The following is a 70,871-nucleotide window of genomic DNA, read 5'->3' on the forward strand; positions in this document are numbered from 1 at the left end:
TCCCGGCGTTCCCGGCGCATCTCAAGAGGAGGCGCTCTCCACAGGAAAGGCGAGAGGAACTCCAGGGTCGTGCCACCATTCCAAGAGTCCCCCAGATGTGTCAGTCCATTCCAGAGGAACCTGTTTTCCCTGCACTGCCTTGACGTTCCAGCCGAGGATCCACTCCCACCACGTGTGCACGTGGGACAGCCCTGTGGGAAAGCCTCCTGGGAAAGCCTCGTGGGAAAGACTCGAGGGAAAACCATAGATCCTTTGATCCATTCGGCGGACTGCGTGACACTGCTGCTACTGCTCTGGAGGAAAGCGCAAGTGCATGCCCGCATTCGAGACGAGGACTGACGCCCCTGGGGAGACTCCAGAAGTACCCCAAGATCCATGTCAGCACTGGAGAGGACTCCTCATGTTCCGGCCCCGACTCCACACAAGGTCTTAGGCCCCGGCATCGACGGGAGAGGAATCCCGAGAGGCCCCCGAGGAACTCGCATGCGGACTGGCCTTTCCTGAGGCCACCAGAGCGGGTCCCTGAGGTCCCCGTCGTAAGTCGAGAGCACCTGCCGCAACTCGAGAAAATCCAGGAGGTTTTGCCCTCCAGGCGAGATGAGGCCCATTTCCGCTGAGGCTTCTCGAGGCCAATCACATCTAACCACTGGAACTCCCAAAGGGTCCTTCACACCCTTGCTGCAACTCAAGAAGTTCCCCGACATACCCGTCTGCACTCGAGAGGAAGCACGTGGTTTCCCGCACACATCCAGGGGAGCCCGGTTTCCGCCTCCTAGCTCGAGATGAGGGATCCTTTCCCTGTTTCGTAGGGAAAGAATTCCCGGCGTTCCCGTCGCATCTCAAGAGGAGGCGCTCTCCACAGGACAGGCGAGAGGAACTCCAGGGTCATGCCACCATTCCAAGAGTCCCCCAGATGTGTCAGTCCATTCCAGAGGAACCTGTTTTCCCTGCACTGCCTTGACGTTCAAGCCGAGGATCGACTCCCACCACGTGTGCACGTGGGACAGCCCTGTGCGAAAGCCTCGTGGGAAAGCCTCGTGGGAAAGAGTCCAGGGAAAACCATAGATCCTTTGATCCACGCGGCGGACTGCGTGACACTGCTGCTACCGCTCTGGAGGAAAGCGCAAGTGCATGCCCGCATTCGAGACGAGGACTGACTCCCCTGGGGGGACTCCAGAAGTACCCCAAGATCCATGTCAGCACTGGAGAGGAATCCTCAGGTTCCGGCCCCGACTCCACACAAGGTCTTAGGCCCCGGCATCGACGGGAGAGGAATCCCGAGAGGCCCCCGAGGAACTCGCATGGGGACTGGCCTTTCCTGAGGCCACCAGAGCGGGTCCCTGAGGTCCCCGTCGTAAGTCGAGAGCACCTGCCGCAACTCGGGAAAATCCAGGAGGTTTTGCCCTCCAGGCGAGATGAGGCCCATTTCCGCTGAGGCTTCTCGAGGCCAATCACATCTAACCACTGGAACTTCCAAAGGGTCCTTCACACCGTTGCTGCAACTCAAGAAGTTCCCCGACATTTCCGTCTCCACTCGAGAGGAAGCACGTGGGGTCCCGCACACATCCAGGGGAGCCCCGTTTCCGCCTCCTAGCTCGAGATGAGGGATCCTTTCCCTGTTTCGTAGGGAAAGAATTCCCGGCGTTCCCGTCGCATCTCAAGAGGAGGCGCTCTCCACAGGAAAGGCGAGAGGAACTCCACGGTCGTGACACCATTCCCAGAGTTCCCCAGATGTGTCAGTCCATTCCAGAGGAACCTGTTTTCCCTGCACTGCCTTGACGTTCAAGCCGAGGATCGACTCCCACCACGTGTGCACGTGGGACAGCCCTGTGGGAAAGCCTCGTGGGAAAGCCTCGTGGGAAAGACTCGAGGGAAAACCATAGATCCTTTGATCCACGCGGCGGACTACGTGACACTGCTGCTACCGCTCTGGAGGAAAGCGCAAGTGCATGCCCGCATTCGAGACGAGGACTGACTCCCCTGGGGAGACTCCAGAAGTACCCCAAGATCCATGTCAGCACTGGAGAGGAATCCTCAGGTTCCGGCCCCGACTCGACACAAGGTCTTAGGCCCCGGCATCGACGGGAGAGGAATCCCGAGAGGCCCCCGAGGAACTCGCATGGGGACTGGCCTTTCCTGAGGCCACCAGAGCGGGTCCCTGAGGTCCCCGTCGTAAGTCGAGAGCACCTGCCGCAACTCGGGAAAATCCAGGAGGTTTTGCCCTCCAGGCGAGATGAGGCCCATTTCCGCTGAGGCTTCTCGAGGCCAATCACATCTAACCACTGGAACTTCCAAAGGGTCCTTCACACCCTTGCTGCAACTCAAGAAGTTCCCCGACATACCCGTCTCCACTCGAGAGGAAGCACGTGGGGTCCCGCACACATCCAGGGGAGCCCGGTTTCCGCCTTCTAGCTCGAGATGAGGGATCCTTTCCCTGTTTCGTAGGGAAAGAATTCCCGGCGTTCCCGTCGCATCTCAAGAGGAGGCGCTCTCCACAGGACAGGCGAGAGGAACTCCAGGGTCATGCCACCATTCCAAGAGTTCCCCAGATGTGTCAGTCCATTCCAGAGGAACCTGTTTTCCCTGCACTGCCTTGACGTTCAAGCCGAGGATCGACTCCCACCACGTGTGCACGTGGGACAGCCCTGTGCGAAAGCCTCGTGGGAAAACCTCGTGGGAAAGACTCGAGGGAAAACCATAGATCCTTTGATCCACGCGGCGGACTGCGTGACACTGCTGCTACCGCTCTGGAGGAAAGCGCAAGTGCATGCACGCATTCGAGACGAGGACTGACTCCCCTGGGGAGACTCCAGAAGTACCCCAAGATCCATGTCAGCACTGGAGAGGAATCCTCAGGTTCCGGCCCCGACTCCACACAAGGTCTTAGGCCCCGGCATCGACGGGAGAGGAATCCCAAGAGGCCACCGAGGAACTCGCATGGGGACTGGCCTTTCCTGAGGCCACCAGAGCGGTTCCCTGAGGTCCCCGTAGTAAGTCGAGAGCACCTGCCGCAACTCGAGAAAATCCAGGAGGTTTTGCCCTCCAGGCGAGATGAGGCCCATTTCCGCTGAGGCTTCTCGAGGCCAATCACATCTAACCACTGGAACTTCCAAAGGGTCCTTCACACCCTTGCTGCAACTCAAGAAGTTCCCCGACATACCCGTCTCCACTCGAGAGGAAGCACGTGGGGTCCCGCACACATCCAGGGGAGCTCCGTTTCCGCCTCCTAGCTCGAGATGAGGGATCCTTTCCCTGTTTCGTAGGGAAAGAATTCTCGGCGTTCCCGTCGCATCTCAACAGGAGGCGCTCTCCACAGGAAAGGCAAGAGGAACTCCAGGGTCGTGACACCATTCCAAGAGTCCCCCAGATGTGTCAGTCCATTCCAGAGGAACCTGTTTTCCCTGCACTGCCTTGACGTTCAAGCCGAGGATCGACTCCCACCACGTGTGAACGTGGGACAGCCCTGTGGGAAAGCCTCGTGGGAAAGCCTCGTGGGAAAGACTCGAGGGAAAACCATAGATCCTTTGATCCACGCGGCGGACTGCGTGACACTGCTGCTACCGCTCTGGAGGAAAGCGCAAGTGCATGCCCGCATTCGAGACGAGGACTGACTCCCCTGGGGAGACTCCAGAAGTACCCCAAGATCCATGTCAGCACTGGAGAGGAATCCTCAGGTTCCGGCCCCGACTCCACACAAGGTCTTAGGCCCCGGCATCGACGGGAGAGGAATCCCGAGAGGCACCCGAGGAACTCGCATGGGGACTGGCCTTTCCTGAGGCCACCAGAGCGGGTCCCTGAGGTCCCCATCGTAAGTCGAGAGCACCTGCTGCAACTCGAGAAAATCCAGGAGGTTTTGCCCTCCAGGCGAGATGAGGCACATTTCCGCTGAGGCTTCTCGAGGCCAATCACATCTAACCACTGGAACTTCCAAAGGGTCCTTCACACCATTGCTGCAACTCAAGAAGTTCCCCGACATACCCGTCTCCACTCGAGAGGAAGCACGTGGGGTCCCGCACACATCCAGGGGAGCCCCGTTTACGCCTCCTAGCTCGAGATGAGGGATCCTTTCCCTGTTTCGTAGGGAAAGAATTCCCGGCGTTCCCGTCGCATCTCAAGAGGAGGGGTTCTCTACAGGTAAGGCGAGAGGAACTCCAGGGTCGAGACACCATTCCAAGAGTCCCCCAGATGTGTCAGTCCATTCCAGAGGAAACTGTTTTCCCTGCACTGCCTTGACGTTCAAGCCGAGGATCGACTCCCACCACGTGTGCACGTCGGACAGCCCTGTGGGAAAGCCCTGTGGGAAAGCCTCGTGGGAAAGACTCGAGGGAAAACCATAGATCCTTTGATCCACGCAGTGGACTGCGTGACACTGCTGCTACCGCTCTGGAAGAAAGCACAAGTGCATGCCCGCATTCGAGACGAGGACTGACTCCCCTGGGGAGACTCCAGAAGTACCCCAAGATCCATGTCAGCACTGGAGAGGAATCCTCAGGTTCCGGCCCCGACTCCACACAAGGTCTTAGGCCCCGGCATCGACGGGAGAGGAATCCCGAGAGGCACCCGAGGAACTCGCATGGGGACTGGCCTTTCCTGAGGCCACCAGAACGGGTCCCTGAGGTCTCCGTCGTAAGTCGAGAGCACCTGCCGCAACTCGAGAAAATCCAGGAGGTTTTGCCCTCCAGGCGAGATGAGGCCCATTTCCGCTGAGGCTTCTCGAGGCCAATCACATCTAACCACTGGAACTTCCAAAGGGTCCTTCACACCCTTGCTGCAACTCAAGAAGTTACCCGACATACCCGTCTCCACTCGAGAGGAAGCACGTGGTGTCCCGCACACATCCAGGGGAGCCCCGTTTCCGCCTCCTAGCTCGAGATGAGGGATCCTTTCCCTGTTTCGTAGGGAAAGAATTCCCGGCGTTCCCGTCGCATCTCAAGAGGAGGCGCTCTCCACAGGAAAGGCGAGAGGAACTCCAGGGTCGTTTCACCATTCCAAGAGTCCCCCAGATGTGTCAGCCCATTCCAGAGGAACCTGTTTTCCCTGCACTGCCTTGACGTTCAAGCCGAGGATCGACTCCCACCACGTGTGCACGTGGGACAGCCCTGTGGGAAAGCCTCGTGGGAAAGCCTCGTGGGAAAGACTCGAGGGAAAACCATAGATCCTTTGATCCACGCGGCGGACTGCGTGACACTGCTGCTACCGCTCTGGAGGAAAGCGCAATGCATGCCCGCATTCGAGACGAGGACTGACTCCCCTGGGGAGACTCCAGAAGTACCCCAAGATCCATGTCAGCACTGGAGAGGAATCCTCATGTTCCGGCCCCGACTCCACACAAGGGCTTAGGCCCCGGCATCGACGGGAGAGGAATCCCGAGAGGCCACCGAGGAACTCGCATGGGGACTGGCCTTTCCTGAGGCCACCAGAGCGGGTCCCTGAGGTCCCCGTCGTAAGTCGAGAGCACCTGCCGCAACTCGAGAAAATCCTGGAGGTTTTGCCCTCCAGGCGAGATGAGGCCCATTTCCGCTGAGGCTTCTCGAGGCGAATCACGTCTAACCACTGGAACTTCCAAAGGGTCCTTCACACCCTTGCTGCAACTCAAGAAGTTCCCCGACATACCCGTCTCCACTCGAGAGGAAGCACGTGGGGTCCAGCACACATCCAGTGGAGCCTCGTTTCCGCCTCCTAGCTCGAGATGAGGGATCCTTTCCCTGTTTCGTAGGGAAAGAATTCCCGGCATTCCCGTCGCATCTCAAGAGGAGGCGCTCTCCACAGGAAAGGCGAGAGGAACTCCAGGGTCGTGCCACCATTCCAAGAGTCCCCCAGATGTGTCAGTCCATTCCAGAGGAACCTGTTTTCCCTGCACTGCCTTGACGTTCAAGCCGAGGATCGACTCCCACCACGTGTGCACGTGGGACAGCCCTGTGGGAAAGCCTCGTGGGAAAGAGTCGAGGGAAAACCATAGATCCTTTGATCCACGCGACGGACTGCGTGACACTGCTGCTACCGCTCTGGAGGAAAGCGCAAGTGCATGCCCGCATTCGAGACGAGGACTGACTCCCCTGGGGAGACTCCAGAAGTACCCCAATATCCATGTCAGTACTGGAGAGGAATCCTCAGGTTCCGGCCCCGACTCCACACAAGGTCTTAGGCCCCGGCATCGACGGGAGAGGAATCCCGAGAGGCCCCCGAGGAACTCGCATGGGGACTGGCCTTTCCTGAGGCCACCAGAGCTGGTCCCTGAGGTCCCCGTCGTAAGTCGAGAGCACCTGCCGCAACTCGAGAAAATCCAGGAGGTTTTGCCCTCCAGGCGAGATGAGGCCCATTTCCGCTGAGGCTTCTCGAGGCTAATCACGTCTAACCACTGGAACTTCCAAAGGGTCCTTCACACCCTTGCTGCAACTCAAGAAGTTCCCCGACATACCCGTCTCCACTCGAGAGGAAGCACGTGGGGTCCCGCACACATCCAGGGGAGCCCCGTTTCCGCCTCCTAGCTCGAGATGAGGGATCCTTTCCCTGTTTCGTAGGGAAAGAATTCCCGGCGTTCCCGGCGCATCTCAAGAGGAGGCGCTCTCCACAGGAAAGGCGAGAGGAACTCCAGGGTCGTGCCACCATTCCAAGAGTCCCCCAGATGTGTCAGTCCATTCCAGAGGAACCTGTTTTCCCTGCACTGCCTTGACGTTCCAGCCGAGGATCCACTCCCACCACGTGTGCACGTGGGACAGCCCTGTGGGAAAGCCTCCTGGGAAAGCCTCGTGGGAAAGACTCGAGGGAAAACCATAGATCCTTTGATCCATTCGGCGGACTGCGTGACACTGCTGCTACTGCTCTGGAGGAAAGCGCAAGTGCATGCCCGCATTCGAGACGAGGACTGACGCCCCTGGGGAGACTCCAGAAGTACCCCAAGATCCATGTCAGCACTGGAGAGGAATCCTCATGTTCCGGCCCCGACTCCACACAAGGTCTTAGGCCCCGGCATCGACGGGAGAGGAATCCCGAGAGGCCCCCGAGGAACTCGCATGCGGACTGGCCTTTCCTGAGGCCAACAGAGCGGGTCCCTGAGGTCCCCGTCGTAAGTCGAGAGCACCTGCCGCAACTCGAGAAAATCCAGGAGGTTTTGCCCTCCAGGCGAGATGAGGCCCATTTCCGCTGAGGCTTCTCGAGGCCAATCACATCTAACCACTGGAACTCCCAAAGGGTCCTTCACACCCTTGCTGCAACTCAAGAAGTTCCCCGACATACCCGTCTGCACTCGAGAGGAAGCACGTGGTTTCCCGCACACATCCAGGGGAGCCCGGTTTCCGCCTCCTAGCTCGAGATGAGGGATCCTTTCCCTGTTTCGTAGGGAAAGAATTCCCGGCGTTCCCGTCGCATCTCAAGAGGAGGCGCTCTCCACAGGACAGGCGAGAGGAACTCCAGGGTCATGCCACCATTCCAAGAGTCCCCCAGATGTGTCAGTCCATTCCAGAGGAACCTGTTTTCCCTGCACTGCCTTGACGTTCAAGCCGAGGATCGACTCCCACCACGTGTGCACGTGGGACAGCCCTGTGCGAAAGCCTCGTGGGAAAGCCTCGTGGGAAAGAGTCCAGGGAAAACCATAGATCCTTTGATCCACGCGGCGGACTGCGTGACACTGCTGCTACCGCTCTGGAGGAAAGCGCAAGTGCATGCCCGCATTCGAGACGAGGACTGACTCCCCTGGGGAGACTCCAGAAGTACCCCAAGATCCATGTCAGCACTGGAGAGGAATCCTCAGGTTCCGGCCCCGACTCCACACAAGGTCTTAGGCCCCGGCATCGACGGGAGAGGAATCCCGAGAGGCCCCCGAGGAACTCGCATGGGGACTGGCCTTTCCTGAGGCCACCAGAGCGGGTCCCTGAGGTCCCCGTCGTAAGTCGAGAGCACCTGCCGCAACTCGGGAAAATCCAGGAGGTTTTGCCCTCCAGGCGAGATGAGGCCCATTTCCGCTGAGGCTTCTCGAGGCCAATCACATCTAACCACTGGAACTTCCAAAGGGTCCTTCACACCGTTGCTGCAACTCAAGAAGTTCCCCGACATTTCCGTCTCCACTCGAGAGGAAGCACGTGGGGTCCCGCACACATCCAGGGGAGCCCCGTTTCCGCCTCCTAGCTCGAGATGAGGGATCCTTTCCCTGTTTCGTAGGGAAAGAATTCCCGGCGTTCCCGTCGCATCTCAAGAGGAGGCGCTCTCCACAGGAAAGGCGAGAGGAACTCCACGGTCGTGACACCATTCCCAGAGTTCCCCAGATGTGTCAGTCCATTCCAGAGGAACCTGTTTTCCCTGCACTGCCTTGACGTTCAAGCCGAGGATCGACTCCCACCACGTGTGCACGTGGGACAGCCCTGTGGGAAAGCCTCGTGGGAAAGCCTCGTGGGAAAGACTCGAGGGAAAACCATAGATCCTTTGATCCACGCGGCGGACTACGTGACACTGCTGCTACCGCTCTGGAGGAAAGCGCAAGTGCATGCCCGCATTCGAGACGAGGACTGACTCCCCTGGGGAGACTCCAGAAGTACCCCAAGATCCATGTCAGCACTGGAGAGGAATCCTCAGGTTCCGGCCCCGACTCGACACAAGGTCTTAGGCCCCGGCATCGACGGGAGAGGAATCCCGAGAGGCCCCCGAGGAACTCGCATGGGGACTGGCCTTTCCTGAGGCCACCAGAGCGGGTCCCTGAGGTCCCCGTCGTAAGTCGAGAGCACCTGCCGCAACTCGGGAAAATCCAGGAGGTTTTGCCCTCCAGGCGAGATGAGGCCCATTTCCGCTGAGGCTTCTCGAGGCCAATCACATCTAACCACTGGAACTTCCAAAGGGTCCTTCACACCCTTGCTGCAACTCAAGAAGTTCCCCGACATACCCGTCTCCACTCGAGAGGAAGCACGTGGGGTCCCGCACACATCCAGGGGAGCCCGGTTTCCGCCTTCTAGCTCGAGATGAGGGATCCTTTCCCTGTTTCGTAGGGAAAGAATTCCCGGCGTTCCCGTCGCATCTCAAGAGGAGGCGCTCTCCACAGGACAGGCGAGAGGAACTCCAGGGTCATGCCACCATTCCAAGAGTTCCCCAGATGTGTCAGTCCATTCCAGAGGAACCTGTTTTCCCTGCACTGCCTTGACGTTCAAGCCGAGGATCGACTCCCACCACGTGTGCACGTGGGACAGCCCTGTGCGAAAGCCTCGTGGGAAAACCTCGTGGGAAAGACTCGAGGGAAAACCATAGATCCTTTGATCCACGCGGCGGACTGCGTGACACTGCTGCTACCGCTCTGGAGGAAAGCGCAAGTGCATGCACGCATTCGAGACGAGGACTGACTCCCCTGGGGAGACTCCAGAAGTACCCCAAGATCCATGTCAGCACTGGAGAGGAATCCTCAGGTTCCGGCCCCGACTCCACACAAGGTCTTAGGCCCCGGCATCGACGGGAGAGGAATCCCAAGAGGCCCCCGAGGAACTCGCATGGGGACTGGCCTTTCCTGAGGCCACCAGAGCGGTTCCCTGAGGTCCCCGTAGTAAGTCGAGAGCACCTGCCGCAACTCGAGAAAATCCAGGAGGTTTTGCCCTCCAGGCGAGATGAGGCCCATTTCCGCTGAGGCTTCTCGAGGCCAATCACATCTAACCACTGGAACTTCCAAAGGGTCCTTCACACCCTTGCTGCAACTCAAGAAGTTCCCCGACATACCCGTCTCCACTCGAGAGGAAGCACGTGGGGTCCCGCACACATCCAGGGGAGCTCCGTTTCCGCCTCCTAGCTCGAGATGAGGGATCCTTTCCCTGTTTCGTAGGGAAAGAATTCCCGGCGTTCCCGTCGCATCTCAAGAGGAGGCGCTCTCCACAGGAAAGGCGAGAGGAACTCCAGGGTCGTGCCACCATTCCAAGAGTCCCCCAGATGTGTCAGTCCATTCCAGAGGAACCTGTTTTCCCTGCACTGCCTTGACGTTCAAGCCGAGGATCGACTCCCACCACGTGTGCACGTGGGACAGCCCTGTGGGAAAGCCTCGTGGGAAAGCCTCGTGGGAAAGACTCGAGGGAAAACCATAGATCCTTTGATCCACGCGGCGGACTGCGTGACACTGCTGCTACCGCTCTGGAGGAAAGCGCAAGTGCATGCCCGCATTCGAGACGAGGACTGACTCCCCTGGGGAGACTCCAGAAGTACCCCAAGATCCATGTCAGCACTGGAGAGGAATCCTCAGGTTCCGGCCCCGAATCCACACAAGGTCTTAGGCCCCGGCATCGACGGGAGAGGAATCCCGAGAGGCCCCAGAGGAACTCGCATGGGGAATGGCCTTTCCTGAGGCCACCAGAGCGGGTCCCTGAGGTCCCCGTCGTAAGTCGAGAGCACCTGCCGCAACTCGAGAAAATCCAGGAGGTTTTGCCCTCCAGGCGAGATGAGGCACATTTCCGCTGAGGCTTCTCGAGGCCAATCACATCTAACCACTGGAACTTCCAAAGGGTCCTTCACACCCTTGCTGCAACTCAAGAAGTTCCCCGACATACCCGTCTGCACTCGAGAGGAAGCACGTGGTGTCCCGCACACATCCAGGGGTGCCCCGTTTACGCCTCCTAGCTCGAGATGAGGGATCCTTTCCCTGTTTCGAAGGGAAAGAATTCCCGGCGTTCCCGTCGCATCTCAAGAGGAGGCGCTCTCCACAGGAAAGGCGAGAGGAACTCCAGGGTCGTGCCACCATTCCAAGAGTCCCCCAGATGTGTCAGTCCATTCCAGAGGAACCTGTTTTCCCTGCACTGCCTTGACGTTCAAGCCGAGGATCGACTCCCACCACGTGTGCACGTGGGACAGCCCTGTGGGAAAGCCTCGTGGGAAAGCCTCGTGGGAAAGACTCGAGGGAAAACCATAGATCCTTTGATCCACGCGGCGGACTGCGTGACACTGCTGCTACCGCTCTGGAGGAAAGCGCAAGTGCATGCCCGCATTCGAGACGAGGACTGACTCCCCTGGGGAGACTCCAGAAGTACCCCAAGATCCATGTCAGCACTGGAGAGGAATCCTCAGGTTCCGGCCCCGACTCCACACAAGGTCTTAGGCCCCGGCATCGACGGGAGAGGAATCCCGAGAGGCCCCCGAGGAACTCGCATGGGGACTGGCCTTTCCTGAGGCCACCAGAGCGGTTCCCTGAGGTCCCCGTCGTAAGTCGAGAGCACCTGCCGCAACTCGAGAAAATCCAGGAGGTTTTGCCCTCCAGGCGAGATGAGGCCCATTTCCGCTGAGGCTTCTCGAGGCCAATCACATCTAACCACTGGAACTTCCAAAGGGTCCTTCACACCGTTGCTGCAACTCAAGAAGTTCCCCGACATACCCGTCTCCACTCGAGAGGAAGCACGTGAGGTCCCGCACACATCCAGGGGAGCTCCGTTTCCGGCTCCTAGCTCGAGATGAGGGATCCTTTCCCTGTTTCGTAGGGAAAGAATTCCCGGCGTTCCCGTCGCATCTCAAGAGGAGGCGCTCTCCACAGGAAAGGCGAGAGGAACTTCAGGGTCGTGCCACCATTCCAAGAGACCCCAGATGTGTCAGTCCATTCCAGAGGAACCTGTTTTCCCTGCACTGCCTTGACGTTCAAGCCGAGGATCGACTCCCACCACGTGTGCACGTGGGACAGCCCTGTGGGAAAGCCTCGTGGGAAAGACTCGAGGGAAAACCATAGATCATTTGACCCACGCGGCGGAATGCGTGACACTGCTGCTACCGCTCTGGAGGAAAGCGCAAGTGCATGCCCGCATTCGAGACGAGGACTGACTCCCCTGGGGAGACTCCAGAAGTACCCCAAGATCCATGTCAGCACTGGAGAGGAATCCTCAGGTTCCGGCCCCGACTCCACACAAGGTCTTAGGCCCCGGCATCGACGGGAGAGGAATCCCGAGAGGCCCCCGAGGAACTCGCATGGGGACTGGCCTTTCCTGAGGCCACCAGAGCGGTTCCCTGAGGTCCCCGTCGTAAGTCGAGAGCACCTGCTGCAACTCGAGAAAATCCAGGAGGTTTTGCCCTCCAGGCGAGATGAGGCCCATTTCCGCTGAGGCTTCTCGAGGCTAATCTCGTCTAACCACTGGAACTTCCAAAGGGTCCTTCACACCGTTGCTGCAACTCAAGAAGTTCCCCGACATACCCGTCTCCACTCGAGAGGAAGCACGTGGGTCCCGCACACATCCAGGGGAGCCCCGTTTCCGCCTCCTAGCTCGAGATGAGGGATCCTTTCCCTGTTTCGTAGGGAAAGAATTCCAGGCGTTCCCGTCGCATCTCAAGAGGAGGCGCTCTCCACAGGAAAGGCGAGAGGAACTCCAGGGTCGTGCCACCATTCCAAGAGTCCCCCAGATGTGTCAGTCCATTCCAGAGGAACCTGTTTTCCCTGCACTGCCTTGACGTTCAAGCCGAGGATCGACTCCCACCACGTGTGCACGTGGGACAGCCCTGTGGGAAAGCCTCGTGGGAAAGCCTCGTGGGAAAGACTCGAGGGAAAAACATAGATCCGTTGATCCACGCGGCGGACTGCGTGACACTGCTGCTACCGCTCTGGAGGAAAGCGCAAGTGCATGCCCGCATTCGAGACGAGGACTGACTCCCCTGGGGAGACTCCAGAAGTACCCCAAGATCCATGTCAGCACTGGAGAGGAATCCTCAGGTTCCGGCCCCGACTCCACACAAGGTCTTAGGCCCCGGCATCGACCAGAGAGGAATCCCGAGACGCCCCCGAGGAACTCGCATGGGGACTGGCCTTTCCTGAGGCCACCAGAGCGGGTCCCTGAGGTCCCCGTCGTAAGTCGAGAGCACCTGCCGCAACTCGAGAAAATCCAGGAGGTTTTGCCCTCCAGGCGAGATGAGGCCAATTTCCGCTGAGGCTTCTCGAGGCCAATCACATCTAACCACTGGAACTTCCAAAGGGTCCTTCACACCCTTGCTGCAACTCAAGAAGTTCCCCGAGATACCCGTCTGCACTCGAGAGGAAGCACGTGGTGTCCCGCACACATCCAGGGGAGCCCCGTTTCCGCCTCCTAGCTCGAGATGAGGGATCCTTTCCCTGTTTCGAAGGGAAAGAATTCCCGGCATTCCCGTCGCATCTCAAAAGGAGGCGCTCTCCACAGGAAAGGCGAGAGGAACTCCAGGGTCGTGACACCATTCCAAGAGTCCCCCAGATGTGTCAGTCCATTCCAGAGGAACCTGTTTTCCCTGCACTGCCTTGACGTTCAAGCCGAGGATCGACTCCCACCACGTGTGCACGTGGGACAGCCCTGTGGGAAAGCTTCGTGGGAAAGCCTCGTGGGAAAGACTCGAGGGAAAACCATAGATCCTTTGATCCACGCGGCGGACTGCATGACACTGCTGCTACCGCTCTGGAGGAAAGCGCAAGTGCATGCCCGCATTCGAGACGAGGACTGACTCCCCTGGGGAGACTCCAGAATTACCCCAAGATCCATGTCAGCACTGGAGAGGAATCCTCAGGTTCCGGCCCCGACTCCACACAAGGTCTTAGGCCCCGGCATCGACGGGAGAGGAATCCCGAGAGGCCCCCGAGGAACTCGCATGGGGACTGGCCTTTCCTGAGGCCACCAGAGCGGGTACCTGAGGTCCCCGTCGTAAGTCGAGAGCACCTGCCGCAACTCGAGAAAATCCAGGAGGTTTTGCCCTCCAGGCGAGATGAGGCCCATTTCCGCTGAGGCTTCTCGAGGCCAATCACATCTAACCACTGGAACTTCCAAAGGGTCCTTCACACCATTGCTGCAACTCAAGAAGTTCCCCGACATACCCGTCTCCACTCGAGAGGAAGCACGTGGGGTCCCGCACACATCCAGGGGAGCCCCGTTTCCGCCTCCTAGCTCGAGATGAGGGATCCTTTCCCTGTTTCGTAGGGAAAGAATTCCCGGCGTTCCCGTCGCATCTCAAGAGGAGGCGCTCTCCACAGGAAAGGCGAGAGGAACTCCAGGGTCGTGACACCATTCCAAGAGTCCCCCAGATGTGTCAGTATATTCCAGAGGAACCTGTTTTCCCTGCACTGCCGTGACGTTCAAGCCGAGGATCGACTCCCACCACGTGTGCACGTGGGACAGCCCTGTGGGAAAGCCTCGTGGGAAAGCCTCGTGGGAAAGACTCGAGGGAAAACCATAGATCCTTTGATCCACGCGGCGGACTGCGTGACAATGCTGCTACCGCTCTGGAGGAAAGCACAAGTGCATGCCCGCATTCGAGACGAGGACTGACTCCCCTGGGGAGACACCAGAAGTACCCCAAGATCCATGTCAGCACTGGAGAGGAATCCTCAGGTTCCGGCCCCGACTCCACACAAGGTCTTAGGCCCCGGCATCGACGGGAGAGGAATCCCGAGAGGCCCCCGAGGAACTCGCATGGGGACTGGCCTTTCCTGAGGCCACCAGAGCGGGTCCCTGAGGTCCCCGTCGTAAGTCGAGAGCACCTGCCGCAACTCGAGAAAATCCAGGAGGTTTTGCCCTCCAGGCGCGATGAGGCCCATTTCCGCTGAGGCTTCTCGAGGCCAATCACATCTAACCACTGGAACTTCCAAAGGGTCCTTCACACCCTTGCTGCAATTCAAGAGGTTCCCCGACATACCCGTCTCCACTCGAGAGGAAGCACGTGGTGTCCCGCACACATCCAGGGGAGCCCCGTTTCCGTCTCCTAGCTGAAGATGAGGGATCCTTTCCCTGTTTCGTAGGCTAAGAATTCCCGGCGTTCCCGTCGCATCTCAAGAGGAGGCGCTCTCCACAAGAAAGGCGAGAGGAACTCCAGGGTCGTGCCACCATTCCAAGAGTCCCCCAGATGTGTCAGTCCATTCCAGAGGAACCTGTTTTCCCTGCACTGCCTTGACGTTCAAGCCGAGGATCGACTCCCACCACGTGTGCACGTGGGACAGCCCTGTGGGAAAGCCTCGTGGGAAAGCCTCGTGGGAAAGACTCGAGGGAAAACCATAGATCCTTTGATCCACGCGGCGGACTACGTGACACTGCTGCTACCGCTCTGGAGGAAAGCGCAAGTGCATGCCCGCATTCGAGACGAGGACTGACTCCCCTGGGGAGACTCCAGAAGTACCCCAAGATCCATGTCAGCACTGGAGAGGAATCCTCAGGTTCCGGCCCCGACTCGACACAAGGTCTTAGGCCCCGGCATCGACGGGAGAGGAATCCCGAGAGGCCCCCGAGGAACTCGCATGGGGACTGGCCTTTCCTGAGGCCACCAGAGCGGGTCCCTGAGGTCCCCGTCGTAAGTCGAGAGCACCTGCCGCAACTCGGGAAAATCCAGGAGGTTTTGCCCTCCAGGCGAGATGAGGCCCATTTCCGCTGAGGCTTCTCGAGGCCAATCACATCTAACCACTGGAACTTCCAAAGGGTCCTTCACACCCTTGCTGCAACTCAAGAAGTTCCCCGACATACCCGTCTCCACTCGAGAGGAAGCACGTGGGGTCCCGCACACATCCAGGGGAGCCCGGTTTCCGCCTTCTAGCTCGAGATGAGGGATCCTTTCCCTGTTTCGTAGGGAAAGAATTCCCGGCGTTCCCGTCGCATCTCAAGAGGAGGCGCTCTCCACAGGACAGGCGAGAGGAACTCCAGGGTCATGCCACCATTCCAAGAGTTCCCCAGATGTGTCAGTCCATTCCAGAGGAACCTGTTTTCCCTGCACTGCCTTGACGTTCAAGCCGAGGATCGACTCCCACCACGTGTGCACGTGGGACAGCCCTGTGCGAAAGCCTCGTGGGAAAACCTCGTGGGAAAGACTCGAGGGAAAACCATAGATCCTTTGATCCACGCGGCGGACTGCGTGACACTGCTGCTACCGCTCTGGAGGAAAGCGCAAGTGCATGCACGCATTCGAGACGAGGACTGACTCCCCTGGGGAGACTCCAGAAGTACCCCAAGATCCATGTCAGCACTGGAGAGGAATCCTCAGGTTCCGGCCCCGACTCCACACAAGGTCTTAGGCCCCGGCATCGACGGGAGAGGAATCCCAAGAGGCCCCCGAGGAACTCGCATGGGGACTGGCCTTTCCTGAGGCCACCAGAGCGGTTCCCTGAGGTCCCCGTAGTAAGTCGAGAGCACCTGCCGCAACTCGAGAAAATCCAGGAGGTTTTGCCCTCCAGGCGAGATGAGGCCCATTTCCGCTGAGGCTTCTCGAGGCCAATCACATCTAACCACTGGAACTTCCAAAGGGTCCTTCACACCCTTGCTGCAACTCAAGAAGTTCCCCGACATACCCGTCTGCACTCGAGAGGAAGCACGTGGTGTCCCGCACACATCCAGGGGTGCCCCGTTTACGCCTCCTAGCTCGAGATGAGGGATCCTTTCCCTGTTTCGAAGGGAAAGAATTCCCGGCGTTCCCGTCGCATCTCAAGAGGAGGCGCTCTCCACAGGAAAGGCGAGAGGAACTCCAGGGTCGTGCCACCATTCCAAGAGTCCCCCAGATGTGTCAGTCCATTCCAGAGGAACCTGTTTTCCCTGCACTGCCTTGACGTTCAAGCCGAGGATCGACTCCCACCACGTGTGCACGTGGGACAGCCCTGTGGGAAAGCCTCGTGGGAAAGCCTCGTGGGAAAGACTCGAGGGAAAACCATAGATCCTTTGATCCACGCGGCGGACTGCGTGACACTGCTGCTACCGCTCTGGAGGAAAGCGCAAGTGCATGCCCGCATTCGAGACGAGGACTGACTCCCCTGGGGAGACTCCAGAAGTACCCCAAGATCCATGTCAGCACTGGAGAGGAATCCTCAGGTTCCGGCCCCGACTCCACACAAGGTCTTAGGCCCCGGCATCGACGGGAGAGGAATCCCGAGAGGCCCCCGAGGAACTCGCATGGGGACTGGCCTTTCCTGAGGCCACCAGAGCGGTTCCCTGAGGTCCCCGTCGTAAGTCGAGAGCACCTGCCGCAACTCGAGAAAATCCAGGAGGTTTTGCCCTCCAGGCGAGATGAGGCCCATTTCCGCTGAGGCTTCTCGAGGCCAATCACATCTAACCACTGGAACTTCCAAAGGGTCCTTCACACCGTTGCTGCAACTCAAGAAGTTCCCCGACATACCCGTCTCCACTCGAGAGGAAGCACGTGAGGTCCCGCACACATCCAGGGGAGCTCCGTTTCCGGCTCCTAGCTCGAGATGAGGGATCCTTTCCCTGTTTCGTAGGGAAAGAATTCCCGGCGTTCCCGTCGCATCTCAAGAGGAGGCGCTCTCCACAGGAAAGGCGAGAGGAACTCCAGGGTCGTGCCACCATTCCAAGAGACCCCAGATGTGTCAGTCCATTCCAGAGGAACCTGTTTTCCCTGCACTGCCTTGACGTTCAAGCCGCGGATCGACTCCCACCACGTGTGCACGTGGGACAGCCCTGTGGGAAAGCCTCGTGGGAAAGACTCGAGGGAAAACCATAGATCATTTGACCCACGCGGCGGAATGCGTGACACTGCTGCTACCGCTCTGGAGGAAAGCGCAAGTGCATGCCCGCATTCGAGACGAGGACTGACTCCCCTGGGGAGACTCCAGAAGTACCCCAAGATCCATGTCAGCACTGGAGAGGAATCCTCAGGTTCCGGCCCCGACTCCACACAAGGTCTTAGGCCCCGGCATCGACGGGAGAGGAATCCCGAGAGGCCCCCGAGGAACTCGCATGGGGACTGGCCTTTCCTGAGGCCACCAGAGCGGTTCCCTGAGGTCCCCGTCGTAAGTCGAGAGCACCTGCTGCAACTCGAGAAAATCCAGGAGGTTTTGCCCTCCAGGCGAGATGAGGCCCATTTCCGCTGAGGCTTCTCGAGGCTAATCTCGTCTAACCACTGGAACTTCCAAAGGGTCCTTCACACCGTTGCTGCAACTCAAGAAGTTCCCCGACATACCCGTCTCCACTCGAGAGGAAGCACGTGGGTCCCGCACACATCCAGGGGAGCCCCGTTTCCGCCTCCTAGCTCGAGATGAGGGATCCTTTCCCTGTTTCGTAGGGAAAGAATTCCCGGCGTTCCCGTCGCATCTCAAGAGGAGGCGCTCTCCACAGGAAAGGCGAGAGGAACTCCAGGGTCGTGCCACCATTCCAAGAGTCCCCCAGATGTGTCAGTCCATTCCAGAGGAACCTGTTTTCCCTGCACTGCCTTGACGTTCAAGCCGAGGATCGACTCCCACCACGTGTGCACGTGGGACAGCCCTGTGGGAAAGCCTCGTGGGAAAGCCTCGTGGGAAAGACTCGAGGGAAAAACATAGATCCGTTGATCCACGCGGCGGACTGCGTGACACTGCTGCTACCGCTCTGGAGGAAAGCGCAAGTGCATGCCCGCATTCGAGACGAGGACTGACTCCCCTGGGGAGACTCCAGAAGTACCCCAAGATCCATGTCAGCACTGGAGAGGAATCCTCAGGTTCCGGCCCCGACTCCACACAAGGTCTTAGGCCCCGGCATCGACCAGAGAGGAATCCCGAGACGCCCCAGAGGAACTCGCATGGGGACTGGCCTTTCCTGAGGCCACCAGAGCGGGTCCCTGAGGTCCCCGTCGTAAGTCGAGAGCACCTGCCGCAACTCGAGAAAATCCAGGAGGTTTTGCCCTCCAGGCGAGATGAGGCCAATTTCCGCTGAGGCTTCTCGAGGCCAATCACATCTAACCACTGGAACTTCCAAAGGGTCCTTCACACCCTTGCTGCAACTCAAGAAGTTCCCCGAGATACCCGTCTGCACTCGAGAGGAAGCACGTGGTGTCCCGCACACATCCAGGGGAGCCCCGTTTCCGCCTCCTAGCTCGAGATGAGGGATCCTTTCCCTGTTTCGAAGGGAAAGAATTCCCGGCATTCCCGTCGCATCTCAAGAGGAGGCGCTCTCCACAGGAAAGGCGAGAGGAACTCCAGGGTCGTGACACCATTCCAAGAGTCCCCCAGATGTGTCAGTCCATTCCAGAGGAACCTGTTTTCCCTGCACTGCCTTGACGTTCAAGCCGAGGATCGACTCCCACCACGTGTGCACGTGGGACAGCCCTGTGGGAAAGCTTCGTGGGAAAGCCTCGTGGGAAAGACTCGAGGGAAAACCATAGATCCTTTGATCCACGCGGCGGACTGCATGACACTGCTGCTACCGCTCTGGAGGAAAGCGCAAGTGCATGCCCGCATTCGAGACGAGGACTGACTCCCCTGGGGAGACTCCAGAATTACCCCAAGATCCATGTCAGCACTGGAGAGGAATCCTCAGGTTCCGGCCCCGACTCCACACAAGGTCTTAGGCCCCGGCATCGACGGGAGAGGAATCCCGAGAGGCCCCCGAGGAACTCGCATGGGGACTGGCCTTTCCTGAGGCCACCAGAGCGGGTACCTGAGGTCCCCGTCGTAAGTCGAGAGCACCTGCCGCAACTCGAGAAAATCCAGGAGGTTTTGCCCTCCAGGCGAGATGAGGCCCATTTCCGCTGAGGCTTCTCGAGGCCAATCACATCTAACCACTGGAACTTCCAAAGGGTCCTTCACACCATTGCTGCAACTCAAGAAGTTCCCCGACATACCCGTCTCCACTCGAGAGGAAGCACGTGGGGTCCCGCACACATCCAGGGGAGCCCCGTTTCCGCCTCCTAGCTCGAGATGAGGGATCCTTTCCCTGTTTCGTAGGGAAAGAATTCCCGGCGTTCCCGTCGCATCTCAAGAGGAGGCGCTCTCCACAGGAAAGGCGAGAGGAACTCCAGGGTCGTGACACCATTCCAAGAGTCCCCCAGATGTGTCAGTATATTCCAGAGGAACCTGTTTTCCCTGCACTGTCGTGACGTTCAAGCCGAGGATCGACTCCCACCACGTGTGCACGTGGGACAGCCCTGTGGGAAAGCCTCGTGGGAAAGCCTCGTGGGAAAGACTCGAGGGAAAACCATAGATCCTTTGATCCACGCGGCGGACTGCGTGACAATGCTGCTACCGCTCTGGAGGAAAGCACAAGTGCATGCCCGCATTCGAGACGAGGACTGACTCCCCTGGGGAGACACCAGAAGTACCCCAAGATCCATGTCAGCACTGGAGAGGAATCCTCAGGTTCCGGCCCCGACTCCACACAAGGTCTTAGGCCCCGGCATCGACGGGAGAGGAATCCCGAGAGGCCCCCGAGGAACTCGCATGGGGACTGGCCTTTCCTGAGGCCACCAGAGCGGGTCCCTGAGGTCCCCGTCGTAAGTCGAGAGCACCTGCCGCAACTCGAGAAAATCCAGGAGGTTTTGCCCTCCAGGCGCGATGAGGCCCATTTCCGCTGAGGCTTCTCGAGGCCAATCACATCTAACCACTGGAACTTCCAAAGGGTCCTTCACACCCTTGCTGCAATTCAAGAGGTTCCCCGACATACCCGTCTCCACTCGAGAGGAAGCACGTGGTGTCCCGCACACATCCAGGGGAGCCCCGTTTCCGTCTCCTAGCTGAAGATGAGGGATCCTTTCCCTGTTTCGTAGGCTAAGAATTCCCGGCGTTCCCGTCGCATCTCAAGAGGAGGCGCTCTCCACAAGAAAGGCGAGAGGAACTCCAGGGTCGTGCCACCATTCCAAGAGTCCCCCAGATGTGTCAGTCCATTCCAGAGGAACCTGTTTTCCCTGCACTGCCTTGACGTTCAAGCCGAGGATCGACTCCCACCACGTGTGCACGTGGGACAGCCCTGTGGGAAAGCCTCGTGGGAAAGCCTCGTGGGAAAGACTCGAGGGAAAACCATAGATCCTTTGATCCACGCGGCGGACTGCGTGACAATGCTGCTACCGCTCTGGAGGAAAGCACAAGTGCATGCCCGCATTCGAGACGAGGACTGACTCCCCTGGGGAGACTCCAGAAGTACCCCAAGATCCATGTCAGCACTGGAGAGGAATCCTCATGTTCCGGCCCCGACTCCACACAAGGTCTTAGGCCCCGGCATCGACGGGAGAGGAATCCCGAGAGGCCCCCGAGGAACTCGCATGGGGACTGGCCTTTCCTGAGGCCACCAGAGCGGGTCCCTGAGGTCCCCGTCGTAAGTCGAGAGCACCTGCCGCAACTCGAGCAAATCCAGGAGGTTTTGCCCTCCAGGTGAGATGAGGCCCATTTCCGCTGAGGCTTCTCGAGGCCAATCACATCTAACCACTGGAACTTCCAAAGGGTCCTTCACACCTTTGCTGCAACTCAAGAAGTTCCCCGACATACCCGTCTCCACTCGAGAGGAAGCACGTGGGGTCCCGCACACATCCAGGGGAGCCCCGTTTCCGCCTCCTAGCTCGAGATGAGGGATCCTTTCCCTGTTTCGTAGGGAAAGAATTCCCGGCGTTCCCGTCGCATCTCAAGAGGAGGCGCTCTCCACAGGAAAGGCGAGAGGAACTCCAGGGTCGTGCCACGATTCCAAGAGTCCCCCAGATGTGTCAGTCCATTCCAGAGGAACCTGTTTTCCCTGCACTGCCTTGACGTTCAAGCCGAGGATCGACTCCCACCACGTGTGCACGTGGGACAGCCCTGTGGGAAAGCCTCCTGGGAAAGCCTCGTGGGAAAGACTCGAGGGAAAACCATAGATCCTTTGATCCACGCGGCGGACTGCGTGACACTGCTGCTACCGCTCTGGAGGAAAGCGCAAGTGCATGCCCGCATTCGAGACGAGGACTGACTCCCCTGGGGAGACTCCAGAAGTACCCCAAGATCCATGTCAGCACTGGAGAGGAATCCTCAGGTTCCGGCCCCGACTCCACACAAGGTCTTAGGCCCCGGCATCGACGGGAGAGAAATCCCGAGAGGCCCCCGAGGAACTCGCATGGGGACTGGCCTTTCCTGAGGCCACCAGAGCGGGTCCCTGAGGTCCCCGTCGTAAGTCGAGAGCACCTGCTGCAACTCGAGAAAATCCAGGAGGTTTTGCCCTCCAGGCGAGATGAGGCCTATTTCCGCTGAGGCTTCTCGAGGCCAATCACATCTAACCACTGGAACTTCCAAAGGGTCCTTCACACCCTTGCTGCAACTCAAGAAGTTCCCCGACATACCCGTCTGCACTCGAGAGGAAGCACGTGGTGTCCCGCACACATCCAGGGGAGCCCCATTTCCGCCTCCTAGCTCGAGATGAGGGATCCTTTCCCTGTTTCGTAGGGAAAGAATTCCCGGCGTTCCCGTCGCATCTCAAGAGGAGGCGCTCTCCACAGGAAAGGCGAGAGGAACTCCAGGGTCGTGCCACCATTCCAAGAGTCCCCCAGATGTGTCAGTCCATTCCAGAGGAACCTGTTTTCCCTGCACTGCCTTGACGTTCAAGCCGAGGATCGACTCCCACCACGTGTGCACGTGGGACAACCCTGTGGGAAAGCCTCGTGGGAAAGACTCGTGGGAAAGACTCGAGGGAAAACCATAGATCCTTTGATCCACGCGGCGGACTGCGTGACAATGCTGCTACCGCTCTGGAGGAAAGCGCAAGTGCATGCCCGCATTCGAGACGAGGACTGACTCCCCTGGGGAGACACCAGAAGTACCCCAAGATCCATGTCAGCACTGGAGAGGAATCCTCAGGTTCCGGCCCCGACTCCACACAAGGTCTTAGGCCCCGGCATCGACGGGAGAGGAATCCCGAGAGGCCCCCGAGGAACTCGCATGGGGACTGGCCTTTCCTGAGGCCACCAGAGCGGGTCCCTGAGATCCCCATCGTAAGTCGAGAGCACCTGCCGCAACTCGAGAAAATCCAGGAGGTTTTGCCCTCCAGGCGCGATGAGGCCCATTTCCGCTGAGGCTTCTCGAGGCCAATCACATCTAACCACTGGAACTTCCAAAGGGTCCTTCACACCCTTGCTGCAATTCAAGAGGTTCCCCGACATACCCGTCTCCACTCGAGAGGAAGCACGTGGTGTCCCGCACACATCCAGGGGTGCCCCGTTTCCGTCTCCTAGCTGAAGATGAGGGATCCTTTCCCTGTTTCGTAGGCTAAGAATTCCCGGCGTTCCCGTCGCATCTCAAGAGGAGGCGCTCTCCACAGGAAAGGCGAGAGGAACTCCAGGGTCGTGCCACCATTCCAAGAGTCCCCCAGATGTGTCAGTCCATTCCAGAGGAACCTGTTTTCCCTGCACTGCCTTGACGTTCAAGCCGAGGATCGACTCCCACCACGTGTGCACGTGGGACAGCCCTGTGGGAAAGCCTCGTGGGAAAGCCTCGTGGGAAAGACTCGAGGGAAAACCATAGATCCTTTGATCCACGCGGCGGACTGCGTGACACTGCTGCTACCGCTCTGGAGGAAAGCGCAAGTGCATGCCCGCATTCGAGACGAGGACTGACTCCCCTGGGGAGACTCCAGAAGTACCCCAAGATCCATGTCAGCACTGGAGAGGAATCCTCAGGTTCCGGCCCCGACTCCACACAAGGTCTTAGGCCCCGGCATCGACGGGAGAGGAATCCCGAGAGGCCCCCGAGGAACTCGCATGGGGACTGGCCTTTCCTGAGGCCACCAGAGCGGTTCCCTGAGGTCCCCGTCGTAAGTCGAGAGCACCTGCCGCAACTCTATAAAATCCAGGAGGTTTTGCCCTCCAGGCGCGATGAGGCCCATTTCCGCTGAGGCTTCTCGAGGCCAATCACATCTAACCACTGGAACTTCCAAAGGGTCCTTCACACCTTTGCTGCAACTCAAGAAGTTCCCCGACATACCCGTCTCCACTCGAGAGGAAGCACGTGGGGTCCCGCACACATCCAGGGGAGCCCCGTTTCCGCCTCCTATCTCGAGATGAGGGATCCTTTCCCTGTTTCGTAGGGAAAGAATTCCCGGCGTTCCCGTCGCATCTCAAGAGGAGGCGCTCTCCACAGGAAAGGCGAGAGGAACTCCAGGGTCGTGACACCATTCCAAGAGTCCCCCAGATGTGTCAGTCCATTCCAGAGGAACCTGTTTTCCCTGCACTGCCTTGACGTTCAAGCCGAGGATCGACTCCCACCACGTGTGCACGTGGGACAGCCCTGTGGGAAAGCCTCCTGGGAAAGCCTCGTGGGAAAGACTCGAGGGAAAACCATAGATCCTTTGATCCACGCGGCGGACTGCGTGACACTGCTGCTACCGCTCTGGAGGAATGCGCAAGTGCATGCCCGCATTCGAGACGAGGACTGACTCCAATGGGGAGACTCCAGAAGTACCCCAAGATCCATGTCAGCACTGGAGAGGAATCCTCAGGTTCCGGCCCCGACTCCACACAAGGTCTTAGGCCCCGGCATCGACGGGAGAGAAATCCCGAGAGGCCCCCGAGGAACTCGCATGGGGACTGGCCTTTCCTGAGGCCACCAGAGCGGGTCCCTGAGGTCCCCGTCGTAAGTCGAGAGCACCTGCTGCAACTCGAGAAAATCCAGGAGGTTTTGCCCTCCAGGCGAGATGAGGCCTATTTCTGCTGAGGCTTCTCGAGGCCAATCACATCTAACCACTGGAACTTCCAAAGGGTCCTTCACACCCTTGCTGCAACTCAAGAAGTTCCCCGACATACCCGTCTCCACTCGAGAGGAAGCACGTGGTGTCCCGCACACATCCAGGGGAGCCCCATTTCCGCCTCCTAGCTCCAGATGAGGGATCCTTTCCCTGTTTCGTAGGGAAAGAATTCCCGGCGTTCCCGTCGCATCTCAAGAGGAGGCGCTCTCCACAGGAAAGGCGAGAGGAACTCCAGGGTCCTGCCACCATTCCAAGAGTCCCCCAGATGTGTCAGTCCATTCCAGAGGAACCTGTTTTCCCTGCACTGCCTTGACGTTCAAGCCGAGGATCGACTCCCACCACGTGTGCACGTGGGACAGCCCTGTGGGAAAGCCTCGTGGGAAAGCCTCGTGGGAAAGGCTCGAGGGAAAACCATAGATCCTTTGATCCACGCGGCGGACTGCGTGACAATGCTGCTACCGCTCTGGAGGAAAGCGCAAGTGCATGCCCGCATTCGAGACGAGGACTGACTCCCCTGGGGAGACTCCAGAAGTACCCCAAGATCCATGTCAGCACTGGAGAGGAATCCTCAGGTTCCGGCCCCGACTCCACACAAGGTCTTAGGCCCCGGCATCGACGGGAGAGGAATCCCGAGAGGCCCCCGAGGAACTCGCATGGGGACTGGCCTTTCCTGAGGCCACCAGAGCGGGTCCCTGAGATCCCCATCGTAAGTCGAGAGCACCTGCCGCAACTCGAGAAAATCCAGGAGGTTTTGCCCTCCAGGCGCGATGAGGCCCATTTCCGCTGAGGCTTCTCGAGGCCAATCACATCTAACCACTGGAACTTCCAAAGGGTCCTTCACACCCTTGCTGCAATTCAAGAGGTTCCCCGACATACCCGTCTCCACTCGAGAGGAAGCACGTGGTGTCCCGCACACATCCAGGGGAGCCCGGTTTCCGCCTTCTAGCTCGAGATGAGGGATCCTTTCCCTGTTTCGTAGGGAAAGAATTCCCGGCGTTCCCGTCGCATCTCAAGAGGAGGCGCTCTCCACAGGACAGGCGAGAGGAACTCCAGGGTCATGCCACCATTCCAAGAGTTCCCCAGATGTGTCAGTCCATTCCAGAGGAACCTGTTTTCCCTGCACTGCCTTGACGTTCAAGCCGAGGATCGACTCCCACCACGTGTGCACGTGGGACAGCCCTGTGCGAAAGCCTCGTGGGAAAACCTCGTGGGAAAGACTCGAGGGAAAACCATAGATCCTTTGATCCACGCGGCGGACTGCGTGACACTGCTGCTACCGCTCTGGAGGAAAGCGCAAGTGCATGCACGCATTCGAGACGAGGACTGACTCCCCTGGGGAGACTCCAGAAGTACCCCAAGATCCATGTCAGCACTGGAGAGGAATCCTCAGGTTCCGGCCCCGACTCCACACAAGGTCTTAGGCCCCGGCATCGACGGGAGAGGAATCCCAAGAGGCCCCCGAGGAACTCGCATGGGGACTGGCCTTTCCTGAGGCCACCAGAGCGGTTCCCTGAGGTCCCCGTAGTAAGTCGAGAGCACCTGCCGCAACTCGAGAAAATCCAGGAGGTTTTGCCCTCCAGGCGAGATGAGGCCCATTTCCGCTGAGGCTTCTCGAGGCCAATCACATCTAACCACTGGAACTTCCAAAGGGTCCTTCACACCCTTGCTGCAACTCAAGAAGTTCCCCGACATACCAGTCTGCACTCGAGAGGAAGCACGTGGGGTCCCGCACACATCCAGGGGAGCTCCGTTTCCGCCTCCTAGCTCGAGATGAGGGATCCTTTCCCTGTTTCGTAGGGAAAGAATTCCCGGCGTTCCCGTCGCATCTCAAGAGGAGGCGCTCTCCACAGGAAAGGCGAGAGGAACTCCAGGGTCGTGCCACCATTCCAAGAGTCCCCCAGATGTGTCAGTCCATTCCAGAGGAACCTGTTTTCCCTGCACTGCCTTGACGTTCAAGCCGAGGATCGACTCCCACCACGTGTGCACGTGGGACAGCCCTGTGGGAAAGCCTCGTGGGAAAGCCTCGTGGGAAAGACTCGAGGGAAAACCATAGATTCTTTGATCCACGCGGCGGACTGCGTGACACTGCTGCTACCGCTCTGGAGGAAAGCGCAAGTGCATGCCTGCATTCGAGACGAGGACTGACTCCCCTGGGGAGACTCCAGAAGTACCCCAAGATCCATGTCAGCACTGGAGAGGAATCCTCAGGTTCCGGCCCCGAATCCACACAAGGTCTTAGGCCCCGGCATCGACGGGAGAGGAATCCCGAGAGGCCCCAGAGGAACTCGCATGGGGAATGGCCTTTCCTGAGGCCACCAGAGCGGGTCCCTGAGGTCCCCGTCGTAAGTCGAGAGCACCTGCCGCAACTCGAGAAAATCCAGGAGGTTTTGCCCTCCAGGCGAGATGAGGCACATTTCCGCTGAGGCTTCTCGAGGCCAATCACATCTAACCACTGGAACTTCCAAAGGGTACTTCACACCCTTGCTGCAACTCAAGAAGTTCCCCGACATACCCGTCTGCACTCGAGAGGAAGCACGTGGTGTCCCGCACACATCCAGGGGTGCCCCGTTTACGCCTCCTAGCTCGAGATGAGGGATCCTTTCCCTGTTTCGAAGGGAAAGAATTCCCGGCGTTCCCGTCGCATCTCAAGAGGAGGCGCTCTCCACAGGAAAGGCGAGAGGAACTCCAGGGTCGTGCCACCATTCCAAGAGTCCCCCAGATGTGTCAGTCCATTCCAGAGGAACCTGTTTTCCCTGCACTGCCTTGACGTTCAAGCCGAGGATCGACTCCCACCACGTGTGCACGTGGGACAGCCCTGTGGGAAAGCCTCGTGGGAAAGCCTCGTGGGAAAGACTCGAGGGAAAACCATAGATCCTTTGATCCACGCGGCGGACTGCGTGACACTGCTGCTACCGCTCTGGAGGAAAGCGCAAGTGCATGCCCGCATTCGAGACGAGGACTGACTCCCCTGGGGAGACTCCAGAAGTACCCCAAGATCCATGTCAGCACTGGAGAGGAATCCTCAGGTTCCGGCCCCGACTCCACACAAGGTCTTAGGCCCCGGCATCGACGGGAGAGGAATCCCGAGAGGCCCCCGAGGAACTCGCATGGGGACTGGCCTTTCCTGAGGCCACCAGAGCGGTTCCCTGAGGTCCCCGTCGTAAGTCGAGAGCACCTGCCGCAACTCGAGAAAATCCAGGAGGTTTTGCCCTCCAGGCGAGATGAGGCCCATTTCCGCTGAGGCTTCTCGAGGCCAATCACATCTAACCACTGGAACTTCCAAAGGGTCCTTCACACCGTTGCTGCAACTCAAGAAGTTCCCCGACATACCCGTCTCCACTCGAGAGGAAGCACGTGAGGTCCCGCACACATCCAGGGGAGCTCCGTTTCCGGCTCCTAGCTCGAGATGAGGGATCCTTTCCCTGTTTCGTAGGGAAAGAATTCCCGGCGTTCCCGTCGCATCTCAAGAGGAGGCGCTCTCCACAGGAAAGGCGAGAGGAACTTCAGGGTCGTGCCACCATTCCAAGAGACCCCAGATGTGTCAGTCCATTCCAGAGGAACCTGTTTTCCTTGCACTGCCTTGACGTTCAAGCCGAGGATCGACTCCCACCACGTGTGCACGTGGGACAGCCCTGTGGGAAAGCCTCGTGGGAAAGACTCGAGGGAAAACCATAGATCATTTGACCCACGCGGCGGAATGCGTGACACTGCTGCTACCGCTCTGGAGGAAAGCGCAAGTGCATGCCCGCATTCGAGACGAGGACTGACTCCCCTGGGGAGACTCCAGAAGTACCCCAAGATCCATGTCAGCACTGGAGAGGAATCCTCAGGTTCCGGCCCCGACTCCACACAAGGTCTTAGGCCCCGGCATCGACGGGAGAGGAATCCCGAGAGGCCCCCGAGGAACTCGCATGGGGACTGGCCTTTCCTGAGGCCACCAGAGCGGTTCCCTGAGGTCCCCGTCGTAAGTCGAGAGCACCTGCTGCAACTCGAGAAAATCCAGGAGGTTTTGCCCTCCAGGCGAGATGAGGCCCATTTCCGCTGAGGCTTCTCGAGGCTAATCTCGTCTAACCACTGGAACTTCCAAAGGGTCCTTCACACCGTTGCTGCAACTCAAGAAGTTCCCCGACATACCCGTCTCCACTCGAGAGGAAGCACGTGGGTCCCGCACACATCCAGGGGAGCCCCGTTTCCGCCTCCTAGCTCGAGATGAGGGATCCTTTCCCTGTTTCGTAGGGAAAGAATTCCCGGCGTTCCCGTCGCATCTCAAGAGGAGGCGCTCTCCACAGGAAAGGCGAGAGGAACTCCAGGGTCGTGCCACCATTCCAAGAGTCCCCCAGATGTGTCAGTCCATTCCAGAGGAACCTGTTTTCCCTGCACTGCCTTGACGTTCAAGCCGAGGATCGACTCCCACCACGTGTGCACGTGGGACAGCCCTGTGGGAAAGCCTCGTGGGAAAGCCTCGTGGGAAAGACTCGAGGGAAAAACATAGATCCGTTGATCCACGCGGCGGACTGCGTGACACTGCTGCTACCGCTCTGGAGGAAAGCGCAAGTGCATGCCCGCATTCGAGACGAGGACTGACTCCCCTGGGGAGACTCCAGAAGTACCCCAAGATCCATGTCAGCACTGGAGAGGAATCCTCAGGTTCCGGCCCCGACTCCACACAAGGTCTTAGGCCCCGGCATCGACCAGAGAGGAATCCCGAGACGCCCCCGAGGAACTCGCATGGGGACTGGCCTTTCCTGAGGCCACCAGAGCGGGTCCCTGAGGTCCCCGTCGTAAGTCGAGAGCACCTGCCGCAACTCGAGAAAATCCAGGAGGTTTTGCCCTCCAGGCGAGATGAGGCCAATTTCCGCTGAGGCTTCTCGAGGCCAATCACATCTAACCACTGGAACTTCCAAAGGGTCCTTCACACCCTTGCTGCAACTCAAGAAGTTCCCCGAGATACCCGTCTGCACTCGAGAGGAAGCACGTGGTGTCCCGCACACATCCAGGGGAGCCCCGTTTCCGCCTCCTAGCTCGAGATGAGGGATCCTTTCCCTGTTTCGAAGGGAAAGAATTCCCGGCATTCCCGTCGCATCTCAAGAGGAGGCGCTCTCCACAGGAAAGGCGAGAGGAACTCCAGGGTCGTGACACCATTCCAAGAGTCCCCCAGATGTGTCAGTCCATTCCAGAGGAACCTGTTTTCCCTGCACTGCCTTGACGTTCAAGCCGAGGATCGACTCCCACCACGTGTGCACGTGGGACAGCCCTGTGGGAAAGCTTCGTGGGAAAGCCTCGTGGGAAAGACTCGAGGGAAAACCATAGATCCTTTGATCCACGCGGCGGACTGCATGACACTGCTGCTACCGCTCTGGAGGAAAGCGCAAGTGCATGCCCGCATTCGAGACGAGGACTGACTCCCCTGGGGAGACTCCAGAATTACCCCAAGATCCATGTCAGCACTGGAGAGGAATCCTCAGGTTCCGGCCCCGACTCCACACAAGGTCTTAGGCCCCGGCATCGACGGGAGAGGAATCCCGAGAGGCCCCCGAGGAACTCGCATGGGGACTGGCCTTTCCTGAGGCCACCAGAGCGGGTACCTGAGGTCCCCGTCGTAAGTCGAGAGCACCTGCCGCAACTCGAGAAAATCCAGGAGGTTTTGCCCTCCAGGCGAGATGAGGCCCATTTCCGCTGAGGCTTCTCGAGGCCAATCACATCTAACCACTGGAACTTCCAAAGGGTCCTTCACACCATTGCTGCAACTCAAGAAGTTCCCCGACATACCCGTCTCCACTCGAGAGGAAGCACGTGGGGTCCCGCACACATCCAGGGGAGCCCCGTTTCCGCCTCCTAGCTCGAGATGAGGGATCCTTTCCCTGTTTCGTAGGGAAAGAATTCCCGGCGTTGCCGTCGCATCTCAAGAGGAGGCGCTCTCCACAGGAAAGGCGAGAGGAACTCCAGGGTCGTGACACCATTCCAAGAGTCCCCCAGATGTGTCAGTATATTCCAGAGGAACCTGTTTTCCCTGCACTGCCGTGACGTTCAAGCCGAGGATCGACTCCCACCACGTGTGCACGTGGGACAGCCCTGTGGGAAAGCCTCGTGGGAAAGCCTCGTGGGAAAGACTCGAGGGAAAACCATAGATCCTTTGATCCACGCGGCGGACTGCGTGACAATGCTGCTACCGCTCTGGAGGAAAGCACAAGTGCATGCCCGCATTCGAGACGAGGACTGACTCCCCTGGGGAGACACCAGAAGTACCCCAAGATCCATGTCAGCACTGGAGAGGAATCCTCAGGTTCCGGCCCCGACTCCACACAAGGTCTTAGGCCCCGGCATCGACGGGAGAGGAATCCCGAGAGGCCCCCGAGGAACTCGCATGGGGACTGGCCTTTCCTGAGGCCACCAGAGCGGGTCCCTGAGGTCCCCGTCGTAAGTCGAGAGCACCTGCCGCAACTCGAGAAAATCCAGGAGGTTTTGCCCTCCAGGCGCGATGAGGCCCATTTCCGCTGAGGCTTCTCGAGGCCAATCACATCTAACCACTGGAACTTCCAAAGGGTCCTTCACACCCTTGCTGCAATTCAAGAGGTTCCCCGACATACCCGTCTCCACTCGAGAGGAAGCACGTGGTGTCCCGCACACATCCAGGGGAGCCCCGTTTCCGTCTCCTAGCTGAAGATGAGGGATCCTTTCCCTGTTTCGTAGGCTAAGAATTCCCGGCGTTCCCGTCGCATCTCAAGAGGAGGCGCTCTCCACAAGAAAGGCGAGAGGAACTCCAGGGTCGTGCCACCATTCCAAGAGTCCCCCAGATGTGTCAGTCCATTCCAGAGGAACCTGTTTTCCCTGCACTGCCTTGACGTTCAAGCCGAGGATCGACTCCCACCACGTGTGCACGTGGGACAGCCCTGTGGGAAAGCCTCGTGGGAAAGCCTCGTGGGAAAGACTCGAGGGAAAACCATAGATTCTTTGATCCACGCGGCGGACTGCGTGACAATGCTGCTACCGCTCTGGAGGAAAGCACAAGTGCATGCCCGCATTCGAGACGAGGACTGACTCCCCTGGGGAGACTCCAGAAGTACCCCAAGATCCATGTCAGCACTGGAGAGGAATCCTCATGTTCCGGCCCCGACTCCACACAAGGTCTTAGGCCCCGGCATCGACGGGAGAGGAATCCCGAGAGGCCCCCGAGGAACTCGCATGGGGACTGGCCTTTCCTGAGGCCACCAGAGCGGGTCCCTGAGGTCCCCGTCGTAAGTCGAGAGCACCTGCCGCAACTCGAGCAAATCCAGGAGGTTTTGCCCTCCAGGTGAGATGAGGCCCATTTCCGCTGAGGCTTCTCGAGGCCAATCACATCTAACCACTGGAACTTCCAAAGGGTCCTTCACACCTTTGCTGCAACTCAAGAAGTTCCCCGACATACCCGTCTCCACTCGAGAGGAAGCACGTGGGGTCCCGCACACATCCAGGGGAGCCCCGTTTCCGCCTCCTAGCTCGAGATGAGGGATCCTTTCCCTGTTTCGTAGGGAAAGAATTCCCGGCGTTCCCGTCGCATCTCAAGAGGAGGCGCTCTCCACAGGAAAGGCGAGAGGAACTCCAGGGTCGTGCCACGATTCCAAGAGTCCCCCAGATGTGTCAGTCCATTCCAGAGGAACCTGTTTTCCCTGCACTGCCTTGACGTTCAAGCCGAGGATCGACTCCCACCACGTGTGCACGTGGGACAGCCCTGTGGGAAAGCCTCCTGGGAAAGCCTCGTGGGAAAGACTCGAGGGAAAACCATAGATCCTTTGATCCACGCGGCGGACTGCGTGACACTGCTGCTACCGCTCTGGAGGAAAGCGCAAGTGCATGCCCGCATTCGAGACGAGGACTGACTCCCCTGGGGAGACTCCAGAAGTACCCCAAGATCCATGTCAGCACTGGAGAGGAATCCTCAGGTTCCGGCCCCGACTCCACACAAGGTCTTAGGCCCCGGCATCGACGGGAGAGAAATCCCGAGAGGCCCCCGAGGAACTCGCATGGGGACTGGCCTTTCCTGAGGCCACCAGAGCGGGTCCCTGAGGTCCCCGTCGTAAGTCGAGAGCACCTGCTGCAACTCGAGAAAATCCAGGAGGTTTTGCCCTCCAGGCGAGATGAGGCCTATTTCCGCTGAGGCTTCTCGAGGCCAATCACATCTAACCACTGGAACTTCCAAAGGGTCCTTCACACCCTTGCTGCAACTCAAGAAGTTCCCCGACATACCCGTCTGCACTCGAGAGGAAGCACGTGGTGTCCCGCACACATCCAGGGGAGCCCCATTTCCGCCTCCTAGCTCGAGATGAGGGATCCTTTCCCTGTTTCGTAGGGAAAGAATTCCCGGCGTTCCCGTCGCATCTCAAGAGGAGGCGCTCTCCACAGGAAAGGCGAGAGGAACTCCAGGGTCGTGCCACCATTCCAAGAGTCCCCCAGATGTGTCAGTCCATTCCAGAGGAACCTGTTTTCCCTGCACTGCCTTGACGTTCAAGCCGAGGATCGACTCCCACCACGTGTGCACGTGGGACAGCCCTGTGGGAAAGCCTCGTGGGAAAGCCTCGTGGGAAAGACTCGAGGGAAAACCATAGATCCTTTGATCCACGCGGCGGACTGCGTGACAATGCTGCTACCGCTCTGGAGGAAAGCGCAAGTGCATGCCCGCATTCGAGACGAGGACTGACTCCCCTGGGGAGACACCAGAAGTACCCCAAGATCCATGTCAGCACTGGAGAGGAATCCTCAGGTTCCGGCCCCGACTCCACACAAGGTCTTAGGCCCCGGCATCGACGGGAGAGGAATCCCGAGAGGCCCCCGAGGAACTCGCATGGGGACTGGCCTTTCCTGAGGCCACCAGAGCGGGTCCCTGAGATCCCCATCGTAAGTCGAGAGCACCTGCCGCAACTCGAGAAAATCCAGGAGGTTTTGCCCTCCAGGCGCGATGAGGCCCATTTCCGCTGAGGCTTCTCGAGGCCAATCACATCTAACCACTGGAACTTCCAAAGGGTCCTTCACACCCTTGCTGCAATTCAAGAGGTTCCCCGACATACCCGTCTCCACTCGAGAGGAAGCACGTGGTGTCCCGCACACATCCAGGGGTGCCCCGTTTCCGTCTCCTAGCTGAAGATGAGGGATCCTTTCCCTGTTTCGTAGGCTAAGAATTCCCGGCGTTCCCGTCGCATCTCAAGAGGAGGCGCTCTCCACAGGAAAGGCGAGAGGAACTCCAGGGTCGTGCCACCATTCCAAGAGTCCCCCAGATGTGTCAGTCCATTCCAGAGGAACCTGTTTTCCCTGCACTGCCTTGACGTTCAAGCCGAGGATCGACTCCGACCACGTGTGCACGTGGGACAGCCCTGTGGGAAAGCCTCGTGGGAAAGCCTCGTGGGAAAGACTCGAGGGAAAACCATAGATCCTTTGATCCACGCGGCGGACTGCGTGACACTGCTGCTACCGCTCTGGAGGAAAGCGCAAGTGCATGCCCGCATTCGAGACGAGGACTGACTCCCCTGGGGAGACTCCAGAAGTACCCCAAGATCCATGTCAGCACTGGAGAGGAATCCTCAGGTTCCGGCCCCGACTCCACACAAGGTCTTAGGCCCCGGCATCGACGGGAGAGGAATCCCGAGAGGCCCCCGAGGAACTCGCATGGGGACTGGCCTTTCCTGAGGCCACCAGAGCGGTTCCCTGAGGTCCCCGTCGTAAGTCGAGAGCACCTGCCGCAACTCTATAAAATCCAGGAGGTTTTGCCCTCCAGGCGCGATGAGGCCCATTTCCGCTGAGGCTTCTCGAGGCCAATCACATCTAACCACTGGAACTTCCAAAGGGTCCTTCACACCTTTGCTGCAACTCAAGAAGTTCCCCGACATACCCGTCTCCACTCGAGAGGAAGCACGTGGGGTCCCGCACACATCCAGGGGAGCCCCGTTTCCGCCTCCTATCTCGAGATGAGGGATCCTTTCCCTGTTTCGTAGGGAAAGAATTCCCGGCGTTCCCGTCGCATCTCAAGAGGAGGCGCTCTCCACAGGAAAGGCGAGAGGAACTCCAGGGTCGTGACACCATTCCAAGAGTCCCCCAGATGTGTCAGTCCATTCCAGAGGAACCTGTTTTCCCTGCACTGCCTTGACGTTCAAGCCGAGGATCGACTCCCACCACGTGTGCACGTGGGACAGCCCTGTGGGAAAGCCTCCTGGGAAAGCCTCGTGGGAAAGACTCGAGGGAAAACCATAGATCCTTTGATCCACGCGGCGGACTGCGTGACACTGCTGCTACCGCTCTGGAGGAATGCGCAAGTGCATGCCCGCATTCGAGACGAGGACTGACTCCAATGGGGAGACTCCAGAAGTACCCCAAGATCCATGTCAGCACTGGAGAGGAATCCTCAGGTTCCGGCCCCGACTCCACACAAGGTCTTAGGCCCCGGCATCGACGGGAGAGAAATCCCGAGAGGCCCCCGAGGAACTCGCATGGGGACTGGCCTTTCCTGAGGCCACCAGAGCGGGTCCCTGAGGTCCCCGTCGTAAGTCGAGAGCACCTGCTGCAACTCGAGAAAATCCAGGAGGTTTTGCCGTCCAGGCGAGATGAGGCCTATTTCTGCTGAGGCTTCTCGAGGCCAATCACATCTAACCACTGGAACTTCCAAAGGGTCCTTCACACCCTTGCTGCAACTCAAGAAGTTCCCCGACATACCCGTCTCCACTCGAGAGGAAGCACGTGGTGTCCCGCACACATCCAGGGGAGCCCCATTTCCGCCTCCTAGCTCCAGATGAGGGATCCTTTCCCTGTTTCGTAGGGAAAGAATTCCCGGCGTTCCCGTCGCATCTCAAGAGGAGGCGCTCTCCACAGGAAAGGCGAGAGGAACTCCAGGGTCCTGCCACCATTCCAAGAGTCCCCCAGATGTGTCAGTCCATTCCAGAGGAACCTGTTTTCCCTGCACTGCCTTGACGTTCAAGCCGAGGATCGACTCCCACCACGTGTGCACGTGGGACAGCCCTGTGGGAAAGCCTCGTGGGAAAGCCTCGTGGGAAAGGCTCGAGGGAAAACCATAGATCCTTTGATCCACGCGGCGGACTGCGTGACAATGCTGCTACCGCTCTGGAGGAAAGCGCAAGTGCATGCCCGCATTCGAGACGAGGACTGACTCCCCTGGGGAGACTCCAGAAGTACCCCAAGATCCATGTCAGCACTGGAGAGGAATCCTCACGTTCCGGCCCCGACTCCACACAAGGTCTTAGGCCCCGGCATCGACGGGAGAGGAATCCCGAGAGGCCCCCGAGGAACTCGCATGGGGACTGGCCTTTCCTGAGGCCACCAGAGCGGGTCCCTGAGATCCCCATCGTAAGTCGAGAGCACCTGCCGCAACTCGAGAAACTCCAGGAGGTTTTGCCCTCCAGGCGCGATGAGGCCCATTTCCGCTGAGGCTTCTCGAGGCCAATCACATCTAACCACTGGAACTTCCAAAGGGTCCTTCACACCCTTGCTGCAATTCAAGAGGTTCCCCGACATACCCGTCTCCACTCGAGAGGAAGCACGTGGTGTCCCGCACACATCCAGGGGAGCCCCGTTTCCGTCTCCTAGCTGAAGATGAGGGATCCTTTCCCTGTTTCGTAGGCTAAGAATTCCCGGCGTTCCCGTCGCATCTCAAGAGGAGGCGCTCTCCACAGGAAAGGCGAGAGGAACTCCAGGGTCGTGCCACCATTCCAAGAGTCCCCCAGATGTGTCAGTCCATTCCAGAGGAACCTGTTTTCCCTGCACTGCCTTGACGTTCAAGCCGAGGATCGACTCCCACCACGTGTGCACGTGGGACAGCCCTGTGGGAAAGCCTCGTGGGAAAGCCTCGTGGGAAAGACTCGAGGGAAAACCATAGATCCTTTGATCCACGCGGCGGACTGCGTGACACTGCTGCTACCGCTCTGGAGGAAAGCGCAAGTGCATGCCCGCATTCGAGACGAGGACTGACTCCCCTGGGGAGACTCCAGAAGTACCCCAAGATCCATGTCAGCACTGGAGAGGAATCCTCAGGTTCCGGCCCCGACTCCACACAAGGTCTTAGGCCCCGGCATCGACGGGAGAGGAATCCCGAGAGGCCCCCGAGGAACTCGCATGGGGACTGGCCTTTCCTGAGGCCACCAGAGCGGGTCCCTGAGGTCCCCGTCGTAAGTCGAGAGCACCTGCCGCAACTCGAGAAAATCCAGGAGGTTTTGCCCTCCAGGCGAGATGAGGCCCATTTCCGCTGAGGCTTCTCGAGGCCAATCACATCTAACCACTGGAACTTCCAAAGGGTCCTTCACACCTTTGCTGCAACTCAAGAAGTTCCCCGACATACCCGTCTCCACTCGAGAGGAAGCACGTGGTGTCCCGCACACATCCAGGGGAGCCCCATTTCCGCCTCCTAGCTCGAGATGAGGGATCCTTTCCCTGTTTCGTAGGGAAAGAATTCCCGGCGTGCCCGTCGCATCTCAAGAGGAGGCGCTCTCCACAGGAAAGGAGAGGAACTCCAGGGTCGTGCCACCATTCCAAGAGTCCCCCAGATGTGTCAGTCCATTCCAGAGGAACCTGTTTTCTCTGCACTGCCTTGACGTTCAAGCCGAGGATCGACTCCCACCACGTGTGCAGGTGGGACAGCCCTGTGGGAAAGCCTCGTGGGAAAGACTCGAGGGAAAACCATAGATCCTTTGATCCACGCGGCGGACTGCGTGACACTGCTGCTACCGCTCTGGAGGAAAGCGCATGTGCATGCCCGCATTCGAGACGAGGACTGACTCCCCTGGGGAGACTCCAGAAGTACCCCAAGATCCATGTCAGCACTGGAGAGGAATCCTCAGGTTCCGGCCCCGACTCCACACAAGGTCTTAGGCCCCGGCATCGACGGGAGAGGAATCCCGAGAGGCCCCCGAGGAACTCGCATGGGGACTGGCCTTTCCTGAGGCCACCAGAGCGGTTCCCTGAGGTCCCCGTCGTAAGTCGAGAGCACCTGCCGCAACTCTATAAAATCCAGGAGGTTTTGCCCTCCAGGTGAGATGAGGCCCATTTCCGCTGAGGCTTCTCGAGGCCAATCACATCTAACCACTGGAACTTCCAAAGGGTCCTTCATACCTTTGCTGCAACTCAAGAAGTTCCCCGACATACCCGTCTCCACTCGAGAGGAAGCACGTGGGGTCCCGCACACATCCAGGGGAGCCCCGTTTCCGCCTACTAGCTCGAGATGAGGGATCCTTTCCCTGTTTCGTAGGGAAAGAATTCCCGGCGTTCCCGTCGCATCTCAAGAGGAGGCGCTCTCCACAGGAAAGGCGAGAGGAACTCCAGGGTCGTCCCACCATTCCAAGAGTCCCCCAGTGGTCTCAGTCCATTCCAGAGGAACCTGTTTTCCCTGCACTGCCTTGACGTTCAAGCCGAGGATCGACTCCCACCACGTGTGCACGTGGGACAGCCCTGTGGGAAAGCCTCCTGGGAAAGCCTCGTGGGAAAGACTCGAGGGAAAACCATAGATCCTTTGATCCACGCGGCGGACTGCGTGACACTGCTGCTACCGCTCTGGAGGAAAGCGCAAGTGCATGCCCGCATTCGAGACGAGGACTGACTCACCTGGGGAGACTCCAGAAGTACCCCAAGATCCATGTCAGCACTGGAGAGGAATCCTCAGGTTCCGGCCCCGACTCCACACAAGGTCTTAGGCCCCGGCATCGACGGGAGAGAAATCCCGAGAGGCCCCCGAGGAACTCGCATGGGGACTGGCCTTTCCTGAGGCCACCAGAGCGGGTCCCTGAGGTCCCCGTCGTAAGTCGAGAGCACCTGCTGCAACTCGAGAAAATCCAGGAGGTTTTGCCCTCCAGGCGAGATGAGGCCTATTTCCGCTGAGGCTTCTCGAGGCCAATCACATCTAACCACTGGAACTTCCAAAGGGTCCTTCACACCCTTGCTGCAACTCAAGAAGTTCCCCGACATACCCGTCTGCACTCGAGAGGAAGCACGTGGTGTCCCGCACACATCCAGGGGAGCCCCATTTCCGCCTCCTAGCTCGAGATGAGGGATCCTTTCCCTGTTTCGTAGGGAAAGAATTCCCGGCGTTCCCGTCGCATCTCAAGAGGAGGCGCTCTCCACAGGAAAGGCGAGAGGAACTCCACGGTCGTGACACCATTCCAAGAGTCCCCCAGATGTGTCAGTCCATTCCAGAGGAACCTGTTTTCCCTGCACTGCCTTGACGTTCAAGCCGAGGATCGACTCCCACCACGTGTGCACGTGGGACAGCCCTGTGGGAAAGCCTCGTGGGAAAGCCTCGTGGGAAAGACTCGAGGGAAAACCATAGATCCTTTGATCCACGCGGCGGACTGCGTGACACTGCTGCTACCGCTCTGGAGGAAAGTGCAAGTGCATGCCCGCATTCGAGACGAGGACTGACTCCCCTGGGGAGACTCCAGAAGTACCCCAAGATCCATGTCAGCACTGGAGAGGAATCCTCAGGTTCCGGCCCCGACTCCACACAAGGTCTTAGGCCCCGGCATCGACGGGAGAGGAATCCCGAGAGGCCCCCGAGGAACTCGCATGGGGACTGGCCTTTCCTGAGGCCACCAGAGCGGTTCCCTGAGGTCCCCGTCGTAAGTCGAGAGCACCTGCCGCAACTCTATAAAATCCAGGAGGTTTTGCCCTCCAGGTGAGATGAGGCCCATTTCCGCTGAGGCTTCTCGAGGCCAATCACATCTAACCACTGGAACTTCCAAAGGGTCCTTCACACCTTTGCTGCAACTCAAGAAGTTCCCCGACATACCCGTCTCCACTCGAGAGGAAGCACGTGGGGTCCCGCACACATCCAGGGGAGCCCCGTTTCCGCCTCCTAGCTCGAGATGAGGGATCCTTTCCCTGTTTCGTAGGGAAAGAATTCCCGGCGTTCCCGTCGCATCTCAAGAGGAGGCGCTCTCCACAGGAAAGGCGAGAGGAACTCCAGGGTCATGCCACCGTTCCAAGAGTCCCCCAGATGTGTCAGTCCATTCCAGAGGAACCTGTTTTCCCTGCACTGCCTTGACGTTCAAGCCGAGGATCGAATCCCACCACGTGTGCACGTGGGACAGCCCTGTGGGAAAGCCTCCTGGGAAAGCCTCGTGGGAAAGACTCGAGGGAAAACCATAGATCCTTTGATCCACGCGGCAGACTGCGTGACACTGCTGCTACCGCTCTGGAGGAAAGCGCAAGTGCATGCCCGCATTCGAGACGAGGACTGACTCCCCTGGGGAGACTCCAGAAGTACCCCAAGATCCATGTCAGCACTGGAGAGGAATCCTCAGGTTCCGGCCCCGACTCCACACAAGGTCTTAGGCCCCGGCATCGACGGGAGAGAAATCCCGAGAGGCCCGCGAGGAACTCGCATGGGGACTGGCCTTTCCTGAGGCCACCAGAGCGGGTCCCTGAGGTCCCCGTCGTAAGTCGAGAGCACCTGCTGCAACTCGAGAAAATCCAGGAGGTTTTGCCCTCCAGGCGAGATGAGGCCTGTTTCCGCTGAGGCTTCTCGAGGCCAATCAAATCTAACCACTGGAACTTCCAAAGGGTCCTTCACACACTTGCTGCAACTCAAGAAGTTCCCCGACATACCCGTCTGCACTCGAGAGGAAGCACGTGGTGTCCCGCACACATCCAGGGGAGCCCCGTTCCCGCTCCTAGCTCGAGATGAGGGATCCTTTCCCTGTTTCGTAGGGAAAGAATTCCTGGCGTTCCCGTCGCATCTCAAGAGGAGGCGCTCTCCACAGGAAAGGCGAGAGGAACTGAAGGGTCGTGCCACCATTCCTAGAGTCCCCCAGATGTGTCAGTCCATTCCAGAGGAACCTGTTTTCCCTGCACTGCCTTGACGTTCAAGCCGAGGATCGACTCCCACCACGTGTGCACGTGGGACAGGCCTGTGGGAAAGCCTCGTGGGAAAGCCTCGTGGGAAAGACTCGAGGGAAAACCATAGATCCTTTGATCCACGCGGCGGACTGCGTGACAATGCTGCTACCGCTCTGGAGGAAAGCGCAAGTGCATGCCCGCATTCGAGACGAGGACTGACTCCCCTGGGGAGACACCAGAAGTACCCCAAGATCCATGTCAGCACTGGAGAGGAATCCTCAGGTTCCGGCCCCGACTCCACACAAGGTCTTAGGCCCCGGCATCGACGGGAGAGGAATCCCGAGAGGCCCCCGAGGAACTCGCATGGGGACTGGCCTTTCCTGAGGCCACCAGAGCGGGTCCCTGAGATCCCCATCGTAAGTCGAGAGCACCTGCCGCAACTCGAGAAAATCCAGGAGGTTTTGCCCTCCAGGCGCGATGAGGCCCATTTCCGCTGAGGCTTCTCGAGGCCAATCACATCTAACCACTGGAACTTCCAAAGGGACCTTCACACCCTTGCTGCAATTCAAGAGGTTCCCCGACATACCCGTCTCCACTCGAGAGGAAGCACGTGGTGTCCCGCACACATCCAGGGGAGCCCCGTTTCCGTCTCCTAGCTGAAGATGAGGGATCCTTTCCCTGTTTCGTAGGCTAAGAATTCCCGGCGTTCCCGTCGCATCTCAAGAGGAGGCGCTCTCCACAGGAAAGGCGAGAGGAACTCCAGGGTCGTGACACCATTCCAAGAGTCCCCCAGATGTGTCAGTCCATTCCAGAGGAACCTGTTTTCCCTGCACTGCCTTGACGTTCAAGCCGAGGATCGACTCCCACCACGTGTGCACGTGGGACAGCCCTGTGGGAAAGCCTCGTGGGAAAGCCTCGTGGGAAAGACTCGAGGGAAAACCATAGATCCTTTGATCCACGCGGCGGACTGCGTGACACTGCTGCTACCGCTCTGGAGGAAAGCGCAAGTGCATGCCCGCATTCGAGACGAGGACTGACTCCCCTGGGGAGACTCCAGAAGTACCCCAAGATCCATGTCAGCACTGGAGAGGAATCCTCAGGTTCCGGCCCCGACTCCACACAAGGTCTTAGGCCCCGGCATCGACGGGAGAGGAATCCCGAGAGGCCCCCGAGGAACTCGCATGGGGACTGGCCTTTCCTGAGGCCACCAGAGCGGTTCCCTGAGGTCCCCGTCGTAAGTCGAGAGCACCTGCCGCAACTCTATAAAATCCAGGAGGTTTTGCACTCCAGGTGAGATGAGGCCCATTTCCGCTGAGGCTTCTCGAGGCCAATCACATCTAACCACTGGAACTTCCAAAGGGTCCTTCATACCTTTGCTGCAACTCAAGAAGTTCCCCGACATACCCGTCTCCACTCGAGAGGAAGCACGTGGGGTCCCGCACACATCCAGGGGAGCCCCGTTTCCGCCTCCTAGCTCGAGATGAGGGATCCTTTCCCTGTTTCGTAGGGAAAGAATTCCCGGCGTTCCCGTCGCATCTCAAGAGGAGGCGCTCTCCACAGGAAAGGCGAGAGGAACTCCAGGGTCGTGACACCATTCCAAGAGTCCCCCAGATGTGTCAGTCCATTCCAGAGGAACCTGTTTTCCCTGCACTGCCTTGACGTTCAAGCCGAGGATCGACTCCCACCACGTGTGCACGTGGGACAGCCCTGTGGGAAAGCCTCGTGGGAAAGCCTCGTGGGAAAGACTCGAGGGAAAACCATAGATCCTTTGATCCACGCGGCGGACTGCGTGACACTGCTGCTACCGCTCTGGAGGAAAGCGCAAGTGCATGCCCGCATTCGAGACGAGGACTGACTCCCCTGGGGAGACTCCAGAAGTACCCCAAGATCCATGTCAGCACTGGAGAGGAATCCTCACGTTCCGGCCCCGACTCCACACAAGGGCTTAGGCCCCAGCATCGACGGGAGAGGAATCCCGAGAGGACCCGAGGAACTCGCATGGGGACTGGCCTTTCCTGAGGCCACCAGAGCGGGTCCCTGAGGTCCCCGTCGTAAGTCGAGAGCACCTGCCGCAACTCGAGAAAATCCAGGAGGTTTTGCCCTCCAGGCGAGATGAGGCCCATTTCCGCTGAGGCTTCTCGAGGCCAATCACATCTAACCACTGGAACTTCCAAAGGGTCCTTCACACCCTTGCTGCAACTCAAGAAGTTCCCCGACATACCCGTCTCCACTCGAGAGGAAGCACGTGGTGTCCCGCACACATCCAGGGGAGCCCCGTTTCCGCCTCCTAGCTCGAGATGAGGGATCCTTTCCCTGTTTAGTAGGGAAAGAATTCCCGGCGATCCCGTCGAATCTCAAGAGGAGGCGCTCTCCACAGGAAAGGCGAAAGGAACTCCAGGGTCTTGCCACCATTCCAAGAGTGCCCCAGATGTGTCAGTCCATTCTAGAGGAAACTTTTTTCCCTGCACTGCCTTGACGTTCAAGCCGAGAATCCACTCCCAACACGTGTGCACGTGGGACAGCCCTGTGGGAAAGCCTCGTGGGAAAGCCTCGTGGGAAAACCATAGATCCTTTGATCCTCGCGGCGGACTGCGTGACACTACTGCTACCTCTCTGGAGGAAAGCGCAAGTGCATGCCCGCATTCGAGACGAGGACTGACTCCCCTGGGGAGACTCCAGAAGTACCCCAAGATCCATGTCAGCACTGGAGAGGAAACCTCAGGTTCCGGCCCCGACTCCACACAAGGTCTTAGGCCCCGGCATCGATGGGAGAGGAATCCCGAGAGGCCCCCGAGGAACTCACATGGGGACTGGCCTTTCCTGAGGCCACCAGAGCGGGTCCCTGAGGTCCCCGTCGTAAGTCGAGAGCACCTGCCGCAACTCGAGAAAATCCAGGAGGTCTTGCCCTCCAGGCGAGATGAGGCCCATTTCCGCTGAGGCTTCTCGAGGTCAATCACATCTAACCACTGGACCTTCCAAAGGGTCCTTCACACCCTTGCTGCAACTCAAGAAGTTACCCGACATACCCGTCTGCACTCGAGAGGAAGCACGTGGTGTCCCGCACACATCCAGGGGAGCCCCGTTTCGCCTCCTAGCTCGAGATGAGGGATCCTTTCCCTGTTTCGTAGGGAATGAATTCCCGGCGTTCCCGTCGCATCTCAAGAGGAGGCGCTCTCCACAGGAAAGGCGAGAGGAACTCCAGGGTCATGCCACCATTCCAAGAGTCCCCCAGATGTGTCAGTCCGTTCCAGAGGAACCTGTTTTCCCTGCACTGCCTTGACGTTCAAGCCGAGGATCGACTCCCACCACGTGTGCACGTGGGACAGCCCTGTGGGAAAGCCTCGTGGGCAAGACTCGATGGAAAACCATAGATCCTTTGATCCTCGCGGCGGACTGCGTGACACTGCTGCTACCGCTCTGGAGGAAAGCGCAAGTGCATGCCCGCATTCGAGACGAGGACTGACTCCCCTGGGGAGACTCCAGAAGTACCCTAAGATCCATGTCAGCACTGGAGAGGAATCCTCAGGTTCCGGCCCCGACTCCACACAAGGTCTTAGGCCCCGGCATCGACGGGAGAGGAATCCCGAGAGGCCCCCGAGGAACTCGCATGGGGACTGGCCTTTCCTGAGGCCACCAGAGCGGGTCCCTGAGGTCCCCGTCGTAAGTCGAGAGCACCTGCCGCAACTCGAGAAAATCCAGGCGGTTTTGCCCTCCAGGCGAGATGAGGCCCATTTCCGCTGAGGCTTCTCGAGGCTAATCACGTCTAACCACTGGAACTTCCAAAGGGTCCTTCACACCATTGCTGCACCTCAAGAAGTTCCCCGACATACCCGTCTCCACTCGAGAGGAAGCACGTGGGTCAAGCACACATCCAGGGGAGCCCCATTTCCGTCTCCTAGCTCGAGATGAGGGATCCTTTCCCTGTTTCGTAGGGATAGAATTCCCGGCGTTCCCGTTGCATCTCAAGAGGAGGCGCTCTCCACAAGAAAGGCGACAGGAACTCCAGGGTCGTGACACCATTCCTAGAGTCCCCCAGATGTGTCAGTCCATTCCAGAGGAACCTGTTTTCCCTGCACTGCCTTGACGTTCAAGCCGAGGATCGACTCCCGCCACGTGTGCACGTGGGACAACCCTGTGGGAAAGCCTCGTGGGAAAGACTCGAGGGACAACCATAGATCCTTTGATCCACGCGGCGGACTGCGTGACACTGCTGCTACCGCTCTGGAGGAAAGCGCAAGTGCATGCCCGCATTCGAGACGAGGACTGACTCCCCTGGGGAGACTCCAGAAGTACCCCAAGATCCATGTCAGCACTGGAGAGGAATCCTCAGGTTCCGGCCCCGACTCCACACAAGGTCTTAGGCCCCGGCATCGACGGAAGAGGAATCCCGAGAGGCCCCCGTGGAACTCGCATGGGGACTGGCCTTTCCTGAGGCCACCAGAGCGGGTCCCTGAGGTCCCCGTCGTAAGTCGAGAGCACCTGCCGCAACTCGAGAAAATCCAGGAGGTTTTGCCCTCCAGGCGAGATGAGGCCCATTTCCGCTGAGGCTTCTCGAGGCCAATCACATCTAACCACTGGAACTTCCAAAGGGTCCTTCATACCTTTGCTGCAACTCAAGAAGTTCCCCGACATACCCGTCTCCACTCGAGAGGAAGCACGTGGGGTCCCGCACACATCCAGGGGAGCCCCGTTTCCGCCTCCTAGCTCGAGATGAGGGATCCTTTCCCTGTTTCGTAGGGAAAGAATTCCCGGCGTTCCCGTCGCATCTCAAGAGGAGGCGCTCTCCACAGGAAAGGCGAGAGGAACTCCAGGGTCGTGACACCATTCCAAGAGTCCCCCAGATGTGTCAGTCCATTCCAGAGGAACCTGTTTTCCCTGCACTGCCTTGACGTTCAAGCCGAGGATCGACTCCCACCACGTGTGCACGTGGGACAGCCCTGTGGGAAAGCCTCGTGGGAAAGCCTCGTGGGAAAGACTCGAGGGAAAACCATAGATCCTTTGATCCACGCGGCGGACTGCGTGACACTGCTGCTACCGCTCTGGAGGAAAGCGCAAGTGCATGCCCGCATTCGAGACGAGGACTGACTCCCCTGGGGAGACTCCAGAAGTACCCCAAGATCCATGTCAGCACTGGAGAGGAATCCTCACGTTCCGGCCCCGACTCCACACAAGGGCTTAGGCCCCAGCATCGACGGGAGAGGAATCCCGAGAGGACCCGAGGAACTCGCATGGGGACTGGCCTTTCCTGAGGCCACCAGAGCGGGTCCCTGAGGTCCCCGTCGTAAGTCGAGAGCACCTGCCGCAACTCGAGAAAATCCAGGAGGTTTTGCCCTCCAGGCGAGATGAGGCCCATTTCCGCTGAGGCTTCTCGAGGCCAATCACATCTAACCACTGGAACTTCCAAAGGGTCCTTCACACCCTTGCTGCAACTCAAGAAGTTCCCCGACATACCCGTCTCCACTCGAGAGGAAGCACGTGGTGTCCCGCACACATCCAGGGGAGCCCCGTTTCCGCCTCCTAGCTCGAGATGAGGGATCCTTTCCCTGTTTAGTAGGGAAAGAATTCCCGGCGTTCCCGTCGAATCTCAAGAGGAGGCGCTCTCCACAGTAAAGGCGAAAGGAACTCCAGGGTCTTGCCACCATTCCAAGAGTGCCCCAGATGTGTCAGTCCATTCTAGAGGAAACTTTTTTCCCTGCACTGCCTTGACGTTCAAGCCGAGAATCCACTCCCAACACGTGTGCACGTGGGACAGCCCTGTGGGAAAGCCTCGTGGGAAAGCCTCGTGGGAAAACCATAGATCCTTTGATCCTCGCGGCGGACTGCGTGACACTACTGCTACCTCTCTGGAGGAAAGCGCAAGTGCATGCCCGCATTCGAGACGAGGACTGACTCCCCTGGGGAGACTCCAGAAGTACCCCAAGATCCATGTCAGCACTGGAGAGGAAACCTCAGGTTCCGGCCCCGACTCCACACAAGGTCTTAGGCCCCGGCATCGATGGGAGAGGAATCCCGAGAGGCCCCCGAGGAACTCACATGGGGACTGGCCTTTCCTGAGGCCACCAGAGCGGGTCCCTGAGGTCCCCGTCGTAAGTCGAGAGCACCTGCCGCAACTCGAGAAAATCCAGGAGGTCTTGCCCTCCAGGCGAGATGAGGCCCATTTCCGCTGAGGCTTCTCGAGGCCAATCACATCTAACCACTGGACCTTCCAAAGGGTCCTTCACACCCTTGCTGCAACTCAAGAAGTTACCCGACATACCCGTCTGCACTCGAGAGGAAGCACGTGGTGTCCCGCACCCATCCAGGGGAGCCCCGTTTCGCCTCCTAGCTCGAGATGAGGGATCCTTTCCCTGTTTCGTAGGGAATGAATTCCCGGCGTTCCCGTCGCATCTCAAGAGGAGGCGCTCTCCACAGGAAAGGCGAGAGGAACTCCAGGGTCATGCCACCATTCCAAGAGTCCCCCAGATGTGTCAGTCCGTTCCAGAGGAACCTGTTTTCCCTGCACTGCCTTGACGTTCAAGCCGAGGATCGACTCCCACCACGTGTGCACGTGGGACAGCCCTGTGGGAAAGCCTCGTGGGCAAGACTCGAGGGAAAACCATAGATCCTTTGATCCTCGCGGCGGACTGCGTGACACTGCTGCTACCGCTCTGGAGGAAAGCGCAAGTGCATGCCCGCATTCGAGACGAGGACTGACTCCCCTGGGGAGACTGAAGAAGTACCCCAAGATCCATGTCAGCACTGGAGAGGAATCCTCAGGTTCCGGCCCCGACTCCACACAAGGTCTTAGGCCCCGGCATCGACGGGAGAGGAATCCCGAGAGGCCCCCGAGGAACTCGCATGGGGACTGGCCTTTCCTGAGGCCACCAGAGCGGGTCCCTGAGGTCCCCGTCGTAAGTCGAGAGCACCTGCCGCAACTCGAGAAAATCCAGGCGGTTTTGCCCTCCAGGCGAGATGAGGCCCATTTCCGCTGAGGCTTCTCGAGGCTAATCACGTCTAACCACTGGAACTTCCAAAGGGTCCTTCACACCATTGCTGCACCTCAAGAAGTTCCCCGACATACCCGTCTCCACTCGAGAGGAAGCACGTGGGTCAAGCACACATCCAGGGGAGCCCCATTTCCGTCTCCTAGCTCGAGATGAGGGATCCTTTCCCTGTTTCGTAGGGATAGAATTCCCGGCGTTCCCGTCGCATCTCAAGAGGAGGCGCTCTCCACAAGAAAGGCGACAGGAACTCCAGGGTCGTGACACCATTCCAAGAGTCCCCCAGATGTGTCAGTCCATTCCAGAGGAACCTGTTTTCCCTGCACTGCCTTGACGTTCAAGCCGACGATCGACTCCCGCCACGTGTGCACGTGGGACAACCCTGTGGGAAAGCCTCGTGGGAAAGACTCGAGGGAAAACCATAGATCCTTTGATCCACGCGGCGGACTGCGTGACACTGCTGCTACCGCTCTGGAGGAAAGCGCAAGTGCATGCCCGCATTCGAGACGAGGACTGACTCCCCTGGGGAGACTCCAGAAGTACCCCAAGATCCATGTCAGCACTGGAGAGGAATCCTCAGGTTCCGGCCCGGACTCCACACAAGGTCTTAGGCCCCGGCATCGACGGGAGAGGAATCCCGAGACGCCCCCGTGGAACTCGCATGGGGACTGGCCTTTCCTGAGGCCACCAGAGCGGGTCCCTGAGGTCCCCGTCGTAAGTCGAGAGCACCTGCCGCAACTCGAGAAAATCCAGGAGGTTTTGCCCTCCAGGCGAGATGAGGCCCATTTCCGCTGAGGCTTCTCGAGACCAATCACATCTAACCACTGGAACTTCCAAAGGGTCCTTCACACCCTTGCTGCAACTCAAGAATTCCCCGACATACCCGTCTCCACTCGAGAGGAAGCACGTGGGTCCCGCACACATCCAGGTTAGCCCCGTTTCCGCCTCCTAGCTCGAGATGAGGGATCCTTTCCCTGTTTCGTAGGGAAAGAATTCCCGGCGTTCCCGTCGCATCTCAAGAGGAGGCGCTCTCCACAGGAAAGGCGAGAGGAACTCCAGGGTCGTGCCACCATTCCAAGAGTCCCCCAGATGTGTCAGTCCATTCCAGAGGAACCTGTTTTCCCTGCACTGCCTTGACGTTCAAGCCGAGGATCGAGTCCCACCACGTGTGCACGTGGGACAGCCCTGTGGGAAAGCCTCGTGGGAAAGCCTCGTGGGAAAGACTCGAGGGAAAACCATAGATCCTTTGATCCACGCGGCGGACTGCGTGACACTGCTGCTACCGCTCTGGAGGAAAGCGCAAGTGCATGCCCGCATTCGAGACGAGGACTGACTCCCCTGGGGAGACTCCAGAAGTACCCCAAGATCCATGTCAGCACTGGAGAGGAATCCTCAGGTTCTGGCCCCGACTCCACACAAGGTCTTAGGCCCCGGCATCGACGGGAGAGGAATCCCGAGAGGCCCCCGAGGAACTCGCATGGGGACTGGCCTTTCGTGAGGCCACCAGAGCGGGTCCCTGAGGTCCCCGTCGTAAGTCGAGAGCACCTGCCGCATCTCGAGAAAATCCAGGAGGTTTTGCCCTCCAGGCGAGATGAGGCCCATTTCCGCTGAGGCTTCTCGAGGCCAATCACATCTAACCACCGGAACTTCCAAAGGGTCCTTCACACCCTTGCTGCAACTCAAGAAGTTCCCCGACATACCCGTCTGCACTCGAGAGGAAGCACGTGGTGTCCCGCACACATCCAGGGGAGCCCCGTTTCCGCCTCCTAGCTCGAGATGAGGGATCCTTTCCCTGTTTCTTAGGGAAAGAATTCCCGGCGTTCCCGTCGCATCTCAAGAGGAGGCGCTCTCCACAGGAAAGGCGAGAGGAACTCCAGGGTCGTGCCACCATTCCAAGAGTCCCCCAGATGTGTCAGTCCATTCCAGAGGAACCTGTTTTCCCTGCACTGCCTTGACGTTCAAGCCGAGGATCGAGTCCCACCACGTGTGCACGTGGGACAGCCCTGTGGGAAAGCCTCGTGGGAAAGCCTCGTGGGAAAGACTCGAGGGACAACCATAGATCCTTTGATCCACGCGGCGGACTGCGTGACACTGCTGCTACCGCTCTGGAGGAAAGCGCAAGTGCATGCCCGCATTCGAGACGAGGACTGACTCCCCTGGGGAGACTCCAGAAGTACCCCAAGATCCATGTCAGCACTGGAGAGGAATCCTCAGGTTCCGGCCCCGACTCCACACAAGGTCTTAGGCCCCGGCATCGATGGGAGAGGAATCCCGAGAGGCCCCCGAGGAACTCGCATGGGGACTGGCCTTTCCTGAGGCCACCAGAGCGGGTCCCTGAGGTCCCCGTCGTAAGTCGAGAGCACCTGCCACAACTCGAGAAAATCCAGGAGGTTTTGCCCTCCAGGCGAGATGAGGCCCATTTCCGCTGAGGCTTCTCGTGGCTAATCACGTCTAACCACTGGAACTTCCAAAGGTTCCTTCACACCCTTGCTGCAAATCAAGAAGTTCCCCGACATACCCGTCTCCACTCGAGAGGAAGCACGTGGGTCCCGCACACAACCAGGGGAGCCCCGTTTCCGCCTCTTAGCTCGAGATGAGGGATCCTTTCCCTGTTTCGTAGGGAAAGAATTCCCGGCGTTCCCGTCGCATCTCAAGAGGAGGCGCTCTCCACAGGAAAGGCGAGAGGAACTCCAGGGTCGTGCCACCATTCCAAGAGTCCCCCAGATGTGTCAGTCCATTCCAGAGGAACCTGTTTTCCCTGCACTGCCTTGACGTTCAAGCCGAGGATCGACTCCCACCACGTGTGCACGTGGGACAGCCCTGTGGGAAAGACTCGTGGGAAAGCCTCGTGGGAAAGACTCGAGGGAAAACCATAGATCCTTTGATCCACGAGGCGGACTGCGTGACACTGCTGCTACCGCTCTGGAGGAAAGCGCAAGTGCATGCCCGCATTCGAGACGAGGACTGACTCCAATGGGGAGACTCCAGAAGTACCCCAAGATCCATGTCAGCACTGGAGAGGAAACCTCAGGTTCCGGCCCCGATTCCACACAAGGTCTTAGGCCCCGGCATCGACGGGAGAGGAATCCCGAGAGGCCCCCGAGGAACTCGCATGGGGACTGGCCTTTCCTGAGGCCACCAGAGCGGGTCCCTGAGGTCCCCGTCGTAAGTCGAGAGCACCTGCCGCAACTCGAGAAAATCCAGGAGGTTTTGCCCTCCAGGCGATATGAGGCCCATTTCCGCTGAGGCTTCTCGAGGCCAATCACATCTAACCACTGGAACTTCCAAAGGGTCCTTCACACCCTTGCTGCAACTCAAGAAGTTCCCCGACCTACCCGTCTCCACTCGAGAGGAAGCACGTGGTGTCCCGCACACATCAAGGGGAGCCCCGTTTCCGGCTCCTAGCTCGAGATGAGGGATCCTTTCCCTGTTTCGTAGGGAAAGAATTCCCGGCGTTCCCGTCGCATCTCAAGAGGAGGCGCTCTCCACAGGAAAGGAGAGAGGAACTCCAGGGTCGTGCCACCATTCCAAGAGTCCCCCAGATGTGTCAGTCCATTCCAGAGGAACCTGTTTTCCCTGCACTGCCTTGACGTTCAAGCCGAGGATCGACTCCCACCAGGTGTGCACGTGGGACAGCCCTGTGGGAAAGCCTCGTGGGAAAGCCTCGTGGGAAAGACTCGAGGGAAAACCATAGATCCTTTGATCCACGCGGCGGACTGCGTGACACTGCTGCTACCGCTCTGGAGGAAAGCGCAAGTGCATGCCCGCATTCGAGACGAGGACTGACTCCCCTGGGGAGACTCCAGAAGTACCCCAAGATCCATGTCAGCACTGGAGAGGAATCCTCAGGTTCCGGCCCCGACTCCACACAAGGTCTTAGGCCCCGGCATCGACGGAAGAGGAATCCCGAGAGGCCCCCGTGGAACTCGCATGGGGACTGGCCTTTCCTGAGGCCACCAGAGCGGGTCCCTGAGGTCCCCGTCGTAAGTCGAGAGCACCTGCCGCAACTCGAGAAAATCCAGGAGGTTTTGCCCTCCAGGCGAGATGAGGCCCATTTCCGCTGAGGCTTCTCGAGGCCAATCACATCTAACCACTGGAACTTCCAAAGGGTCCTTCACACCCTTGCTGCAACTCAAGAAGTTCCCCGACATACCCGTCTCCACTCGAGAGGAAGCACGTGGTGTCCCGCACACATCCAGGGGAGCCCCGTTTCCGCCTCCTAGCTCGAGATGAGGGATCCTTTCCCTGTTTCGTAGGGAAAGAATTCCCGGCGTTCCCGTCGCATCTCAAGAGGAGGCGCTCTCCACAGGAAAGGTGAGAGGAACTCCAGGGTCGTGCCGCCATTCCAAGAGTCCCCCAGATGTGTCAGTCCATTCCAGAGGAACCTGTTTTTCCTGCACTGCCTTGACGTTCAAGCCGAGGATCGACTCCCACCACGTGTGCACGTGGGAGAGCCCTGTGGGAAAGCCTCGTGGGAAAGCCTCGTGGGAAAGACTCGAGGGAAAACCATAGATCCTTTGATCCACGCGGCGGACTGCGTGACACTGCTGCTACCGCTCTGGAGGAAAGCGCAAGTGCATGCCCGCATTCGAGACGAGGACTGACTCCCCTGGGGAGACTCCAGAAGTACCCCAAGATCCATGTCAGCACTGGAGAGGAATCCTCAGTTTCCGGCCCCGACTCCACACAATGTCTTAGGCCCCGGCATCGACGGGAGAGGAATCCCGAGAGGCCCCCGAGGAACTCGCATGGGGACTGGCTTTCCTGAGGCCACCAGAGCGGGTCCCTGAGGTCCCCGTCGTAAGTCGAGAGCACCTGCCGCAACTCGAGAAAATCCAGGAGGTTTTGCCCTCCAGGCGAGATGAGGCCCATTTCCGCTGAGGCTTCTAGAGGCTAATCACATCTAACCACTGGAACTTCCAAAGGGTCCTTCACACCCTTGCTGCAACTCAAGAAGTTCCCCGACATACCCGTCTCCACTCGAGAGGAAGCACGTGGTGTCCCGCACACATCCAGGGGAGCCCCGTTTCCGCCTCCTAGCTCGAGATGAGGGATCCTTTCCGTGTTTCGTAGGGAAAGAATTCCCGGCGTTCCCGTCGCATCTCAAGAGGAGGCGCTCTCCACAGGAAAGGCGAGAGGAACTCCAGGGTCGTGCCACCATTCCAAGAGTCCCCCAGATGTGTCAGTCCATTCCAGAGGAACCTGTTTTCCCTGCACTGCCTTGACGTTCAAGCCGAGGATCGACTCCCACCACGTGTGCACGTGGGGCAGCCCTGTGGGAAAGCCTCGTGGGAAAGCCTCGTGGGAAAGACTCGAGGGAAAACCATAGATCCTTTGATCCACGCGGCGGACTGCGTGACACTGCTGCTACCGCTCTGGAGGAAAGCGCAAGTGCATGCCCGCATTCGAGACGAGGACTGACTCCCCTGGGGAGACTCCAGAAGTACCCCAAGATCCATGTCAGCACTGGAGAGGAATCTTCAGGTTCCGGCCCCGACTCCACACAAGGTCTTAGGCCCCGGCATCGACGGGAGAGGAATCCCGAGAGGCCCCCGAGGAACTCGCATGGGGACTGGCCTTTCCTGAGGCCACCAGAGCGGTTCCCTGAGGTCCCCGTCGTAAGTAGAGAGCACCTGCCGCAACTCGAGAAAATCCAGGAGGTTTAGCCCTCCAGGCGAGATGAGGCCCATTTCCGCTGAGGCTTCTCGAGGCTAATCACGTCGAACCACTGGAACTTCCAAAGGGTCCTTCACACCCTTGCTGCAACTCAAGAAGTTCCCCGACATACCCGTCTCAACTCGAGAGGAAGCACGTGGGTCCCGCACACATCCAGGGGAGCCCCGTTTCCGCCTCCTAGCTCGAGATGAGGGATCCTTTCCCTGTTTCGTAGGGAAGGAATTCCCGGCGTTCCCGTCGCATCTCAAGAGGAGGCGCTCTCCACAGGAAAGGCGAGAGGAACTCCAGGGTCGTGCCACCATTCCAAGAGTCCCCCAGATGTGTCAGTCCATTCCAGAGGAACCTGTTTTCCCTGCACTGCCTTGACGTTCAAGCCGAGGATCGACTCCCACCACGTGTGCACGTGGGACAGCCCTGTGGGAAAGCCTCGTGGGAAAGCCTCGTGGGAAAGACTCGAGGGAAAACCATAGATCCTTTGATCCACGCGGCGGACTGCGTGACACTGCTGCTACCGCTCTGGAGGAAAGCGCAAGTGCATGCCCGCATTCGAGACGAGGACTGACTCCCCTGGGGAGACACCAGAAGTACCCCAAGATCCATGTCAGCACTGGAGAGGAATCCTCAGGTTCCGGCCCCGACTCCACACAAGGTCTTAGGCCCCGACATCGACGGGAGAGGAATCCCGAGAGGCCCCCGAGGAACTCGCATGGGGACTGGCCTTTCCTGAGGCCACCAGAGCGGTTCCCTGAGGTCCCCGTCGTAAGTCGAGAGCACCTGCCGCAACTCCAGAAAATCCAGGAGGTTTTGCCCTCCAGGCGAGATGAGGCCCATTTCCGCTGAGGCTTCTCGAGGCCAATCACATCTAACCACTGGAACTTCCAAAGGGTCCTTCACACCATTGCTGCAACTCAAGAAGTACCCCGACATACCCATCTGCACTCGAGAGGAAGCACGTGGTGTCCCGCACACATCCAGGGGAGCCCCGTTTCCGGCTCCTAGCTCGAGATGAGGGATCCTTTCCCTGTTTCGTAGGGAAAGAATTCCCGGCGTTCCCGTCGCATCTCAAGAGGAGGCGCTCTCCACAGGAAAGGCGAGAGGAACTCCAGGGTCGTGCCACCATTCCAAGAGTCCCCCAGATGAGTCAGTCCATTCCAGAGGAACCTGTTTTCCCTGCACTGCCTTGACGTTCAAGCCGAGGATCGACTCCCACCACGTGTGCACGTGGGACAGCACTGTGGGAAAGCCTCGTGGGAAAGCCTCGTGGGAAAGACTCGAGGGAAAACCATAGATCCTTTGATCCACGCGGCGGACTGCGTGACACTGCTGCTAACGCTCTGGAGGAAAGCGCAAGTGCATGCCCGCATTCGAGACGAGGACTGACTCCCCTGGGGAGACTCCAGAAGTACCCCAAGATCCATGTCAGCACTGGAGAGGAATCCTCAGGTTCCGGCCCCGACTCCACACAAGGTCTTAGGCCCCGGCATCAACGGGAGAGGAATCCCGAGAGGCCCCCGAGGAACTCACATGGGGACTGGCCTTTCCTGAGGCCACCAGAGCGGGTCCCTGAGGTCCCCGTCGTAAGTCGAGAGCACCTGCCGCAACTCGAGAAAATCCAGGAGGTTTTGCCCTCCAGGCGAGATGAGGCCCATTTACGCTGAGGCTTCTCGAGGCCAATCACATCTAACCACTGGAACTTCCAAAGGGTCCTTCACACCATGGCTGCAACTCAAGAAGTTCCCCGACATACCCGTCTGCACTCGAGAGGAAGCACGTGGTGTCCTGCACACATTCAGGGGAGCCCCGTTTCCCCCTCCTAGCTCGAGATGAGGGATCCTTTCCCTGTTTCGTAGGGAAAGAATTTCCGGCGTTCCCGTCGCATCTCAAGAGGAGGCGCTCTCCACAGGAAAGGCGAGAGGAACTCCAGGGTCGGGCCACCATTCCAAGAGTCCCCCAGATGAGTCAGTCCATTCCAGAGGAACCTGTTTTCCCTGCACTGCCTTGACGTTCAAGCTGAGGATCGAGTCCCACCACGTGTGCACGTGGGACAGCCCTGTGGGAAAGCCTCGTGGGAAAGCCTCGTGGGAAAGACTCGAGGGAAAACCATAGATCCTTTGATCCACGCGGCGGACTGCGTGACACTGCTGCTACCGCTCTGGAGGAAAGCGCAAGTGCATGCCCGCATTCGAGACGAGGACTGACTCCCCTGGGGAGACTCCAGAAGTACCCCAAGATCCATGTCAGCACTGGAGAGGAATTCTCAGGTTCCGGCCCCGACTCCACACAAGGTCTTAGGCCCCGGCATCGACGGGAGAGGAATCCCGAGAGGCCCCCGAGGAACTCGCATGGGGACTGGCCTTTCCTGAGGCCACCAGAGCGGGTCCCTGAGGTCCCCGTCGTAAGTCGAGAGCACCTGCCGCAACTCGAGAAAATCCAGGAGGTTTTGCCCTCCAGGCGAGATGAGGCCCATTTCCGCTGAGGCTTCTCGAGGCCAATCACATCTAACCACTGGAACTTCCAAAGGGTCCTTCACACCCTTGCTGCAACTCAAGAAGTTCCCCGACATACCCGTCTGCACTCGAGAGGAAGCACGTGGTGTCCCGCACACATCCAGGAGAGCCCCGTTTCCGCCTCCTAGCTCGAGATGAGGGATCCTTTCGCTGTTTCGTAGGGAAAGAATTCCCGGCGTTCCCGTCGCATCTCAAGAGGAGGCGCTCTCCACAGGAAAGGCGAGAGGAACTCCAGGGTCATGCCACCATTCCAAGAGTCCCCCAGATGTGTCAGTCCATTCCAGAGGAACCTGTTTTCCCTGCACTGCCTTGACGTTCAAGCCGAGGATCGACTCCCACCACGTGTGCACGTGGGACAGCCCTGTGGGAAAGCCTCGTGGGAAAGCCTCGAGGGAAAGACTCGAGGGAAAACCATAGATCCTTTGATCCACGCGGCGGACAGCGTGACACTGCTGCTACCGCTCTGGAGGAAAGCGCAAGTGCATGCCCGCATTCGAGACGAGGACTGACTCCCCTGGGCAGACTCCAGAAATATCCCACGATCCATGTCAGCACTGGAGAGGAATCCTCAGGTTCCGGCCCCGACTCCACACAAGGTCTTAGGCCCCGGCATCGACGGGAGAGGAATCCCGAGAGGCCCCCGAGGAACTCGCATGGGGACTGTCCTTTCCTGAGGCCACCAGAGCGGGTCCCTGAGGTCCCCGTCGTAAGTCGAGAGCACCTGCCGCAACTCGAGAAAATCCAGGAGGTTTTGCCCTCCAGGCGAGATGAGGCCCATTTCCGCTGAGGCTTCTCGAGGCCAATCACATCTAACCACTGGAACTTCCAAAGGGTCCTTCACACCCTTGCTGCAACTCAAGAAGTTCCCCGACATACCCGTCTCCACTCGAGAGGAAGCACGTGGTGTCCCGCACACATCCAGGGGAGCCCCGTTTCCGCCTCCTAGCTCGAGATGAGGGATCCTTTCCCTGTTTCGTAGGGAAAGAATTCCCGGCGTTCCCGTCGCATCTCAAGAGGAGGCGCTCTCCACAGGAAAGGCGAGAGGAACTCCAGGGTCGTGCCACCATTCCAAGAGTCCCCCAGATGTGTCAGTCCATTCCAGAGGAACCTGTTTTCCCTGCACTGCCTTGACGTTCAAGCCGAGGATCGACTCCCACCACGTGTGCACGTGGGACAGCCCTGTGGGAAAGCCTCGTGGGAAAGCTTCGTGGGAAAGACTCGAGGGAAAACCATAGATCCTTTGATCCACGCGGCGGACTGCGTGACACTGCTGCTACCGCTCTGGAGGAAAGCGCAAGTGCATGCCCGCATTCGAGACGAGTACTGACTCCCCTGGGGAGACTCCAGAAGTACCCCAAGATCCATGTCAGCACTGGAGAGGAATCCTCAGGTTCTGGCCCCGACTCCACACAAGGTCTTAGGCCCCGGCATCGACGGGAGAGGAATCCCGAGAGGCCCCCGAGGAACTCGCATGGGGACTGGCCTTTCCTGAGGCCACCAGAGCGGGTCCCTGAGGTCCCCGTCGTAAGTCGAGAGCACCTGCCGCAACTCGAGAAAATCCAGGAGGTTTTGCCCTCCAGGCGAGATGAGGCCCATTTCCGCTGAGGCTTCTCGAGGCCAATCACATCTAACCACTGGAACTTCCAAAGGGTCCTTCACACCATTGCTGCAACTCAAGAAGTTCCCCGACATACCCGTCTCCACTCGAGAGGAAGCACGTGGGTTCCGGCACACATCCAGGGGAGCCCCGTTTTGCATCCTAGCTCGAGATGAGGGATCCTTTCCCTGTTTCGTAGGGAAAGAATTCCCGGCGTTCCCGTCGCATCTCAAGATTAGGCGCTCTCCACAGGAAAGGCGAGAGGAACTCCAGGGTCGTGACACCATTCCAAGAGTCCCCCAGATGTGTCAGTCCATTCCAGAGGAATCTGTTTTCCCTGCACTGCCTTGACGTTCAAGCCGAGGATCGACTCCAACCACGTGTGCACGTGGGACAGCCCTGTGGGAAAGCCTCGTGGGAAAGCCTCGTGGGAAAGACTCGAGGGAAAACCATAGATCCTTTGATCCACGCGGTGGATTGCGTGACACTGCTGCTACCGTTCTGGAGGAAAGCGCAAGTGCATGCCCGCATTCGAGACGAGGACTGACTCCCCTGGGTAGACTCCAGAAGTACCCCAAGATCCATGTCAGCACTCGAGAGGAATCCTCAGGTTCCGGCCCCGACTCCACACAAGGTCTTAGGCCCCGGCATCGACGGGAGAGGAATCCCGAGAGGCCCCCGAGGAACTCGCATGGGGACTGGCTTTCCTGAGGCCACCAGAGAGGGTCCCTGAGGTCCCCGTCGTAAGTCGAGAGCACCTGCCGCAACTCGAGAAAATCCAGGAGGTTTTGCCCTCCAGGCGAGATGAGGCCCATTTCCGCTGAGGCTTCTCGAGGCCAATCACATCTAACCACTGGAACTTCCAAAGGGTCCTTCACACCATTGCTGCAACTCAAGAAGTTCCCCGACATACCTGTCTCCACTCGAGAGCAAGCACGTGGTGTCCCGCACACATCCAGGGGAGCCCCGTTTCCGCCTCCTAGCTCGAGATGAGGGATCCTTTCCCTGTTTCGTAGGGAAAGAATTCCCGGCATGCCCGTCGCATCTCACGAGGAGGCGCTCTCCACAGGAAAGGCGAGAGGAACTCCAGGGTCGTGCCACCATTCCAAGAGTCCCCCAGATGAGTCAGTCCATTCCAGAGGAAACTGTTTTCCCTGCACTGCCTTGACGTTCAAGCCGAGGATCGACTCCCACCACGTGTGCACGTGGGACAGCCCTGTGGGAAAGCCTCGTGGGAAAGCCTCGTGGGAAAGACTCGAGGGAAAACCATAGATCCTTTGATCCACGCGGCGGACTGCGTGACACTGCTGCTACCGCTCTGGAGGAAAGCGCAATGCATGCCCGCATTCGAGACGAGGACTGACTCCCCTGGGGAGACTCCAGAAGTACCCCAAGATCCATGTCAGCACTGGAGAGGAATCCTCAGGTTCCGGCCCCGACTCCACACAAGGTCTTAGGCCCCGGCATCGACGGGAGAGGAATCCCGAGAGGCCCCCGAGGAACTCGCATGGGGACTGGCCTTTCCTGAGGCCACCAGAGCGGGTCCCTGAGGTCCCCGTAGTAAGACGAGAGCACCTGCCGCAACTCGAGAAAATCCAGGCGGTTTTGCCCTCCAGGCGAGATGAGGCCCATTTCCGCTGAGGCTTCTCGAGGCCAATCACATCTAACCACTGGAACTTCCAAAGGGTCCTTCACACCCTTGCTGCAACTCAAGAAGTTCCCCGACATACCCGTCTCCACTCGAGAGGAAGCATGTGGTGTCCCGCACACATCCAGGGGAGCCCCGTTTCCGCCTCCTAGCTCGAGATGAGGGATCCTTTCCCTGTTTCGTAGGGAAAGAATTCCCGGCGTTCCCGTCGCATCTCAAGAGGAGGCGATCTCCACAGGAAAGGCGAGAGGAACTCCAGGGTCGTGACACCATTCCAAGAGTCCCCCAGATGTGTCAGTCCTTCCAGAGGAACCTGTTTTCCCTGCACTGCCTTGACGTTCAAGCCGAGGATCGACTCCCACCAGGTGTGCACGTGGGACAGCCCTGTGGGAAAGCCTCGTGGGAAAGCCTCTTGGGAAAGACTCGAGGGAAAACCATAGATCCTTTGATCCACGCGGCGGACTGCGTGACACTGCTGCTACCGCTCTGGAGGAAAGCGCAAGTGAATGCCCGCATTCGAGACGAGGACTGACTCCCCTGGGGAGACTCCAGAAGTACCCCAAGATCCATGTCAGCACTGGAGAGGAATCCTCAGGTTCCGGCCCCGACTCCACACAAGGTCTTAGGCCCCGGCATCGACGGGAGAGGAATCCCGAGAGGCCCCCGAGGAACTCGCATGGGGACTGGCCTTTCCTGAGGCCACCAGAGCGGGTCCCTGAGGTCCCCGTCGTAAGTCAAGAGCACCTGCCGCAACTCGAGAAAATCCAGGAGGTTTTGCCCTCCAGGCGAGATGAGGCCCATTTCCGCTGAGGCTTCTCGAGGCCAATCACATCTAACCACTGGAACTTCCAAAGGGTCCTTCACACCCTTGCTGCAACTCAAGAAGTTCCCCGACATACCCGTCTCCACTCGAGAGGAAGCACTTGGTGTCCCGCACACATCCAGGGGAGCCCCGTTTCCGCCTCCTAGCTCGAGATGAGGGATCCTTTCCCTGTTTCGTAGGGAAAGAATTCCCGGCGTTCCCGTCGCATCTCAAGAGGAGGCGCTCTCCACAGGAAAGGCGAGAGGAACTCCAGGGTCGTGCCACCATTCCAAGAGTCCCCCAGATGTGTCAGTCCATTCCAGAGGAACCTGTTTTCCCTGCACTGCCTTGACGTTCAAGCCGAGGATCGACTCCCACCACGTGTTCACGTGGGACAGCCCTGTGGGAAAGCCTCGTGGGAAAGCCTCGTGGGAAAGACTCGAGGGAAAACCATAGATCCTTTGATCCACGCGGCGGACTGCGTGACACTGCTGCTACCGCTCTGGAGGAAAGCGCAAGTGCATGCCCGCAATCGAGACGAAGACTGACTCTCCTGGGGAGACTCCAGAAGTACCCCAAGATCCATGTCAGCACTGGAGAGGAATCCTCAGGTTCCGGCCCCAACTCCACACAAGGTCTTAGGCCCCGGCATCGACGGGAGAGGGATCCCGAGAGGCCCCCGAGGAACTCGCATGGGGACTGGCTTTTCCTGAGGCCACCAGAGCGGGTCCCTGAGGTCCCCGTAGTAAGTCCAGATCACCTGCCGCAACTTGAGAAAATCCAGGAGGTTTTGCCTTCCAGGCGAGATGAGGCTCATTTCCGCTGAGGCTTCACGAGGCTAATCACGTCTAAACACTGGAACTTCCAAAGGGTCCTTCACACCCTTGCTGCAACTCAAGAAGTTCCCCGACATACCCGTCTGCACTCGAGAGGAAGCACGTGGTGTCCCGCACACATCCAGGGGAGCCCCGTTTCCGCCTCCTAGCTCGAGAAGAGGGATCCTTTCCCTGTTTCGTAGGGAAAGAATTCCCGGAGTTCCCGTCGCATCTCAAGAGGAGGCGTTCTCCACAGGAAAGGCGAGAGGAACTTCAGGGTCGAGACACCATTCCAAGAGTCCCCCAGATGTGTCAGTCCATTCCAGAGGAACCTGTTTTCCCTGCACTGCCTTGACGTTCAAGCCGAGGATCGACTCCCACCACGTGTGCACGTGGGACAGCCCTGTGGGAAAGCCTCGTGGGAAAGCCTCGTGGGAAAGACTCGAGGGAAAACCATAGATCCTTTGATCCACGCGGCGGACTGCGTGACACTGCTGCTACCGCTCTGGAGGAAAGCGCAAGTGCATGCCCGCATTCGAGACGAGGACTGACTCCCCTGGGGAGACTCCAGAAGTACCCCAAGATCCATGTCAGCACTGGAGAGGAATCCTCAGGTTCCGGCCCCGACTCCACACAAGGTCTTAGGCCCCGGCATCGACGGGAGAGGAATCCCGAGAGGCCCCCGAGGAACTCGCATGGGGACTGGCCTTTCCTGAGGCCACCAGAGCGGGTCCCTGAGGTCCCCGTCGTAAGTCGAGAGCACCTGCCGCAACTCGAGAAAATCCAGGAGGTTTTGCCCTCCAGGCGCGATGAGGCCCATTTCCGCTGAGGCTTCTCGAGGCCAATCACATCTAACCACTGGAACTTCCAAAGGGTCCTTCACACCCTTGCTGCAATTCAAGAGGTTCCCCGACATACCCGTCTCCACTCGAGAGGAAGCACGTGGTGTCCCGCACACATCCAGGGGAGCCCCGTTTCCGTCTCCTAGCTGAAGATGAGGGATCCTTTCCCTGTTTCGTAGGCTAAGAATTCCCGGCGTTCCCGTCGCATCTCAAGAGGAGGCGCTCTCCACAAGAAAGGCGAGAGGAACTCCAGGGTCGTGCCACCATTCCAAGAGTCCCCCAGATGTGTCAGTCCATTCCAGAGGAACCTGTTTTCCCTGCACTGCCTTGACGTTCAAGCCGAGGATCGACTCCCACCACGTGTGCACGTGGGACAGCCCTGTGGGAAAGCCTCGTGGGAAAGCCTCGTGGGAAAGACTCGAGGGAAAACCATAGATTCTTTGATCCACGCGGCGGACTGCGTGACAATGCTGCTACCGCTCTGGAGGAAAGCACAAGTGCATGCCCGCATTCGAGACGAGGACTGACTCCCCTGGGGAGACTCCAGAAGTACCCCAAGATCCATGTCAGCACTGGAGAGGAATCCTCATGTTCCGGCCCCGACTCCACACAAGGTCTTAGGCCCCGGCATCGACGGGAGAGGAATCCCGAGAGGCCCCCGAGGAACTCGCATGGGGACTGGCCTTTCCTGAGGCCACCAGAGCGGGTCCCTGAGGTCCCCGTCGTAAGTCGAGAGCACCTGCCGCAACTCGAGCAAATCCAGGAGGTTTTGCCCTCCAGGTGAGATGAGGCCCATTTCCGCTGAGGCTTCTCGAGGCCAATCACATCTAACCACTGGAACTTCCAAAGGGTCCTTCACACCTTTGCTGCAACTCAAGAAGTTCCCCGACATACCCGTCTCCACTCGAGAGGAAGCACGTGGGGTCCCGCACACATCCAGGGGAGCCCCGTTTCCGCCTCCTAGCTCGAGATGAGGGATCCTTTCCCTGTTTCGTAGGGAAAGAATTCCCGGCGTTCCCGTCGCATCTCAAGAGGAGGCGCTCTCCACAGGAAAGGCGAGAGGAACTCCAGGGTCGTGCCACGATTCCAAGAGTCCCCCAGATGTGTCAGTCCATTCCAGAGGAACCTGTTTTCCCTGCACTGCCTTGACGTTCAAGCCGAGGATCGACTCCCACCACGTGTGCACGTGGGACAGCCCTGTGGGAAAGCCTCCTGGGAAAGCCTCGTGGGAAAGACTCGAGGGAAAACCATAGATCCTTTGATCCACGCGGCGGACTGCGTGACACTGCTGCTACCGCTCTGGAGGAAAGCGCAAGTGCATGCCCGCATTCGAGACGAGGACTGACTCCCCTGGGGAGACTCCAGAAGTACCCCAAGATCCATGTCAGCACTGGAGAGGAATCCTCAGGTTCCGGCCCCGACTCCACACAAGGTCTTAGGCCCCGGCATCGACGGGAGAGAAATCCCGAGAGGCCCCCGAGGAACTCGCATGGGGACTGGCCTTTCCTGAGGCCACCAGAGCGGGTCCCTGAGGTCCCCGTCGTAAGTCGAGAGCACCTGCTGCAACTCGAGAAAATCCAGGAGGTTTTGCCCTCCAGGCGAGATGAGGCCTATTTCCGCTGAGGCTTCTCGAGGCCAATCACATCTAACCACTGGAACTTCCAAAGGGTCCTTCACACCCTTGCTGCAACTCAAGAAGTTCCCCGACATACCCGTCTGCACTCGAGAGGAAGCACGTGGTGTCCCGCACACATCCAGGGGAGCCCCATTTCCGCCTCCTAGCTCGAGATGAGGGATCCTTTCCCTGTTTCGTAGGGAAAGAATTCCCGGCGTTCCCGTCGCATCTCAAGAGGAGGCGCTCTCCACAGGAAAGGCGAGAGGAACTCCAGGGTCGTGCCACCATTCCAAGAGTCCCCCAGATGTGTCAGTCCATTCCAGAGGAACCTGTTTTCCCTGCACTGCCTTGACGTTCAAGCCGAGGATCGACTCCCACCACGTGTGCACGTGGGACAGCCCTGTGGGAAAGCCTCGTGGGAAAGCCTCGTGGGAAAGACTCGAGGGAAAACCATAGATCCTTTGATCCACGCGGCGGACTGCGTGACAATGCTGCTACCGCTCTGGAGGAAAGCGCAAGTGCATGCCCGCATTCGAGACGAGGACTGACTCCCCTGGGGAGACACCAGAAGTACCCCAAGATCCATGTCAGCACTGGAGAGGAATCCTCAGGTTCCGGCCCCGACTCCACACAAGGTCTTAGGCCCCGGCATCGACGGGAGAGGAATCCCGAGAGGCCCCCGAGGAACTCGCATGGGGACTGGCCTTTCCTGAGGCCACCAGAGCGGGTCCCTGAGATCCCCATCGTAAGTCGAGAGCACCTGCCGCAACTCGAGAAAATCCAGGAGGTTTTGCCCTCCAGGCGCGATGAGGCCCATTTCCGCTGAGGCTTCTCGAGGCCAATCACATCTAACCACTGGAACTTCCAAAGGGTCCTTCACACCCTTGCTGCAATTCAAGAGGTTCCCCGACATACCCGTCTCCACTCGAGAGGAAGCACGTGGTGTCCCGCACACATCCAGGGGTGCCCCGTTTCCGTCTCCTAGCTGAAGATGAGGGATCCTTTCCCTGTTTCGTAGGCTAAGAATTCCCGGCGTTCCCGTCGCATCTCAAGAGGAGGCGCTCTCCACAGGAAAGGCGAGAGGAACTCCAGGGTCGTGCCACCATTCCAAGAGTCCCCCAGATGTGTCAGTCCATTCCAGAGGAACCTGTTTTCCCTGCACTGCCTTGACGTTCAAGCCGAGGATCGACTCCGACCACGTGTGCACGTGGGACAGCCCTGTGGGAAAGCCTCGTGGGAAAGCCTCGTGGGAAAGACTCGAGGGAAAACCATAGATCCTTTGATCCACGCGGCGGACTGCGTGACACTGCTGCTACCGCTCTGGAGGAAAGCGCAAGTGCATGCCCGCATTCGAGACGAGGACTGACTCCCCTGGGGAGACTCCAGAAGTACCCCAAGATCCATGTCAGCACTGGAGAGGAATCCTCAGGTTCCGGCCCCGACTCCACACAAGGTCTTAGGCCCCGGCATCGACGGGAGAGGAATCCCGAGAGGCCCCCGAGGAACTCGCATGGGGACTGGCCTTTCCTGAGGCCACCAGAGCGGTTCCCTGAGGTCCCCGTCGTAAGTCGAGAGCACCTGCCGCAACTCTATAAAATCCAGGAGGTTTTGCCCTCCAGGCGCGATGAGGCCCATTTCCGCTGAGGCTTCTCGAGGCCAATCACATCTAACCACTGGAACTTCCAAAGGGTCCTTCACACCTTTGCTGCAACTCAAGAAGTTCCCCGACATACCCGTCTCCACTCGAGAGGAAGCACGTGGGGTCCCGCACACATCCAGGGGAGCCCCGTTTCCGCCTCCTATCTCGAGATGAGGGATCCTTTCCCTGTTTCGTAGGGAAAGAATTCCCGGCGTTCCCGTCGCATCTCAAGAGGAGGCGCTCTCCACAGGAAAGGCGAGAGGAACTCCAGGGTCGTGACACCATTCCAAGAGTCCCCCAGATGTGTCAGTCCATTCCAGAGGAACCTGTTTTCCCTGCACTGCCTTGACGTTCAAGCCGAGGATCGACTCCCACCACGTGTGCACGTGGGACAGCCCTGTGGGAAAGCCTCCTGGGAAAGCCTCGTGGGAAAGACTCGAGGGAAAACCATAGATCCTTTGATCCACGCGGCGGACTGCGTGACACTGCTGCTACCGCTCTGGAGGAATGCGCAAGTGCATGCCCGCATTCGAGACGAGGACTGACTCCAATGGGGAGACTCCAGAAGTACCCCAAGATCCATGTCAGCACTGGAGAGGAATCCTCAGGTTCCGGCCCCGACTCCACACAAGGTCTTAGGCCCCGGCATCGACGGGAGAGAAATCCCGAGAGGCCCCCGAGGAACTCGCATGGGGACTGGCCTTTCCTGAGGCCACCAGAGCGGGTCCCTGAGGTCCCCGTCGTAAGTCGAGAGCACCTGCTGCAACTCGAGAAAATCCAGGAGGTTTTGCCCTCCAGGCGAGATGAGGCCTATTTCTGCTGAGGCTTCTCGAGGCCAATCACATCTAACCACTGGAACTTCCAAAGGGTCCTTCACACCCTTGCTGCAACTCAAGAAGTTCCCCGACATACCCGTCTCCACTCGAGAGGAAGCACGTGGTGTCCCGCACACATCCAGGGGAGCCCCATTTCCGCCTCCTAGCTCCAGATGAGGGATCCTTTCCCTGTTTCGTAGGGAAAGAATTCCCGGCGTTCCCGTCGCATCTCAAGAGGAGGCGCTCTCCACAGGAAAGGCGAGAGGAACTCCAGGGTCCTGCCACCATTCCAAGAGTCCCCCAGATGTGTCAGTCCATTCCAGAGGAACCTGTTTTCCCTGCACTGCCTTGACGTTCAAGCCGAGGATCGACTCCCACCACGTGTGCACGTGGGACAGCCCTGTGGGAAAGCCTCGTGGGAAAGCCTCGTGGGAAAGGCTCGAGGGAAAACCATAGATCCTTTGATCCACGCGGCGGACTGCGTGACAATGCTGCTACCGCTCTGGAGGAAAGCGCAAGTGCATGCCCGCATTCGAGACGAGGACTGACTCCCCTGGGGAGACTCCAGAAGTACCCCAAGATCCATGTCAGCACTGGAGAGGAATCCTCACGTTCCGGCCCCGACTCCACACAAGGTCTTAGGCCCCGGCATCGACGGGAGAGGAATCCCGAGAGGCCCCCGAGGAACTCGCATGGGGACTGGCCTTTCCTGAGGCCACCAGAGCGGGTCCCTGAGATCCCCATCGTAAGTCGAGAGCACCTGCCGCAACTCGAGAAAATCCAGGAGGTTTTGCCCTCCAGGCGCGATGAGGCCCATTTCCGCTGAGGCTTCTCGAGGCCAATCACATCTAACCACTGGAACTTCCAAAGGGTCCTTCACACCCTTGCTGCAATTCAAGAGGTTCCCCGACATACCCGTCTCCACTCGAGAGGAAGCACGTGGTGTCCCGCACACATCCAGGGGAGCCCCGTTTCCGTCTCCTAGCTGAAGATGAGGGATCCTTTCCCTGTTTCGTAGGCTAAGAATTCCCGGCGTTCCCGTCGCATCTCAAGAGGAGGCGCTCTCCACAGGAAAGGCGAGAGGAACTCCAGGGTCGTGCCACCATTCCAAGAGTCCCCCAGATGTGTCAGTCCATTCCAGAGGAACCTGTTTTCCCTGCACTGCCTTGACGTTCAAGCCGAGGATCGACTCCCACCACGTGTGCACGTGGGACAGCCCTGTGGGAAAGCCTCGTGGGAAAGCCTCGTGGGAAAGACTCGAGGGAAAACCATAGATCCTTTGATCCACGCGGCGGACTGCGTGACACTGCTGCTACCGCTCTGGAGGAAAGCGCAAGTGCATGCCCGCATTCGAGACGAGGACTGACTCCCCTGGGGAGACTCCAGAAGTACCCCAAGATCCATGTCAGCACTGGAGAGGAATCCTCAGGTTCCGGCCCCGACTCCACACAAGGTCTTAGGCCCCGGCATCGACGGGAGAGGAATCCCGAGAGGCCCCCGAGGAACTCGCATGGGGACTGGCCTTTCCTGAGGCCACCAGAGCGGGTCCCTGAGGTCCCCGTCGTAAGTCGAGAGCACCTGCCGCAACTCGAGAAAATCCAGGAGGTTTTGCCCTCCAGGCGAGATGAGGCCCATTTCCGCTGAGGCTTCTCGAGGCCAATCACATCTAACCACTGGAACTTCCAAAGGGTCCTTCACACCTTTGCTGCAACTCAAGAAGTTCCCCGACATACCCGTCTCCACTCGAGAGGAAGCACGTGGTGTCCCGCACACATCCAGGGGAGCCCCATTTCCGCCTCCTAGCTCGAGATGAGGGATCCTTTCCCTGTTTCGTAGGGAAAGAATTCCCGGCGTGCCCGTCGCATCTCAAGAGGAGGCGCTCTCCACAGGAAAGGAGAGGAACTCCAGGGTCGTGCCACCATTCCAAGAGTCCCCCAGATGTGTCAGTCCATTCCAGAGGAACCTGTTTTCTCTGCACTGCCTTGACGTTCAAGCCGAGGATCGACTCCCACCACGTGTGCAGGTGGGACAGCCCTGTGGGAAAGCCTCGTGGGAAAGACTCGAGGGAAAACCATAGATCCTTTGATCCACGCGGCGGACTGCGTGACACTGCTGCTACCGCTCTGGAGGAAAGCGCATGTGCATGCCCGCATTCGAGACGAGGACTGACTCCCCTGGGGAGACTCCAGAAGTACCCCAAGATCCATGTCAGCACTGGAGAGGAATCCTCAGGTTCCGGCCCCGACTCCACACAAGGTCTTAGGCCCCGGCATCGACGGGAGAGGAATCCCGAGAGGCCCCCGAGGAACTCGCATGGGGACTGGCCTTTCCTGAGGCCACCAGAGCGGTTCCCTGAGGTCCCCGTCGTAAGTCGAGAGCACCTGCCGCAACTCTATAAAATCCAGGAGGTTTTGCCCTCCAGGTGAGATGAGGCCCATTTCCGCTGAGGCTTCTCGAGGCCAATCACATCTAACCACTGGAACTTCCAAAGGGTCCTTCATACCTTTGCTGCAACTCAAGAAGTTCCCCGACATACCCGTCTCCACTCGAGAGGAAGCACGTGGGGTCCCGCACACATCCAGGGGAGCCCCGTTTCCGCCTACTAGCTCGAGATGAGGGATCCTTTCCCTGTTTCGTAGGGAAAGAATTCCCGGCGTTCCCGTCGCATCTCAAGAGGAGGCGCTCTCCACAGGAAAGGCGAGAGGAACTCCAGGGTCGTCCCACCATTCCAAGAGTCCCCCAGTGGTCTCAGTCCATTCCAGAGGAACCTGTTTTCCCTGCACTGCCTTGACGTTCAAGCCGAGGATCGACTCCCACCACGTGTGCACGTGGGACAGCCCTGTGGGAAAGCCTCCTGGGAAAGCCTCGTGGGAAAGACTCGAGGGAAAACCATAGATCCTTTGATCCACGCGGCGGACTGCGTGACACTGCTGCTACCGCTCTGGAGGAAAGCGCAAGTGCATGCCCGCATTCGAGACGAGGACTGACTCACCTGGGGAGACTCCAGAAGTACCCCAAGATCCATGTCAGCACTGGAGAGGAATCCTCAGGTTCCGGCCCCGACTCCACACAAGGTCTTAGGCCCCGGCATCGACGGGAGAGAAATCCCGAGAGGCCCCCGAGGAACTCGCATGGGGAGTGGCCTTTCCTGAGGCCACCAGAGCGGGTCCCTGAGGTCCCCGTCGTAAGTCGAGAGCACCTGCTGCAACTCGAGAAAATCCAGGAGGTTTTGCCCTCCAGGCGAGATGAGGCCTATTTCCGCTGAGGCTTCTCGAGGCCAATCACATCTAACCACTGGAACTTCCAAAGGGTCCTTCACACCCTTGCTGCAACTCAAGAAGTTCCCCGACATACCCGTCTGCACTCGAGAGGAAGCACGTGGTGTCCCGCACACATCCAGGGGAGCCCCATTTCCGCCTCCTAGCTCGAGATGAGGGATCCTTTCCCTGTTTCGTAGGGAAAGAATTCCCGGCGTTCCCGTCGCATCTCAAGAGGAGGCGCTCTCCACAGGAAAGGCGAGAGGAACTCCACGGTCGTGACACCATTCCAAGAGTCCCCCAGATGTGTCAGTCCATTCCAGAGGAACCTGTTTTCCCTGCACTGCCTTGACGTTCAAGCCGAGGATCGACTCCCACCACGTGTGCACGTGGGACAGCCCTGTGGGAAAGCCTCGTGGGAAAGCCTCGTGGGAAAGACTCGAGGGAAAACCATAGATCCTTTGATCCACGCGGCGGACTGCGTGACACTGCTGCTACCGCTCTGGAGGAAAGTGCAAGTGCATGCCCGCATTCGAGACGAGGACTGACTCCCCTGGGGAGACTCCAGAAGTACCCCAAGATCCATGTCAGCACTGGAGAGGAATCCTCAGGTTCCGGCCCCGACTCCACACAAGGTCTTAGGCCCCGGCATCGACGGGAGAGGAATCCCGAGAGGCCCCCGAGGAACTCGCATGGGGACTGGCCTTTCCTGAGGCCACCAGAGCGGTTCCCTGAGGTCCCCGTCGTAAGTCGAGAGCACCTGCCGCAACTCTATAAAATCCAGGAGGTTTTGCCCTCCAGGTGAGATGAGGCCCATTTCCGCTGAGGCTTCTCGAGGCCAATCACATCTAACCACTGGAACTTCCAAAGGGTCCTTCACACCTTTGCTGCAACTCAAGAAGTTCCCCGACATACCCGTCTCCACTCGAGAGGAAGCACGTGGGGTCCCGCACACATCCAGGGGAGCCCCGTTTCCGCCTCCTAGCTCGAGATGAGGGATCCTTTCCCTGTTTCGTAGGGAAAGAATTCCCGGCGTTCCCGTCGCATCTCAAGAGGAGGCGCTCTCCACAGGAAAGGCGAGAGGAACTCCAGGGTCATGCCACCGTTCCAAGAGTCCCCCAGATGTGTCAGTCCATTCCAGAGGAACCTGTTTTCCCTGCACTGCCTTGACGTTCAAGCCGAGGATCGAATCCCACCACGTGTGCACGTGGGACAGCCCTGTGGGAAAGCCTCCTGGGAAAGCCTCGTGGGAAAGACTCGAGGGAAAACCATAGATCCTTTGATCCACGCGGCAGACTGCGTGACACTGCTGCTACCGCTCTGGAGGAAAGCGCAAGTGCATGCCCGCATTCGAGACGAGGACTGACTCCCCTGGGGAGACTCCAGAAGTACCCCAAGATCCATGTCAGCACTGGAGAGGAATCCTCAGGTTCCGGCCCCGACTCCACACAAGGTCTTAGGCCCCGGCATCGACGGGAGAGAAATCCCGAGAGGCCCGCGAGGAACTCGCATGGGGACTGGCCTTTCCTGAGGCCACCAGAGCGGGTCCCTGAGGTCCCCGTCGTAAGTCGAGAGCACCTGCTGCAACTCGAGAAAATCCAGGAGGTTTTGCCCTCCAGGCGAGATGAGGCCTGTTTCCGCTGAGGCTTCTCGAGGCCAATCAAATCTAACCACTGGAACTTCCAAAGGGTCCTTCACACACTTGCTGCAACTCAAGAAGTTCCCCGACATACCCGTCTGCACTCGAGAGGAAGCACGTGGTGTCCCGCACACATCCAGGGGAGCCCCGTTCCCGCTCCTAGCTCGAGATGAGGGATCCTTTCCCTGTTTCGTAGGGAAAGAATTCCCGGCGTTCCCGTCGCATCTCAAGAGGAGGCGCTCTCCACAGGAAAGGCGAGAGGAACTGAAGGGTCGTGCCACCATTCCTAGAGTCCCCCAGATGTGTCAGTCCATTCCAGAGGAACCTGTTTTCCCTGCACTGCCTTGACGTTCAAGCCGAGGATCGACTCCCACCACGTGTGCACGTGGGACAGGCCTGTGGGAAAGCCTCGTGGGAAAGCCTCGTGGGAAAGACTCGAGGGAAAACCATAGATCCTTTGATCCACGCGGCGGACTGCGTGACAATGCTGCTACCGCTCTGGAGGAAAGCGCAAGTGCATGCCCGCATTCGAGACGAGGACTGACTCCCCTGGGGAGACACCAGAAGTACCCCAAGATCCATGTCAGCACTGGAGAGGAATCCTCAGGTTCCGGCCCCGACTCCACACAAGGTCTTAGGCCCCGGCATCGACGGGAGAGGAATCCCGAGAGGCCCCCGAGGAACTCGCATGGGGACTGGCCTTTCCTGAGGCCACCAGAGCGGGTCCCTGAGATCCCCATCGTAAGTCGAGAGCACCTGCCGCAACTCGAGAAAATCCAGGAGGTTTTGCCCTCCAGGCGCGATGAGGCCCATTTCCGCTGAGGCTTCTCGAGGCCAATCACATCTAACCACTGGAACTTCCAAAGGGACCTTCACACCCTTGCTGCAATTCAAGAGGTTCCCCGACATACC

The sequence above is a fragment of the Ovis canadensis genome, chromosome 25, assembly GCF_042477335.2.
Source record: "Ovis canadensis isolate MfBH-ARS-UI-01 breed Bighorn chromosome 25, ARS-UI_OviCan_v2, whole genome shotgun sequence".
NCBI lineage: Eukaryota > Metazoa > Chordata > Mammalia > Artiodactyla > Bovidae > Ovis > Ovis canadensis.